The following is a 72,089-nucleotide window of genomic DNA, read 5'->3' as shown; positions in this document are numbered from 1 at the left end:
TGAGACTCATAATTCATATGAGAGGGAAAAGTACACATTTATGATACTCCGGCATACTCCGGGAGTATTCAATAATTTTCCAAATTCCATTAGTTGGATTGGCAAAAAAAATTAATTGCGAATTCTTTAAATTAATTAGGGGGTTTAATATAGTAAACTTACAAAATTTCGAAGACTAAATTAAAATTTTATGTCTAGAATTTTATAACTTAACTGATTGACACTTCTTGATGCTTTCAACAAAGATATCTAAAGTTCAAATTCTCCATTTCTCGTTGTAATTATTGAGTTATGAAATAAATAAATAAAAATTAAAAGAACTTTATATATATTGTCAAAGGATTAGTAGAGGTGTTGTTTAGGGTATCACAAGTTAGATTCTATCAGATTTTCCACCAACCCACCACTCAACCCGATTGAATTGAATGGTAGAAACCTACACCTGATGCTGATTGTTGGACTATGGATTGTCAACTGGCAAGTCATCAAAATTTTGGAAGTCAAATCGGTCGAGCCTGCTAGCTTAATTCCCAATGGTGGCGCATAGCGGAAATCTGTATTAGTTTTGGAATGCAAATCCTTTGTACTGCTTTTTATATACCACTTTATGTTCCACCAATCAATACGTGCCATGTTTTGATTTTACTTTCCTTATAAAATAACTGAAGCTAATTTGGCAAGATTTAAGCTAATTTGGCGTAAGATCTTTGCTAAATCTAGCAAATCTCATATGACAGACAACAAATGATGAAACCACTATGAGCGATTGAGAGTCAAATGGGCCAGTTAGAGTTTGATTTATAAATAAATAAATAAATCACCTCTCAACTCGATATGATCGGATTTTGTTGATGTGCATGTTAAGGCTCTGGACTAGTATATTACTGCTGTATTCTTAGGTGCAGTGGATACTTGTATAGAGTAAGTTGAGTTAGTTGGGACATGCATTAGAAGATTGTACTTGGTTAGTTAAGTGACTAAGCTGCAATGTATTGTACTTTGTAGTCAAGTAACAGTTGTACTCTGTTAATTAGTGAGTAGATTATAAGACTGAACTGATTGTAATGTGGAATTTATTGAAGAATAATAAAGTGATTAGTTCTCTTTGAGATACAATTGGAGGTTGATTCCCTCGAAGAATCATTGGAGGCCTAGTTCCCTCGAAGAACTACTAAAGTGAGAGTAAAGAGAGATTAAGGATTAATTTGATTCCTATCATTTGGTATTAGAGTCAACCACCACGTCGAGTAATCAAACGTAGCTCATTGAGTATGAGATCAAATAAGTTGCGGTTTTGTGCTCGGATTTCGGAAGGGGCGATCTAAAGGCTAAATTAAAATTACTGATAGATGAATGGAGCCACCAAAAAGAGAAAAGGCCACCATTGGGTCAATGTCGCTAGAGTGAGCTATCGTGGACGTCAACTGCAAACCATTGTGGTATGTTATGGTCCTAGTGTCCCACATTGCTTAAGTATAATCTTAAAACATGTGTTTATAAGCTCTTGGGCACCTTCCCCTTGTAAGTTGGTTTTCAAAAGTGAGTTCTACCCATAAGTTAATAGGTGCCTTGAACAATATCTCAGAGCTTTTGAAAAGGACAAACCAAAGCAATGGGGGGAGTGGTTACCTTTGGCTAAATTTTTTTTTAATACAAATTACAATACTACCACTAAATTGACTGATTTTGAAGCTCTCTATGGTTTCCAATCACCAAGACTATCAGATAACATTCCTGGTCTTACTAAAGCAACTGCTGTGGATGAGTACTTGTTGACTAGGCAGCAAATTTTAAGCTTTCTCAAGAATAACTTAGTGGCTACGTAAGACAAGATAAAGATTTAGGCTTATAAGCACGGGCAAGAAAGAAGTTTTGAGGTGGGTGATTAGGTTTTCCTTAGGCTTTGACCCTTTAAACAACGGTCTCTTTGATGGAACAAAGTGGGGAAATTGGCACCTAAGTTCTTTAGTCCTTTTCAAATCTTGCAGAAGATTGGTACTGTGGCTTATAAGCTTGATTTATCTCTAAGGCTGCGTTTGGTTCGATGTAAATCGAATTCCGAGTGTAAAATGAATGCAGGGGGAAAATGAATTCTCGTAAGGAAATTAAAATCCAGGCGTTTGGGTGTACAATGAAAAATATTCCGGAAAACGATTTCCAGTGTTTGGTAACATTCTAAAAATGCTATTTTCCTACAAATTTTTCACATTTTCTCAGCTTTCAAACAAATTTTATATCAGAAAATCTACTAGCACCCACAGAAAATCCACCACTATCCACACAAAACCCACCACCACACAACACAAAAACCACCACCCACACCACCACAACCAAAAAAAAAAAAAAAAAATCAGAGATCAAAGAGAGAAAGATTGAAAGATTGAGGGAAAGAGAGATCAGTCTTCAGCGGTGGCGACGATCTTCAACGGTGGCAACGAGATCGGTCTTGGGTGGTGACGACAGTGCATGGCTTGCGGTCGGTTGTCAAGATCGAAGCTCAACCTGTCTTGTCAGTGCATGGCTGGTGATCTAAGAGGTGGGTCTTGGGTGTTTGTGGATCAGTGATGAGGGAAGGGTGGATCGGTGATGGCTGGCGATCGGTGATGAAGGAGGGGTGGATCAATGATGGCTAGCAATTGGTGATAAGGGAGAGGCACTGCCCAGATGGTGGTGCTGTCGATCTCAAGTTCAGGTGACCGACCTCTCTCTCTCTAACGGTGGGCAGCTCTATCTCACTCTCTCCCTTTCTATGACGGTGACCGGCCTTTCTCTCTCTCTTGGTTCGGTGCTTTTTTTTTTTTTTTTTTTTTGGAAATGGTTTGAAGGCAAAATAGATCTGTAATCTATTTTACACTTTAGCCAGCCACATTTTACAGTCAACGAAAATGATTTTCCATTTGACCAAATTTTTCATGTGCAACCAAACACACGGCAGGGTGTAAAATGACTTCCTGAAATGCTTTTCAGGTGAAACAAACGCACCCTAAATTCAGGTGTTCATCTTGTGTTTCATGTTTCTTGCTTGAAAGCTAAGCTTGGCCAAACCATTATCCCCATTCCCACACTTCCACCAGTGGACACTCAAGGACATCTCACTCCTGAACCACAGGTCTTCTTACAATAAAGACCAAGTCAGCTAAGAAGGCATAAGCAGTTTCTAGAAATTCTGGTTCACTAGGAGGGGTCTTCTCCAGATGATGCAACTTTGGAGCTACTTCATAAATTGTAGCAACAATACCCACACCTTGTGGGCAAGATGCTATAAAAAGGGGGACAATGTTAAGGCTCAGGTACAGTATATTACTGTTGTATTCTTAAGTGCAGTGGATACTTGTACAAAGTAAGTTGAGTTAGTTGGAACATGCATTAGAAGATTGTTCTTGGTTAGTTAAGTGACTAAGCTACAATGTTTTGTACTTTGTAGTTAAGCAGTAGTTGTACTCTATTAGTTAGTGAGTAGAGTATAAGACTAAACTGATTGTAATGTGGAATTCATTGGAGAATAATACAATGATTAGTTCTCTTTGAGATACTATTGGAGGTTGGTTCCCTCGAAGAATCATTGGAGGCCTAGTTCCCTCAAAAAAGTGAAAAACTACTAGAGTGAGAGTAAAGAGAGATGAAGGATTGATTTGATTCCTATCAGTGCACCCATAGTCAAATGACCCACTACAAATTGAGATCAAGTGCAATTCCTAAGTATTTCACCTAATGCAATAGTTATCAACGGTTGAGATTGAGAGTTGAAAAAAAAATGCTTTTAATTTCAACCATTGAATAATAATAAACAGTGAAAAAAATTAAAAAGTTAAAGTTAAAAAGTGAAAATAGTAAAAAAATTTGTGAGTAGGAGGGGGTAGTTGCACCGGGTGCAATCCTAATCCCCCCACTACTTAGATCCGACAAACTTTATTAGCTCTATGCATGCCGTGGTTGAGTAGTTTCAAGGACGGACCCAGGTGGGGGCCGGGCCCCCCCTGAGTCCAAAAAATATTTATTTTTTTAGCCATTCTATATTTTATTTTGTAGTTGGGCCCCCTTCACCCCAATCAATCTAGCTAGCCTAACCCAAATAGTATCCATCTAACCCAAAAACTTAACAAAAACAATAAAAATATTCACAATGGTGATTGTATTTTAGCAAAAAAAACTAATTTACAACAAAAGGACAAAAAAAAAAAAAGTGTTATTGGAGAAGTTAAAACTAAATTTGTTGCAACTACAGTGAATTGGTATAAATACCAGTTGATTATAGCAAGTTATTAATAATAAAATATAATATTTTATTAAGATTATATCTCTTCCTTCAATTAAAAAAAATCAAATTCTCTCTCTTCCTAATTATTTTAATGAGTTGTTTATATTATTTTAAATAAAGTGATAAAAAAAAAAGAACATTTGATATTGGGTGTATTATAAAATGAGGTGATAAAATAGATAAAGTAGCTTTTTGAGATACTAAAAACTAAAATTTTTAGCACCACTATTGTAAATTCTCTTACTTCAACAAAATAAAAAATAAAATAAAATAAAAAATTCCTAGCCAACCTAGTATTAAAAAAAGTATTATTTTGTTTTGTTTTTGTCTTTATTGGTAGATGATTGCATCTTAATGTATTTAGAAACAACGATTTTGTGTATTTATAATTTTTTTTAATACTATATAGATGTCTATTTGATTTTTTTTTTTTTTAATACTCTGGCCCCCGCTAGATTAAAATCCTAGGTCCGACCCTGAGTAGTTTTGTGAGGTTTAGGTGTGAGTTGGATAGTCCTAATGTTATAATTGCACATAAATTAACCATAAGCAAAAAAGAAAAATAAATTCAGGATTTACCCAAGTCTAATAGAATTTCCTATAACTTTCGTGTCGGTGCCGTCAGGCTTTATTTGGAAGATGATATGATATCAAAAAAAATTTCTTCATGAAGGCAATTCATATAAATTTTAAACTTGTTATTATATATTTATAAATTTTCTTGAAAATTTAGTCATGTTTGTTTGATACCTAACTGTTAGCCGCATCACATTTCCATTGAAAAATTTGTTGCCCATGGTAAAAAATGTGTAAAGTCAACGTCACATAGAAATGATGCATGCACACATGACACAACGCAACCACTTTCTAGGCATGCATGTACAGTGCGTGTAAATTAAACTCTATATGCTCTAAATAAACATAAACAAACAGGGTGATGCTAGTATGACACAAACATTATTCTTTTACAAACTAATAGTTTGTTTCTGAGTGATAAAATAAAATGTAAAGAATACTTATATAGTAAATTTAATCATAATAGAATTCGCTTCAAATTAATCTCTATTCTTCTTTTTATTTATTATAATTTTCAGGTCGTTCTCTCCTTTTAGGTTTGAATATTGCTTTATGTTTAAGACACAAGACTATTGAGAGAGAGAGAGAGAGAGAGATAAGAGAAGTGTTATATACATTCACAATATTTTTACAACACTTTCACAACAAATCGTAAGTGGTAAGTCTAATTGTCATTTGAACTCATCGCTGAAATTACTTTTTTCGCACTTGTAAAAGCTAATAATAACATGTTACTTAAGATTTATTGTAATATTGTTATGGACATAGCATTTCTCAAGAGATTATAGTGCACATACATTAGAAACTAGAAAAATATAAGGTGAGAGGGGCAAGCAAGGGAAACAAAAGTTTATTTTATAACATGTATATGCAACCTTTTCTTTCATACATGTTTTTTATTTTATTCTCTCTCTCCATAAGTAGGGACTTGGAGCTATTCATTGGCATTGGGGGGCAATGACCCCTCCAAATTAAATAATAATAAATAAATAAAAACTACTATATATAGGTACTTGTTTTGGCAATTTTGTTCAATAAAATTATATTTCGGCAATTTTGCCCCCCTTAACAATATCATTAATCCTTTTAAAGACCATAAACAAATTATAGATCTAAAATTTAAAATAAATTAACAAAAACTACCAATAGCAAAACTAAAGAAGCTTAAGCCCAATATTAGCCAATTTTACCTAAAACAAACAACCCAACCATTTTTAAAAATTTTAAACAAAATATTTTTTTCCCTTACCCAATAGCAGATGCACACATCAAAGATAGAAAAAAGAAAAAAAAAATCCTAAGCAACTAAGTAGCCTAATCGAGAGAAGAGAGAGTGAGAAATTATGGAGTGAGCATTTTTAGCTATGAATATCATCAAAATTGAAATTCACAACAAAATAGAAGATGATTGGATTTTTAGACTCCAATTTAGAATTTGATTGGATTTTCTCTTAGTTTTGACTCTATATATATATATATATCAATGTTTATTTGGAGTTTTATAATAATTTTTTTTCTACCCTCTAACTCTAAGTTCTAGCTCCGTCCATGTCCATAAGTATTTTATATATATACAAACACAAACACAAACACGTGCAATAGGATTTAAATTTATAGTATCTGTTAATTCCACTCCATAATTATTGTTTTTTACCATCAAACTAAGACACCATTTGTGAATTTTGTGTTTTACTTTAAGTGAGATTCCAACCCACATTCCTGATTCGAATATAAAAGACTTTATCAAGGACTAACTAAAAACCATCTCTCACTTCCAAAGTTACCATCAATAAGTCAAAATACTTATGATAATTATTTATTCAAAATTGGAAAATTAATATATGATGGAACAAAGGTTGAAGCCCATTGTTTTTAGAAGGTATTTTAACCGTTTCTAAAGATTCAATCAAAAGTCAGAGAAAAAAAATAATTAATTAGGTATAAAAACTATGGAAAGCATATATCAAAAAGTCCACGTCTCTCCACTTTTCTACTCCGAGAGCACATGACATCCTATATCTCACTTACTTTTCCAGTTTCCATCTCTCTGGTGGTGACTATATGAATCTTTTATGATAAGACTGGTAATATAAAGGCACAAACCATGCCTTTTTTGGCCCATTAATACACATAGTCAAAACTGAGCATGCAATGGGAATATGTTAAAGCCTTAAAGTAGTGACTCAACAATAAACCATAGTTCCATCTAGGAACTCATTTACCATCAGTTTTGACTTTGACAAGGTCACCAAATGTGTCCTGTCTTCAACTGGTTTTTTATTACCCCAAATCAAATTCAGCTACTGAGAGAGAAAGACTCTGTGAGAGAGAGTTTTATTCATTAAAAATCACAGTTTGATATAAAAAGAACTTTGTAATTTAACTAATTGTCACTTCTTAACAGAAATATTAAAATTCAAATCTTCATCCTATTGTAAATATCGAAATATTAAAAAAATCACCGTATGGCACTATAATTTAATATTTACTAATGATCTTGTTGGAAAATTACACAAAAATAAATAAATAAATAAGATTGTTGAGTGAGACTGTACACAATTCAACATGGTAAGTGGTACGCATAATAGGGTGCACAGTTTAGGTCGGAATTTAAAGAAGAAAGGCTCTGAACTTTGAAAAATGCAGCGCCATAGAATTTGTCAATGTTTAATGAAAAAGCAAAAAGGTACTGCTATATCTTTGATGGTGAAATTCCATTGGGCAAAGCTTTTTAGTTGAAATTCAATTGTCTCACAAGAATTTTAATGCCAGCTGTCATTTGGGAGCGCTCAAAATTTGTAAAAAAATTTTGGGTAAATTACAACTTACTCACGTGTGGTTTAATTAAAATTTAAGTTGCTTATCTGTGATTTGAAATTTGACACTTTACCCACCCGCGGTTGACTAAAATTGAAGTTAATTATATGTGGTTTGAAATCTCATGATACAAGTATTCCGTTTAATTCTTTTTTATCTTATTTGACCTTATATTTTTATGTTTTTTTTTTTTTTTTTGTGTGTTTGTAGAGGAAAGAGACATAAAAGTGGAGTAAAATTATATATTTAGCATTTTTTTAACAGATATGGGTTACAGAACTCTAATTAAGCTAACCTCAGGTATTAAAGTGTAAAATTTTAAACCACAGATAGACAACCAGGGATGGCAATAGGGCGAGAGGGCCCGAAGGATGGGGTCTTTACCCCCACCCCACATAGTTTTGTTTTACTCCATCCTCGCCCCTCCCCGCATGACGAAGAAAATTTTCTTGCCACATTCCTGTCCCTTAAGGCCTCACAAAGCACCACCCCACCCCACCCCACCCCCGTAAAACTCTACTTCTTGTTAATTTGCCCATAACTATTACAATTGTTTTTAATAAAACTTGTTTCGTTAATAAAAATATACTTGAAATTACAAATAAATTTATCCCATCAAATCAAACTAATTTTTTTTCAAAAATTTAATAATATTATTAAAGTGTTTAGCAAGACAATATCACAACAAAAACAAAAATCTCATAATACAAAATCAATGATTCAATAGTATATAAATTTGTTTATACTAAAGACAAAAGAAAATGTTAAAATTGGTATCTTATTTCCAACCTTGCTAGAGAAGAAAAAAAAAAAAAAAAAAAAAAAAAAAGAGGAAGGCAGAAAGCCTTCTTGGTTAGAATAAAATAAGCTGATGATATGTTTGTTTAAATAGTAGGGTTTTATGGTATGAAAATTTTAAAATTTAACCTTTATCAATGCAGGGTAGGGCGGGGATGAGATAGGTTAGGTCTAAAAAGTCTAAACTCATCCCTGCCCTACCTCATGGTGCAGGACTAAAATTTTACCCCATCCCCGCCCCACTACCTTTGCAGTACTGGGAAAACCTACGTGGGGCGAAGTGAGGAGGGGAGGGTCAAACGGAGCGGTGTAAAATTGTCATCCCTATAGGCAACTTAAATTTTGGCCAAAGCACAGATGAATAAGTTGCAATTTGCCAAAAAAATAATTTAAATACTGAATAACCTAATTAAATCATGCATCCGATTCTTAAAATTCTCTTCAAAAAAAAAAAAAATTTTAAATAAAGCCCTCATGCACACATACATGAGCGATTTTCATTGGGCCATCAGCCCATTGACAGTGAAACCTTACCTTTTCAGCTCAATAGCCTCAATTTGTAGTTTGTACTCGACTTTCATAGGATTAAAAGATTAATATTATATTGAGTTACATTTCACTTCGCCCACATATTGTGCTTAAGACTTAAGAATTGGTGTGGATTCTAATTAACTCATTAAATAAAAGATATGGATTCAAATTCTTCCTATACTAAAAACTAATTGTTATCTTAATGTGATGACAAAATTCAATTATCATGAAGCGAAGATGATAGAAACTCAGGGGGTTGGTCAAGTTGGTTGGACTCTTAGTCTCAAAGTGCTTATACTAGGCTTGACTAGGTGTGCTTCCTAGTTCGAATCCTGCTACATGCATTTTGAAAAGAATTTCTTGAACCAGTACTTTACCCCTTCGTGAGCCCACCCGACACGAACAATGATTAGTCTCTGGTTGAAAACCTTGAGGAAACATTGTGAAAAAAAAAAAAAAAAAAAAAAAGGATAGATTCAAACCCTGTCAAATCTACATAAAAGACTAAAGAATTTGTATAAAATAATAATTTGGTAGGAAGGATCCTAGATGTAACCCACGCTCGCCTGATTTCTTTGGCTGCTGTAGTATGATCTACCCCAATAGGCTCTTCAAGTCGTTTCGTCTTGTTGAAGACATCCACGGTTTGACTTTGAGATGAATACTACAAAAGTTCAAAGAGATTCCTTAAACTTCAGAATTCTTGTCCGTAACCAACTCGTCAATCAACCAAGTCTGGTCTATATGCTATTACTGACCTTTTAGTGAAACTACCCCTACTCTTTTTCAACTTTTGTGGCCTCATGTTCCTTCACACACGAAGAATGGGAAATTTTTTACAATTTTTAATATGATATGTTGTAATTGGTGCAAAATTAAAAGGAAAATTTTAATAAGCACCGTGTGGTGCTTGTTACGGTTGGACTAATGTGAGTTTCATTTAATAAAAAAATTGAATAAATCAAAGAAAAAGACATAAAATTACCCGCGGAGTTTTTTTTTTTTCTTTTTTTCTTTTTCTCTCTCTATGAAGTTGGCTCCAAAGCTTATAAAACTGAAAAAAAAAAAAAAAAAAAAAAAAAAAAAAAAAAAAGAAGGTAAAAAGGCAAAACTGCCCAAAAAAAAAAAAAAGTCAAAAAACTGCTGTTAACAGGCACCTTAACACAACCCAAATCAAAATAGTATCAGTAATAAACTCAAATAAAAATAATATTACTCCAAGTACAGCATTTCATAATAATTGTAAAAAATAAATAAATAAATATTGTCCTTACCCAAAGAGAATTGTTCAAAACCTTGTAATTGAGAAAGTTTCTCTTGGGCCCGCTAAATGGGATGGGCCTCTTACAAGGATGTAGGTTCCACACTTGTGGAGCCTACTTGTTTGGGAGAGGCCGAGGCCTGCACCATAGAGCAAGCACACAGAATTTCGCTTGTTGACTTGACTCGATGACATTGTCCAATTCTCTTGTTTTGGGGATGAAAAAAGAAAAAAAAAAAAAAAAAAAAGTTAAAGTGCCTTTGCCTTTAACACTTTTTTTGGGTACAAATTTGTCTTTTTCTTCTTCTTTTTTTCAGTGTAAGGCCAACTTTTTTTAAAAAAATATTAAAATAATCCAAATGACCAGTTTTATGTCATTTTCTTTTATTTATTTAATTTTTTTATTAAATGAGATCCCCTTTAATATAACCTTAACAAACCACCTATGCCGTTCTTGTGAACATTTCAAAAAATAAAAAAACCCAAAAGAGAGTTTTCCAAAAAGCTTTGGGTAGTCAATAAAGAATGTTGAGAACCTTCCTTTCCTTACCATATATTTGGGTTTGTTTCTTTTTCATTTTCTCTTTCTTTTTTTTCCTTCAACAAACTAATAGGAGATTCCTTCATATCAAGGCTTCGAAAATATAGAAAAGTAGAAAAACATTTAACTTAATTTGAGATGGAGAAAAATAATGGCCTCTAGAGGGCTTTAAGGAGGAGAGTGCTGGTGCATTACAAACAAGGACACCAAAGAGAGCAATTTTGCTCCCTTGGGTGTCTGGTGTCTACACCAGGGTAAGACATTCCATAGAGCGATTGGTCAAATTCAGCCTGGGCCTAACCATAAAATCACAACATTCAGTCTGAACCTTACTGTTATGGCACAAATCTTTACAAAACTGTCTTATAAAAAACCAACGGATTGTATCAGGCAGACTCCAAGTCTGAAAAACAACAATTGTTGAATTTCAATGGTCCAGATCAGACCCAAGATTTAACAGCAATACAGAACACCCAGAAGAACTATACTTAACAGAACACTCAGTGGGTTAGGCAGTTCCAACTCATGTTCTTCCAAGGAAAGCCTATATGGAATTTCAAAGCTTTCAATCACTTCTCGAATGCAAGTGCAATGCAAAAAAAGTAGGTGATAATGTTTTACCTTGTATTCTAAGAGCATTTGCAACAGTGGAGATATAATGCTATAATACTAAATTTTAGCTCCACAAATATTAAAATGATGCTCCAACAGTGGAGGTAAATCTATTTTTTTTAGCTCCACTGTTCATGAGAGCTAAAAAAATATATATCATTTTATTTTGCCGATTGATTAAAATATTAACCGTGCCTCTCTCTCTCTCTCTCTCTCTCTCTCTCTCTCTCTCTCTCTCTCTCTCTCTGAAGCTCATCTCTCTCAAACTCACTCTCTCAACTCCGGTCTCTCAAGCTCACTCTGTTTATCACCGTCGGCCCGACCATCGTCAACGTTGCCACTGCCTTTCTTGTCGTGGGTTTCATCGTCGATCCAAGCTCTAAGTTTCTCTGGGTTTCATCGTCGAAGCCGCCGCTACCTTCCTCGTTGTGGGTTTTTCCGTCGATCCAAGCTTTGGGGTTTTTTTTTTTTTTTTTTTTTTTGGTGGTGGTTATGGCTATGGCTGAGGAAAAAGATTGCAGATTTGGGTTTTTTTTTTTTTTTTTTTTCTTCCTGCTGTGGACTGGTGGTGTTGGTGGTGGTTGTGGCTGATAGTATAGGTGGTTGTAGTTGGTACTGTGGATTTTTTTGGTATTACGATATATTATTTTATTGTAGTGGTTATAATATTTTATTGTGATATTTATATTATTTTATTGTGTTGAAAGCTAAAATAAATCCGCAACATATGTGTTGGTAAAATAGATAAAGTAAATTTTTTATTGGTGCTAAATAGCTAAAATTATAGATCCACTACTGTGGATGCTCTAATGATGCGCATTCCTTGCAAATTCTTCTATAAAGAAACTAAAAGATGTGCTAAGTGGAAGTGAAGGTATTGATTTCCAACATTAACTTGATGATACCACGAACAACTTAATTAGATTAATTAGTATACAATAAAGCTAACATCACAAGATATTCAAATTCACAACAGATTTTACTAAGAACCATGACTCACAAGGAACAAGAATATATAAGAACTCTTGGCTCATTAAAATTAGGGTAATGATTAAAACTTTTACCATTACAAAACAAGAAAATTATAATGTGTGATGCTACTTACAAGGTTGCCATTAACATGGCTCGAATTTTAGCTCTAAGATCATCAGAAATCTCGGTGGCTTCAGAGGGCTGAGATGGGGCCCCTCCATCTTGATATGATTTTGATAATTCAACAGAAGCTTCCCGACTAGCAACATCACCCTGAGTAGCTTTTGATTGATCTGATTTTGTAACAATCTCTCCTTCTTCCAAGTCCATTTCTTTGTCAGACTGAGATTTCCTATGCCTAACAGATCTGCTTCGGTGTTCATGCTCATCATCAGAGCTATGATGCTTACGTCGTCGAGAGTGCTGATGTTGATCATCAGAGGAACTATCATGTTTACGTCGATGTTGGGAACGCTGATGCTCATTATTGGAGAGAGTATCATCCTCATCCCGATGTCGAGAGTGCTGATGCTCATCATCAGAAGAGTCACGCTCATCCCGATGTTGACGATGTTGAGAACGCCGATGCTCATTATTGGAGGGAGTATCATGCTCATCCCGATGTCGAGAGTACTGATGCTCATCATCAGAAGAGTCATCATACTTACGCCGATGTCGAGAATCTCTGTCCTTAGAAGAATGTCTTTTCCGGTGCTTATGCCTTTCCCTACTGTGGTGTGAAGACCGATGAGACCGGTGCTTTTTCCGAGTGTGCTTGTGAGCCCTTTTATCTTCCCCTTCTTGTTCCTCCTCTATTTCCTCTTCTTTGTCTTCCTCAACTTCCCCTTCTTCTTGTTCTTCATGTCTTTTAGATCTGGAACGGTAACTCCTCTTAGATCGCCGTTCATTATATTCATCAACAGAAATTTTCTTTTCAGACTTCTCAATCTTATCATCCACATCGATTGGAACTGAACTGCCTTCTCTTTCTTTGCCCACAAAATTTTCAACCTCAGTACCTGATCCAGAAATTCCAGACCCTAATGGTTCCGCTGATAAGCCACGCAATGGTTCCGTTTTCAATGGTGCAGCTCCACTTTTTATCATGACTGCAAACATCTTTGCCCGTTTCAATCTCTCAGCCTTCAGCTTCTGCTCTCTTGTCAGGCATGCTTCAGAGGAGTCAGCCTCACTTGCAGCTGCAATAGCAGCTGTCTCTGCAATAGCCTTGGCAACAGGGACAGAAACACTAGGCTCCCCCTTTTGATCTGGCTTTGAAATGGAACTTCGGTGTTGAGATGAACGGAGACTCCCAAAGCTTGAGGTGTGTCCACCATCACTGCTAGGGCCTCGACCAATACCATTTAATGATGTCATAGGAAAATTTTCTAAACTAGGATTCTTAATGCCCCTTGTGGCAGCCTGGAGAATTGCAGCAGCAGAAGCTGCATCCATACTTATTCCAATTTGTGGCTCAGTGGCTTTGGAAGGAGGATCCTGCCCATCCTTCTTTGATTTGCCAATAAACATCTTAAACTTCTCTTTCCTGTCATAACTATATGGTATATCAAGATCAGCAGATCCTCTGGACAGAGTATCACCTTCTTTTGGTACAGCAGTTTTCTTCTCCACCTGATGCCCCATTGAATCAGAGCCCTTGCCAGGTAATTTCAACTGTAAAGAAAGGACCGACAAAAGATATCAGTTAGCAAAAACAGTCAGATATATTATGGTAGCTGAGAGCTTCTAACTTGAAAATATTTATCAAAAACAACAGACTCAAACCCATTTTGATTTGATTTTCACGAATTTTATAGGTCAACTAAATTTGAGGTCAAAGAAGAACCCATGGAATTTGTTCTGTACATAATATTTCTCCAACAAAACAAAATACATTGAGATAAGTACAACAAAATTCAATATGATTAACAACATCAAGGTTACAAAAACTTCATAACTTTTTTGTTTGTAATTACATAAGGATGCAGTGGCTCCTGAATCCATGACCTCACGCTCCACCAATCCACCTTGCTCTCACAAGGGGAAGAGATTCCATTTGAGCAGGTCATTGGCCATTACAACAAACCACAAAACTTTAGGACAATGATATTGGCATTTGAAGTCAAATTAAAACAGATAGAATTAAATATAGGTGCTCGCCTCAACTATTAAGATGTATCCTTTTGTCACTGGATTTTCCATTTAGCTTTTAAGCTTATTTGCTTATGTACAGCTTTTGAAAGCCTCACTTTTTCTAGGTACAACCATACTTTAACCAACTTTCAACAAAATGCCAAATAAGTTGGTGCCAAACATATTCACTCATTAATCAAAAGTACTTACATGGTACGCTCAATGCACACTGAAAAACATTAAAAGGCAACATAATAATATGATTTATAGACGCAGTTTGACATGAAACCAGATTTTGGCACCAAATAGACAGAAAAAACATATTTATCAAGCAGCAATTGTACAAATTATGCTTATACCACATTCTTCCTTTTCTATATTCTTGCAAATGGCAACCCATAAACTTCATTTTATCAACAAGAATCTCATGGATTCATGGAAACAGCCTAAAATTAGTAGAGCACAAGGAACAGATAATCGTACCTCTTTAGCTTTCTCAAGAGCTTTTAAATAATAAGGGTGATATTGATTGGATGACAGAAGGAACGGAAATCTTCCATGTTTTTGATCCTGTTCCACAAGAACAGCTTCAAATTGTTTACCATTTTTCAGGATGAACTCGACTATCTTGTCAACCACTCTCTTTAAATCAGATGGAGGCTCCACAATGGGTTGTTCAACCTTGGGCGTGCTAAGCAAAGAAGCCTGTGATTTGTCCCCAGCAGTGCAAAGTGAGCCCAAGGCATCAGCTTCTTTTCTGACCCCACTTCTAGTTCCAACCATAACTGTACTGATGGAACGATTCCGTTTTATTATAGGAGCTTTTTCTTTCAAACTCATAACTGAACCCTTGGCAATTGCCACATCTTTCCCAGCTACATTTACAGAAGAGACTGCCTGCACTGATCCATGAGAAACAGTAACATTACCAGCATTGACGGCTTCCTCTAAATCATTTCTTTTATATTCGGGAATTTCCTCAGTTGCACCATCCTCATCCTCTCCAGACCCATATACAGAACCAAGGATAGACAAAGCACTACCAGCCTGATCGAGACCAGCGTTATTCTTTTCTACTAGAGATTTGTCACCACTGTCAGGCTTGAGAAGTTCTTGGTGATCAACAAGAAACCGAAAGTAGGCATGGAGATGATGATCTGGCATCAAGAACCCAAATGTAGGGTTGTCCCCCTGTTTGACCCTCAAAACAATTTCTGACTGACCACCATGTTTGCTAACAAACATAGCAGTTCTTGCAATGATCTGATGAACCTTCTCTGTTGGTGGCTGGAAACACAGACAAAACAAATAAAAAGTTTCGCTTTCAATATGTGAATTTTTCATAGCAAAGTGTCCGAAAAAATATAATTCTTATAGCCCAAGATTAGCGCATTAAATCTGATATATATCTATATGTATATATATGGATAACCATAACGAGCAAGAAACAGAACTCCATGTAGATATGCCTCATCCAACTTGCTGTTGAGTACTAAAGATTCCTGACAGAGTAACAATTTTCTATCATCCTAATCCCACCTGCACGGCCCATTTGTCATGACATCAAAAGGAAACAAGGTGCCCGTGATGGCAACCTTGGGTCACAACTCACAAGAAGTCCATCCCTGCTCCGAGCATCTGAAACTTAGACATGGTAAGCCTTAGAATAACATATGCACCTTAGTCATTTATCATTTGGCCAGACTGTTCAATTATCCAAAAAAAAGAAAACACAACAATATTCAGATAATACTAAGAAAGTAAAAGGTGAATGGTATATACAGGGGCAGGTTACTTACTAGGTTTTGAAGTAAGCTCTCCGGTACTTGGAAGGGTGGACGAAAACCAGACTCAGCATCATTATTCTTTTGCTCGATTGCTTCATCAGTGTTCCCATATGAAAAGGCAACAGCACTATAGCCGCCAGCAACTACTGGTTTGGTACCATCTTGTAAATCTGGAAACAAAAAATATTAAAATCAAATCTCAAATAGACTTTTGTGCCCATAAGGTTGTCATAAATACATCAGTGGGAGAAGGCAAAGACAAGAACCTAAAAAACGACACACTGAGGCAAGAATGCTCTAAGTAGTCTCTCTGAGATTGAAACTGTTGCAAACTATACCACATCCTGCAAATGGGAAAGTGTGTGTTGCTAAAAATTATAATGTCAATGCAAACAAGCAGCTAAACCCATCACTCAACAAAATTTTATAGTTTCAATGGGGGTGGGAGGATTTGAACCCTAGATGTCTCCATTGGAAACATCATAAGGTGCCAGTTGATCTACAAGGCTCTTGGCCCCCATCACTCAGCAAAATTGCAGTTGAAAAGAGAGAGCACTACAAAAATGTTTCCCCTCCAAAAGGAACTCTCACTTCACCAAAATATTATATTCAACCCAAGAACATATATAATATATATAAGATGGGGCATTATGCCCTGTGGCAAAAAGTCTAGGTAATATAAAATAACCAAAAAAATTAACTTATGAAGGTTAGTGTATAAGCCCCACCCATGAGGCAACAGTACATAACAACCAGCCACTCGGCCTTTCCCTTCTTTTTTTTTTTTTTTTTTTTTTTTTTTTTTTAACTGGTAAGTCTCTCACACACACAAGATTTTGAATACCTATAAAATTCTAATGGAAGGAGGAAGTATCATTTAAACAGGAACTCATTGGTACTTGATTGACCTTTCCTCTTGGAACCTTAGAATGACAACACCAAAATGTTCAACAATAATCAAACAAGCATTACAGAGTACACTCTGAATTTTCCAGCTAAATCCACCCCCCACCCCCAAAAAAAAAAAAAAAAAAAAAGAAACCGAGTTAACATTGCACCACTAACAATCATATCCAGGTGATTAAAATCCGAGGTCTGTCAATTCCTTCACTTCTATAACTTTTACATCTCCTTTTTCTCCTTGATCAAAGCATAATATTTTTTACAACATGGAACCTCCAACCCCACCTTTGGTGGCAGTGGCACTGAAGTAAACCTAGGATACAGGAAACCACCCTTAAGCCACCTATATCAAGTAAGTGACGACTCAAACACTAGACCTCAAACTTGGTACACCAAGGGTTCACCATTAGAGCTAGCCCTCACAGAAATTCAACCCTATTTCAATCAATCAAGTCCTAAAAACTTACTTTTGGGAAAAAATTACATCGTAAACCCTATACTTTTGGGGTCATTTAATATTAAACCGTGAAGTTTAAAACTTACAAATTAAACACTGTAGTTTTAATAGTGTGAAATTGAACCTTGAACTTTTAAAATATGATATCAATTTAAACCCTTAATCAAACCCAAAAGTTCAAAATTCTATGTAAAACTAGTGAAACTGTAAGGTTTAATCTGTAACAGTTGTAAACTTTAAGGTTTAATGCTACTTTTGAAACTATAGGGTTTGCTATCAAAACCACCCCTAAATATCAGGTTGAAGACATAATTTACGTTCTTCTTTTTTTCCTTTTTTTTTTTTTTTTTTTTTAATACATTTGCAACTCTATCATTTCACTAACTAAGCGTAGAACGTGTACAACGAACACTAAAACAAGTGTAAGACAAGTGGCATTTAAAATGCCTATGTAAACCATAAAAATCAAATAAATTCCATGTGCCGCGCGTCTAAATTAAAATTGGAGGGAATTAGAAGGTTTAAACAATTCTTCTACAACCAAAACTTTTTGCCGCAAATTACTAAAATGGTCGGCTATGTGCGGTGAACAATCACTTTCAAGTGGATTCTGCCACTTTTTCTCAGTTACTCACCTTCTACCATGTCAGAGTTTGAGTTACAACAAAAGTTGTGGCACAACACTAGTGTCCCTAGACTATCTCGGATCAAATGAGAGGATCTTATCCCAAAAAAGGCATACATAACCATGTCGTCACCACAATAACACAAATTTAATCCCTAAAATAATATTTTAAAAAATAAATAAATAAAATAAAACCTCAAAACCTTGATCCACCGAAGCCTAAAGAACAATTGGAGTAAGGTTATTATGAACAATCTAATTCCATCCAATCCAACGAATTTCATTTCCATCATCTTCTTCATTTTCGAGAATTAAACAATTTTAAATTATTAAAAAAAAAAACCAAATAAATAAATAACAATTAGAAGCAAAATCATGCGGTAATTGTTTTACCTTGTTCTTGATCTTCATCGGACGGCGACGGTAAATCGAGGTAACGCTCGCGATCGAGCTCGGAGTCAAGCGAAGGATCTTCGGAGCGGTGGTGACGGCGGAGCTTACGCGGCGGCGGGGGACTGGAGAGGAGGTGGCGCACGTCGTAGCGGTCGATGGAGAGCGAGTTCCACTCGACGAGGGCGTCGCTGGTGTTGATAAAGGCGGCGGTGGCGTCGTCGTCGAAGAGCAGCGCGTGGCGCCCAACCACCTCTAGATCCATTCTGCTCTGTTCTCGACCCTCCGATTGGATCAGATATTGTGTAGCCAAGCCACGGAGAGAGAGAGAGAGAAAGAGAGGGTTGGATTCGAATTTGGAAAAAGAAATGTGTTTTCTGCGAATTGCGTTGCGGGTGGGATATGATATATATACGTGTTTATTTTCTCTTTCTTTAATCACAAGAGTCACAACGTTATAATGGTTGTAATAACGCGACTTTTAGTTTGTAAAGGCGACTTTATATACAGACCGCTACCAAAGACGTTTACTACGGCAGAATACTTGGTTAATATAGCGATTAATACAAATACATTTTGGTGTCCCCAAAATATCTCTTTTTGTTCTTTATTACTGTTTCATTTTAGTCCTCAAGAGTTATTCTGGTACAGTGTTTGTATTTTTATGAAATAATTTTTTAGAAAATGTGTGGATGAAAAAGTGTGTAAAAATAAGTGTAATGTTGTTTAAACACTAAAAACTATTATTCAAAACACCTTACCAAACAGTCCCTTATTGTTCTTGATTTTTTTTTTTTTTAATTTTGTGCTTGTCCTAGCCATTTCACTATCAAAATCTAGTGATATGTTAAACGAAATACTAACATGTCACGTTTGAAATTCACTTGGCATTCAACTTTGTAAGGGTCATTATTATAATTTATTATTGTGTTACCATGTGTAGAGCTTTAATTGGCTTGGCTTTCAAATTTGGGTTCAAGTCAAGGGAATCGAGTCTGCTACTCACTTTAATACAAAGAGTGAAGAAGGCTAACAGTGCACCTCACCTCAAAATCACACTTGAGTCTCTCTCCAAAAAAAAAAAAATCACACTTGAGTCAGTGAACTTGCAATAGAAGGAAGAGAGGATTTCCAACAATGTATTTTCTAATCATGAAAGTGAGTAAACTGATGTGGTGAGGGAGAAAGAGGACTTCCTATTTGTGCTTCCAAATATAGAAAATTCGTTTTAGTTTCTACTGAATGTATTGGATTGACAAAAACTATGTAATAACTAATGAGTTAAAAACTTTTGTGAGATTCAGCTAAAAAATAAATAAATTGTGAGAGGTACCTCCTATACCTTCTTTTTCAAGAGTACCACTTTGATCAGCAAGTACTAGCAAAATACCAGCTTAGAGAAGTGGGATTTCATAAAGAGTTGTTATTGCGGCTTTATGCCTTTTGAGGGAATTTGGTTGGTCTATCCCCATCTAATTAGTTCATTTAAGGGTAGGGTAACTTTCTGCACCTGTTAAATTTGTAAAATTGAGAAAATCAACATCAGATGGAGATAGGTCTAGAAGCTATCAAGATTTTGAGGTTGTTTTGGTTTTATACCGTTTGCGATTGTTTGATTAGCTCCATCCCATCCCCTCCAAGTAACCTATTAAATTTGAGATAATTGGCATCGGAGATTTCTAAGTGACATTAAGGCTACGTTTGTTTCTGGTGTAAAAAGAATACGGAAAATATTTTACACCACTAGGGGTGTTTGGCTTGGCTGGAAAACTAAGTCAAATGGAAAATCATTTCCATTGACGGTAAAATATGAAGGTCTGAAGTGTAAAATAGATTACACCTATTTTACCTTCAAATTATTTTCAAAAAAAAAAAAAAAAAAAAAAGGAAGAACCCAAAGAGAGAGAGAGAGAACCACCCACCGCCAGGGATAGAGAAAGGCCGGTCACCTGAACTCGAGATCGACTCCACCACCGTCTAGGCTATGCCTCTCACCACCGATCAAGCAAAGCTTGACTCCACCGCTGATCTGCCCTCTTTCTCTCTTCCTCCCTCAGCCACCCATGTCATCAATCTACCCTTTTTCTCTCTACTCAAGCAAACCACCGCAAGTCAAGCGACCCATCGTGACCCAGTCGCCTCTGCCACGCGATTTTGCCTTCGCCACCTCTAGATCGAACCTCCAGCTAGCCCATGACTGATCTCCCTCTCTCTCTCTCTTTCTCTCTCTCTCTCTCTCTCTCTCTCTCTCTCTCTCTCTCTCTCTCTCTCTCTCTCTCAATTTGACCGGATTTGATGAATGTTTTTGTTTGGTTTTGTTTCTTTTGTGTTTATATATTAAGAAATGATATTATATATTTGTTTGGAAGCTAAGAAAATGTGAACAACCAATAGAAAATGTGTTTCTATAGCATTTTCAAGAACACGACCAAACATTTAAAAATATTTTTCAAAGTGTAAGGACTCAATTTGTAATGATCCCAAATTCGTATTGGGTTCGCATGTTAAAGGCCCAAACAATAAATTTGTAGAGAGTGGGCTAAAAGGCTAGGTCTTGGTGAACGGACGGTCGTTAGTCGTGGTGTTCAAGATGACTGCACAGAGGTGAACCGAACTTATCCAAGAAGACTTTCTCCTTGGCACGGCCTGCGTGGCTCCGGCCTTTGGACCTTGTCCCCCTCCCCCCTCCTTTTATACTAGTTTTTTCTCTCCCATGAACGTCCACGTGTAGGTTCATCTTTTTAGAGCTGATACTTGTCCCATCAGCCCATACCCAAAGTGGTTGGGGGTGGTTGTAAAAGCTGAATAGCATGGCTCTATCAAGTGCATAGTACTTAATTGCAGTAATGACAGTCTTTCCCTTGTTCTTTGTCGTTTTAGTACTTTTCCTATTCGGCGAGATGACCCGGAATGTCGTCACCTGGACTGAGTTGCTCCCTTTAGCCCTCGGCTACATTTATGGCCGAGGAGGGTCCTTCTCATGGCCAAGGGGTGGGCCTTCCTCGAATTGGGCCCCTGGCCCAGCGCAGACATTGACATGGGCTTCCCAGTTTTATACCCCCCACACAAAGCATTTTTTAAAATGCTACCAAACACCTAAAAATATTTTCACTTGAAAATATTTTACACTTGGAAAACATTTTACTTAGAGCCAAACGCAGCCTAAATGTGTAAGTTGTTTTGAATAGGAACTTTGGCTTTTGCTCTGTTCGTCACAAGATGTTTTTAGTCCCTCCCCTATGCCTTGTAGACGTTTTTTTTTTTTTTTTTTTTTTTTTTTGTATTTTAGCCCAAAATATGGCAAACTCTTCAAGCTTCTTTTATATAAATATATATATATATATATATATATATATATATATATAAAATTTTGTGTAGATTTTGAAAATTAAACTATTGAATTTCATGTTTTTTATATTCTTATCGTGCATATTAAATTTCGTTTAAATAGAATTTTTTTTACTATTTGATCAATAAACTTATTTTTTATACACAATATTAGATTATAAAAATTTGAAATTTTAATATTTGTTTAATGATATCACAATTTTTTTTTTAAAAAATTCTTGCAAACATAAAGGATGTGATAAAAAAATTGCAATCTAAAAATTAAATTTACAAAATTTATACTTAATATAAAGATATACGAAAAAATTTGAAGAGAAACTTTGTTTGGGATGGTTAAGTCTTAAGTTGTGATTTTTCAACTGATTTTGTAGGTTTTTCACAGGTGGCAACTTGATTGGACTTGGGCAGTGAGTTTTGCAGGTGGCAATGATTTTCGAAATGATTAAAGGCAATTCAGTTAATCTGTCTTGGTTTGGGGCGTTTCCCCAAAGGGAATGCTGCCTCCTGCGCCTAGACTTGCTTAATGCGAGAAATCACGAAAATATCAAAATAAGCAGCAGTTGAGTTTCACGTCAGAAAGATCTGTTTAGAATCCACTTAATATATTGAAAATGATTTTTTTTTTTTTTTTTGTTGAAAATACTATAAATAAAAATAAATATTAGTTAAATAGCACAATGAGACCTATAAATAGTATCAAAAAGTACAATAAAACCTATAAATAATACCAAAAACAAGCTGAATAGTAGAATAAGTTGGCAAAAAATAAGTTAGCCAAACAGACACGAGTACTTGTTTGGGTACAGCTGAAATGCAGTGCATCTGTGTTCAGCATTTTTTTTTTTTTTTCATGGAGAAGCACATTTCAGTGCTTTCCAGTGGGTCCCATGCACTGTTCATGAGACCTACAAACCTCTTTTTTCAACAAAATTTTCATTAAAAATAAGTCTTACGGCACTATTCACACATTTAAAAATTATTTTACTACAGTATTTTTAGTTTTCAACAAAATAAGCGATATTCAAACAAATCTTGAGTTGGATGGATTTGAAAGAATTCAGCAAATGCAATAAGTTATCTCCATGTGTTCGGCTTTTATGCACAGGGGACTATATATGGGTTTGGTGGACTATGCAAATATCCGAAGCCCATTTGCAAAGTTTTCTATTAAATCCAAGATAAATGACAAAAATTATCTTTTACCTTTCAATACATAATTTTCACTGCCCCATGTGTTAACATAATTTTCATGTCGCACATTCTTAAAATGATGGACATTTCACAAGTTTGAAGTTTTTGTGGGATGAGAAGTAAAAGCTAAAGTTCAAGTCTTTAAGAGAAAATTTAACACATATACATTTAGATTTAATATTTAGATTAAATTAAAGTAAGATTTCTATCTCACATAAAAAAATAAAAATAAAAATACATAATTCCCAAAAATGTTTCCTTTAAAAAAGTATATATGGGCTTTGTCGGGTTTGGACTTCGGCCTTCTTTTGAAATTAGTATTTTGATATGGGTATAGATTTGAAAAAAGTGTCATCAACAAACTTTACATGTGTATTATTTAATTGTGTCAAATCATTAGCTTATATTGCATAAATAGCCATGTGTGCAAATGGGATTGGGAAAACTTTTCAGTCTCATGAAGGAAGATGAAGAGATGGTGGTGAATAAGGAGAAAGACTTGGCTGGAGAACTTGGTGGAGGGAGAAAATGAAAGTGGAGGAAAAACAAAATAAAAAGAGAAGAAAAAGAAAACCAAATAAAAAGAGAGATGCTATCTAAGCTTATGAGGTGGAAATTCTATGCCCACTAATAAGTTGTTGAGATGGTCATTTTAAATTATTTTTTTACCTTTAATTCGTCACTTACTATGACACTTAAAGCAATCTATTTAACACACCATTTTTCTATTTGACATATCTGTAAGTTTTGAGTAAGTTTTTACTTCAGTTGATCACTTACTATGACACTTAATCTATTTAACACACCATTTTTCTATTTGACATATCTGTACCAGACAAAGAAAAAAGAAAAAAAAAAGAAAGAAAAAAAAAAAAAGATAGAAAGAAAGATAAATGATTGTAGCTATGTTCAATTATTTGTGAAATATCATGTAAAAGTAGTTAGATGGAAATAAGAGAACCATGCCCAGTTAGTATCTCCTGTACAACGAAAACGAATACTATACTCATCTAAACTATAAAATCTAGCTAATTTCCTTTCCAAGGCTTCAAAACTCTCCAAAGAACTGTCTCTGCTTCTTCCAAGAGCCCAAATCATTATTAAATCCAATAGTATCTACAATTGCGTTGGTCCCCCATCTTCCATGAAGACATATATCTTCTATGAACAAAATATACATTTTCTCACAAACTTTATACCCTGTGAAAAGACTGAGAGTACTGTCACAATCAGAGAATTATTATGAATTAGAATGAACATTTCCAAGGTGGACTTCCAATTTAACAAATCATAATACCTTTATCTATCATTCAGACAGTAATGGATGGTGACACCATGGGCGTCGGCAAGTTTATGTCTAAAAGTGTAATGGTTGACTGCAGATTTTTGTCACTGGCGCTCAAACACAACCTGGCAGTTTCTATGAGTTTGGAGCAGACTTGGGATATTTCATTGCTTAACTGCCAGAGAGAGAGAGAGAGAGAAAGCCATGAGGAAGAAAAACGAACATAAAAATAATAAATAATAAAAAAAGTATACATTGCAGGGCAATGCACAGTACAGCACAGCAAAGCTGTGAGAGAGTATTGCAGGACAAGCAGAGCATCCAAGGTTTATCAGATTCATGAGAAATGAAACCAACATTTTTCCATGTTTATTTAATTGCTTGAAAGTGGATTGCCTCTGGACAAGCCTGCCTAAGAACCATCATGGGAAACCTACCCACAGATCACTTGCTTTGCCATGTACCATTCCTTTTGACTATTGATCAACTAAAATTGATAGCTAGTCAAAAAGATGACAAAGGAGCTTACCATGAAAGACGATGCAATGCAATTGCAAGCTTCAAGTGCCATGCTTCCACGAGCCACCTTATTCAGCATCATACATCAGTAAAATCTAAAATTGTCAATTTATACAATAATATAGTGAAAGGCATAGTTACCTGTGAAGGCTCTTGCTGAATGGTATCAACCAGGTTCTGAAGAACATACTCAGCAAAGGACACAAGTTCACGTAAGTAAGATGAATCACCAAAAAATAATAGGTCATTTCCAGGAATCTGGGATGAAAAAGAAAGAATCTATTAGGAGACATGAGATATAACAGCACAACTAGGCTTTTTCTTTACAATGATTACTTCAACCCGTTCATGCAAATTCCAAAGACTCTTCATGGACTACATGTTATTTGACAAGGAGCAAAATTTAAAATTCATGTATGAGTCAGCTAAATTTAAATTGTATACGCATATTAAGTAGTGGCTGTAGGAAATATACACGAAATTTCCAGATTTGTGAGATGCAAAATAGAGAAAAAAATATGCATCAAGCAAACAATCACACAAGACAATATTTACATGGTTTAGCAATTTGCCTACGTCCATGGAGTTGCAGGGATTTCACTATTCACTAGGAAAAAATACAAGATGCAACAATATAGTTTTCTCTCTCACAACAACACACCAAACCCTAATCTCCAAACAACAATTTTTTTATCCTGCGCACAGGATTCACCAATTGGCTAAAAACGAGCCAAATTTTTTTTCCCAGGGGCCCTAGGGAGGCTTGTCCATGGACTAAACCTCTAGAAAAAATCCCATAAACCGTAGCAATTTTATATTGGGTCGGGTCATAATTTGAATCAAACACAATTAGGCTCTACAAGGCCCAACTATAGCCTTATGGAATAAAACAAAATCAAATCCTTAATCATTTTTAATTTAACTAATATTTGTTTATCTTTTTTTGGCTCTTTTTTAAACCGTCAATACTAAAAAGGTTTTTTTTTTTTTTTTTTTTTTTTTGGGTTTGGTAATTAATTAATGCACCGGGTGGGATTTGCACCCACAACCTCGCTCACCTCTCCAAACTTATGCTGAATTGAAGAGCCATTAGGCCTAAAGGCCATTGGCGAGAGTCTATATCATGTCAGTAAGAAAATCCCTGCGAAGCTTAATGAAACTAATATATTTACAAAAGATGACACCAGCATAAGCAAAAACTATGAAGACGTGAAATCTTCTTCCATTTTGATAATAAGGAAATTCAAATCCACGGATTTCAAAACTTTTTGACCCATACTTTCAGTATTCTGACCATGTTTTAAAAGTCTGAAAGTTTGGATTTCTCAAATGGTAAAATTAACCCATTTAAAAAGAAGAGTGTAGATATACCTCTCCATGATCTGCATGGTATGGGAGCTTGTTTTGAGATAGTGCAGCTGTTAATGTAAGAATTGTACAAAAAACTCTTGTCCTCATTCTTGGTGTCATCCTGCAGTGACATTTTCAACTATCAAACTAAGACCTACGGCCATAACAAAGAGACGGAAAAGAAAAGAAGAGAAAATGGAGCATTGTTGTTGACATAATATGCAATGGAAGGCTTACCAAGATCTGGAATTAACAAGAGATAGTATGTTATTTGGGAAGTAGGTGACTCCTTGCTCAGAATTACCTTCAGATGGAACATATGAAGTGAGGGAAAAAAAGTGTACGAAGGATATCTCAAACTGTGATCTTGGAAAACACACAGATTGCACTAATTGTAACACAATGTCATGTCAACAGAAAATTTCCCAAATATACGATTGTTTAGCTCATTTTAGAAAACCCCTTTCTTAAGTGAAAGCCCTGTCTTTGGAGCATCAAGAAAACTCCCCTTTTAAAAAAAAAAAAAAAAAAAAAAAAAATTAAGTAGCATTAAGAGAACTCTGTGTATCAAACTATCAATACTTTTGCCAAAAATATTACTGAAAGGGAAAAAATGCATTAAGACGACTCTGTGCATCAATGTAGTTCATTGTTTGTATTTCTATATATCTGAATTTATAGAGCTACCTCGATAGGTGTTCATATATCATCTTAGAGGGTATATACCAAAACTCAGTTAGATGGACTAGAATAACACAATCACTTGCATTTTCAGCATCCTAACTTACTTTTGTTGTTCAAATTGATACCATCCATAACTGCCAATAAGGAATCACCAACTTTATAAATTCAAGTACTCTTTCTTGATGTTTATTTCAGAAACAAGTTATAACTAGCCCGTCATCTTCACTTCTATCACTCAACGTAAAAGTCCTTAAATTTCATTTACTTTGGATTTGTTTTTCCCTTGGGGTGGCAAACGGAGGTGAGGGACCTTATGTAGAATACGCTAAACCTAAAGCCTTTTACCATGAAAAAGAAAGAAAAAAGAAAAAAGAAAAAAAGCTCATCAGTGTTTCTGATCATTCAAAATGAGATTAGGTTTGGCTAATAATCTGAAAATGAGTTTCCATTTTTCATTCTTTTTAAGAAATTTTTATTTTCACAAACATTGTTAGAAAACTAAAAATTAAGAAAGAGTCCACTCTCAGATTAGATCTAGTCTTAGAGATTGGAAAATGGCCAAAAGAAAACCATTCAAATAAACATGCAACTTAAGCTAAACTTATCCATATTCTAAACGGATTTTGGATATAAGATGAGGATCAAAAAGAAGAATTAATCACCTGGAACCATAACCAAGTGACTGCATAACTTTTGAATTGCAGAGAGTATGCCTTCAACATCAATTGATGGCCGGGACCCTACAGATGCAATTAATCCAACCAAGCAACGAATTTAATTTGGAAATGTTCATCTTTGATATATTTACAACCAAAATGACCATTACAACATCAGTAAATAAAGAAATATAAAATTTATGAGCAATCGTAAACAAACAAAAACACATAAAAAATTAGCAAGTTGGAAGATTAAAAAAGGAAATCTTTAAAGAAAAAATGTATAAAATACATTGGCAATGGGTACTATTTGTCTGAGATTTCATGTAATCTTTTGTACTAATTTTGAGCTCTAAAGTGCATCTTCCTAGTAAAGAAATTAACAAAAAAAACAGGAACAATAAAGCAACAGAAAAAAAAAAATTCCTGAAAGATGTTCATACACACACACACACTTGAACATGCATGCATATAAATATGTACATAGGTTTGTATTCAAGAACCATATCCCATTGCAGAGCTTTGTTCATTTCAATAGCCAGCAATAGTTAATTAATGTTCACACATATTTGTGTAAATATTTGTGATGCTACTTACTACAATGTCACATATTTCTGTATATTTGTTTTTATCTATGTGCTAAATGCTAATGTAGCTTGATATGTATAAAAATATACTCTCAGTTTGCTTAGAGCAAGAGAGAGAAAAATCAGCTACCAAAGTGCCAAGGACCTTCCAGAATAGGTGCAACATCTGCTATTCATTTAGATAGATTAATACACTAAATTTGTGGTCATTACTTTAGACCCCCACACACAAAACAACGTTAATTTTTTATTGCAAATGTTTCTGTTAGATGTTAAGGAAAAAGTATGAAAGAAACGAGGGGGGTGGTGGGTGGAATGGCCTTATAGGCCCTACGTTAAAGGAGGGAGGTCATCCTTGGTTTTCACACATAACAAATGCTGTTGAAGATCTACTTATGCAAAGCTTCACAAAATAGAGATGAACTAACCATCCATCAAGTCTAAACTTAGCAAACAGTTGATTGCGGAATCTATCAGTCCATCTGAATGAGAGATTAAACCACATAACAAGGCAACCTGAAACGTTGAAGTGAATAAGTATCAATATTCAGATTAGTTTCAATAACTTAATCATGTCAAAGGACGAAAAATTACCTCAGCAGTCTCAAGATAAAGATATAACTGTTTAACCCAAGCTGAAATAGAAGGCAATGTGACTTCACTAAATGCTATGCAAGATTTGACAAAACTAAGATGCTTTTTTGCATCTTTCAAAGCCTTAATTGCTAAACAATTGCTGGAGTGAACAAGGGTTTCCTGCCAGAAAATTGAAGTGCTGAATCAGTGTGAGCATATTGAAAACAAATATGATCATTTACTTCTTCTTTTTTTTTTTTTTTTTGATAAGAAAATATGATCATTTATCATTAGTATGAAGTGTTAAATGGACATTCTAGTAACTGTTTCCTTCTTGAATGCAAAACCTGAAATGGTGCTAAGACAGGCATTTGAACAAACCATATTGGGGGAAAAAAAAACCTTAAGTCTACATGAGTTCATTTTCTTTTTCTTTTTTTCCTTCCCTTTTTCTTATTCTTCTAAGCAAACTATAGCTCTTTCTGAAGTTGGTTTATTTTTCCTTATGAAACATTGAATACTTTTTAAGTGTGAGCATATGTTAAACAAATATGATCATTTATCATTAGTATGAAATGTTAAATGGACATTCTAGTAACTGTTTCCTTCTTGAATGCAAAACCTGAAATGGTGCTAAGACAGGCATTTGAACAAGACATATTGGGGGGAAAAAACCTTAAGTCTACATGAGTTCCTTTTTTTTTCCTTCCCTTTTTCTTATTCTTCTAAGCAAAGTATAGCTCTTTCTGAAGTTGGTTTATTTTGCCTTATGAAACATTCAATACTTACATGCCATTTTATCCTAATAAATAAGATTGAATGCCCCAAAAGAACCAAGCTGTACCTCCTCACTTTACTACATAAATAAGACTAAATTCTCTGGGTGTAGCATGTACCCCTGCAACCCTTACAGGTAGCAAGTAGCAACCAGTTTGTCTTAACCCCTGCATTCATTGAACTCTTCTCTTGAACGTGAAAGCATGAGCTACTGGGTTGTGTTATCTTATTATCTACATAAAAGAATTTATACAAAGCAATCCTTTTTCCTTTTTTTAACTTCTAACTTCGAACTTGCCCTAAAAATATGGGCATGAAAGTTTTTAAGTACCAGAATATCCTCAAGCATCCTTCTACCTCAACTGAGTTGATGCTATTTCTTTTCTGAAACACATAATTTTCCAGACAATAAGTGGACTGCGTAATGTTTGGATGGCTTCATCTATAGATTCAGTGTTTGAGTATAATCCTATAAATTAAAACTGCATAATGTACGAAAATTCAGGAAGATGAGCTTCACAAGGGAAGCAAGTAATGCCATGTTATCAGAAAGCATAATGCAGATACATAAATAAGATTTTTTTTCTTAAAATTTCTATTTAACAAATATCACAATATCAAAGACCATAAGATTAAAAATAGATACTGTGCCCATCCATGTTTCAGAAAAAGAAAAGAAGGAATTCATACCTTAAGTTCGTTTAAGCTACTAAAAGCTCCACGACATTCAACTAAAAATGCTAAATGGCGTTCCATCTCTGTTCCATAGTCAACCTAACAAATAAAGAGCAGCAACGTATGTCAATCCAATTATATGAATTGCCACAAAATAGTCACAGGATAGCAATTGCTGGGGGCAAATCAGCATGGGCTTGAAATTATTTACCATATGGACGAAACGAGAAATCAACCGTGCTGGCTGGTTATCATCATCTTTCGTATTAAAAAAATCACCATCATCATGTAGATTTTGTGAAATTTCAAACAGCAGCTGTATGGATGTTGGATCACTTATAGAACCGTTCCTGCACAATGAAATAAGCATAAACTATAACTGCTACCTGGAAATCAAATCAAATCTTCAAACATACCAAGAATTAGATAGAAATCCAGGTCATAAAGTATAAGGAGCCAACTAGATATCTATATTTAGGTACTCACTGGATTTTATCTACCAGATACTATACAAATACATCAAATCATGAAACTTGAAGGATTGGTAGTTGGTGTTTCCAGATATATGAACCTGGCTCTCCTGTTCATTTCCTGTGTACTGAAGTATCTCTTTTTTGCAATAGAAGTTTAATTTACGAAAGAAAAAAAATTCCAGATATGAACCAATAATAAACTACCCTGAGGATGACATTCTACGTTTAAGTTAAGACATCTATATGTATACAATATTGAAACCCAAAAAAAGAGAGATTCCAACACTACCAGGTTTTTGAAACCCAAACTGTCACATAACATTTGGTTCAGATTGTTCTGTAAATCAGTGCCTCACATGTTCTAAAAGTTACTTTATGACCTAAAATCATTCAATCGCATTATGTCATCAATCCTTCTTTTATTTATTTATTTTTTAAGGTAAAGAGCTTCATTGAAAAAAGGAAGAAAAAAATACAAAACCAAAGCACATAGGCAGTGTACTATGGAACCATCAAAATGTCTAAACTAAATTGCATGGAAAGTACAAGAATCAAGCAAATCATGCAACAAATTAAAAAATAAAATGAATCAATCTCTCATTCCCTTCAAACAGATCATGCTCCAAATTACCACATTTTTGTGTCTATTGAACTTGCTCAACCAGCTAGCTAAAAGCTCCACAACCCCCATGGCATAAACCAATGAACCCCAAATAGTGAAAACATCATAGTCCACATCTCTAGCTACAGGGCAGTGTAGGAGTAAATGAGCAATAGTCTTCCCATTCCTCTTACACATACAACTCAATTTCCATAGTAAGGACCATTAGTGTTACTTCAAGGCTGTCTTTGGCTGCATGGAAAAATTTGGATGAGGAACTGGGTGGAATTTTACTGCTTTTAAATTTTTTTTTTTTTTTAAATCCCCATGAAGTTTGGCTCCAAATCCATCCATCCCCAGGAGTCGCCTGCTTTCAACCTGTGTGCTTATGAAGACCTTTCTTACCTACCTACCACTATCCACCTAGAGGGTAAGACAGATAGTGGCTGGTCCAGTAGGCAGGTGGAACCAATCCCAGTGAAGGGTAGCATAGGAAAGTGAGGCACATCAACATAAAGATCAGGCTTTAACTGGACAAAACAGGGTATGAAAACATAGTTGTTGAAAAATGTACCTTGTCGCCATGTTGAGGATATGCATATTGACAATGCTCCGTGAGCTCCCATACATTATATCTAAGATCTCCAGAAAATGGTTCTACAAAGTAGCATTTACAATTAATCACCCCATTTTTAGTTCACAAAAATGTTAGTGTCTCAAACTACACAACATGAAACAAAAAAGGCAAATAAAATTACTATTCATTTACAATTTTATGAAATATCAACAACAACAACAAAGCCTTAGTTCCAAAATTTGGGGTTGGCTATTGATCCTCAATAGATTAGATTGGGTCGGTCGCATGAATTCTTTTCCTCAAGAGATTAGATTCAAGACACACAGACACATGAAAAATAAATAAATAAATAAAAGCTACTATGAGAGTAAGAAGCATACCAAGGTGAATACATCCTCTAAGACCTTGAAATGAGTAAGAAGCTTCACCATGATGGATTGCAAGCTTGCCAATTCATCTTCAGTGACCACTTTATTGTATGCTCTCTTTGAAATACCTCCTAAAATGGTGTTCAGATGGTTATCCTGGCACAAATGAATAGATTCAGAGGATATAAAAATGCTCACATCCACAATACTGCAAGCAAGCTTGATAACAGAACAACTGAAGTTGGAAGGATATCAAATAAAAATATCAACATTGCAGAGAGAGCTCAAACAAGCTTCATCCTAGAAAACATAGCCTAACTATTCTTACTGCCTTGGACCCAAAGTTATACCTATGTCATAATAATTCCAACAAAAAAGCCGTAGAACTTAGCAAAGTAGAATACTGAGGTTATTCAAATTAGTCACTCTTTTACCAAAAAGGGAAGAGTGCCTAACTCTCTCTCTCTCTCTCTCTCAATAAGCAATAAATTTCATTAAATAGCACAAAAGGGGCGCAACCTTACTACCTTAGTACTTGGGAATCTGGATGTGTATAAGATCAAAAAAGAAAGTAGAATTATCCTTTCAAACATTTAACTTCTTTACAGTTAACTAGTATTAAAACAAGAGAAAGAATAATTAAAAACGACATGGAAAGTTACAACGATGGCATTTGATTTTAATTTTTTAACTTGTGCTGGGACTCAGTTGCATTTAAAGAATTATATACAACTAAGTTGCATTTAAAGAATTAATTACTTTAGATTGTGCTGGGACTCAGTTGCAATTAAAGAGCATGTTAATTTTACATAGAATTAAAAATTAAGTTCAGTTTACTTCAACTGAACAAGACCGCCAGTGCTGCAATAGCATTGACGGGAAAAAATAATAAAAGAAGGAAAGAAAAACTTATAATGAGTCAAAGCACCAAACAAATGTTCTAGTTAAGACTTTTGCATGTAGGAAAGAGTTGCGACAATTTAATGCCACATCAAACAAAGATAGTCACAAAAAGTGTCACAATAAATACAGTTATTCATAGAACTGAAGTGAAAAACAGAACCAAAGGTGTGACAGTGTCAAAGGCCACCCAAACTTACCATCTGATTTTGAAGAACAATATCCACATAAGCATCCACAACCTTCAGGTACTCATCAAGGCTATTCCTTTCACTCATAACCTGATATTGTATTTATCATTGAAACACATAGACTCATTCATAAAACAAAGATAAATAAAATATTCCAAAACAGCATAGCATTGGGAATTTTAGGACCTATAATGTATTTAAATAGCTACAACATCAACCATTACTATTAAATATTATTTCTTCCCTACCATAAATGCCAATAAATAATTGCGTAATCTAAAAAATAGTGAAATTTACATTTCAAAAGGTTACATAAGATGTGACTCATTGATAGAATGAACACACATACCACTCCAAGAAAACAATAATGAGTTGAAGAGAAAGAACCCAAACCTAAGATTACTCTTAACATACCAAAGTAGGGTTTTATGTAAGAAAACTAACTATGTTACAAAAACTCATAGAATGTAAAAAAAAAAAAAAAATTGTTGAAATCAAGCGAATAGGCATAGATTACTCTACAGACCTGAGTAACTTTATCAACCACAGCATGGACAATGTCCCTTCGAGATTTCCTTTCAGAAAGCCTGAATCCAAGTAACCTGTAATTCAAACACTACTTCCACCACAGAATAAATGAATAAATAAACTGCATATCAAATATCAGGATAAATAAATAAATTAATTAATTAACAGCCAAAGTAAAGGAGGTGCCACTTCTTATGCAAAGAGTCATTAGCATAAGAACAACACCTGATCAAAGGAATAATCATTGCTGCATTCAATGGTATGAAGGATCTCCACAGCACTTGAAGCAACAACTTCAGCAGGAAGTTCCTTAAGTAGATGATGCAGAACAATTGAGAGGCAAGAGAAACTCCCAAACAACTCCACTTGATTCATTCCTAGCCCAAGCTCCACAAGCACATTACCTACTTGCCTCTTGCAAAACATACAGTACAAATGTCATCAAATAAGATATTGCAGAAAGCAACTAGTTCATGTCAGAGAACCTACTATTAAGGTTAAGATAACTTCATTAGCGCACTCTTAGATTACTGGATAGATGTAATGGAAGAAATGGCTTCAGAAGAATCAAAATAAGAATTTTGAAAACAATTCTTATAAATCAATATTTTCACTCTTGCATTTTAGGAGTTCAGAAAAAAACATGTTAACAGTGATATGTAGAACCCTACCATATGCTAGGGTTTGAGACAGGAAGTATGAGTATCACATGAAACTCTGCATATACCTGAGAAGCATCCTTAAATATGCATTTCATAATATACTCAATGGTTGGCTCCATCAGAGTGACAAGCAATCTTCTGTTGTTTGTAATATTTCCTTGTGTTGTTTCCTTGGCTGATATGATCCGCATCACTAGAATCTTGATGTCATTAACACATTTAACTAGGTATCCTGTCAAATTATTGTCAGACATACAAGTGTAGATAAGAGTTGAAAGAAAAGGGGGAGTGGGGGTGGGGGACATATGAATAGCCTGCTACACATGATCCGCAATGGAACATGTCTCAACAGGATTATCAATTACTAAATATAGAACACAGCACAAAAATCCAGGTCAAGTCACAGGATTTGGATTTTGGATACACCTTCAGATTAGCAGGATTCCAATTAATAATTTTTTACACCTGTCTAAATTGCCTCTATAAAAGTGGGAATCATCTTGGGTTGCACTGGTGCAGCATTTTCTTTAATGAAGTTACACACTAAAAATAGGGCAATCAGAGAAGCCCAATATTCAGTGAAAATAAGAAAAGAATATGTAGTTAGGGAATTATTATATGAATTTCACCAAGAACTGCAGAAAATATTTTCAGAGGGCATAATTTCCATTCAACCATTAACCAACAAGGATCTTTTCCTAAATGGATATTCTGAGTTAAAAAGTTGTAAGATAAATTTAAAGCTGTATAGCCACCAAAGCAAGTATCAGTTTCAATTCTAGCAATAACTAGATTCAACTCGGTCTTAATTTGGGTTTTTAATCCACTGTCAGCACATTGCCCAGCCAAATGTCAACAGAATCTAGGATATATGAACCTGGACCACACTGGGCCAAACCCACTCCATGTTATGCCTTATCCATGGCACATGCTAATAATGTTTGCATACTTCTGCAGGAATGCAACTAATGGACAGTATGTCATTGGTCAGTTATGCATGCATTTTCTGTATGCATGAAGAATACAAATGTGTACCTATATCACATGAGGGCAACTTCTGGGCACAGTGGGCCATATACAGACGACAGTAGGCAGATGCCAATGGATCTGCTAACCCTCTTGTCATCATAACCAAACGCTGAACACAGTCTTCAGGTTTGTCAACCAGGAAACGCCAGCAAGGCAATAAAGCCAGCTCTAAATAACTGAAGTCCAACATCAAGCAAACAACCAATTAAAGAAAGAAAAATCTCAGAGAAAGAGAGATTGAGGAGAAAAGCCAAAATAAATTCTAATAAGCATTTGCATGAAAAATATAAAGAGCAGATATAGAGAGAAATTCTGCCAAATAACTTTGGAAGTCTATTGGAACAATCACATATCAAGAAATTGGGTCCAGTGTGTGCTGCTCCTGTATGCATATGGGTTATTTTCATAATTATTAGTGATTGAAATAAATTGCCAACCAGGAACAAACATAACACTTTTTTTAACAAAACATAGGAACCAGGGGGAAGGGAGAAAAGCATAGGCAAAAAAAAAAAAAAGACCATAATAAATGACGAGCAAGAGAAGTAGAAGAGATTACAACTTGACACGACTAGCATCAGTCAATACTACAAGGATACTAAATATAGAGACTAAGAAAAGAGGACTTCACATGCGTGGAAGAAGCTCCCGGATGGAACCAATTTTGCAGAACCAATTATTGCAAGTTTCTTTGGCATCAGAGCAAATGTCACTTGCTTGAAAGTTATCTGCCATAAATCCAAAAAATAAAATAAATTAAAAAAAATAAATTCAGGAAAAACTATCAACCCACTACCAAAAATATAAAACTAACAATGTTGTGTTGCGTAGACCTAACTTGTTGAAGAAGGATTAAATAAAATATTCAGCAACAAGTAGGGGGGAAAAAGCAAAGAAGGGCAGAAAAGGAAGAGCTACAACTAAGTTTGAATTATCAAAGGCCTTGAAGATCTGCTGCTCTGTTCTAGATGCTACCAGTACAAAAAAACACCACCCAACAGGCTCTTACTTCATTCATTCATTCTTCACAACATGGCAGTTTATCATGCCCTTCAATCATGTTGACATACAGTAATAAGATTTGAGAAAATATCAGCAATAAATTCTTAAAACCATGCATGAATGATATGAACAGAGAGATCATTACATGTTATTATCCCAAGATTACCCAGATATGCATAGAACACTTTAAGGCTTCTTACATCAATCATTCGCACTCAAAGAGTAGTCTCCAGAAAATAGAATGAATGTTTCTCCTAGAAATCCATCAAGAATTTAGATTCAACTCATAGAAATTGACACTCACATTGAGCTTGACCCATTTTCTTCCATCTGAAAAAAATGATTAAAGAAGAAAATTGTTTTTTCTTCTTTATCATTGTTTTTTCAGAGAAGTAGTGATTTTATTAGAAATTAATAGTACAATATGTACATGGAAATGACACTGAGACCCCTGAGTTAAAAAGTTCAATGAACGCCAACAAATTTGAAAAAAATGAAAGAACTTGTAGCTACCACTTAATCCAAATTCACCACACATATAAAGGAACAACCTTTTCTATCTCGCCACTACAGTCCTCCAAACTGTCGTATCCAGCATGCCAATAATTCAACTACTCTTCCAGGTATAGTCCACATATTACTGAACAAGCAGAACATAAAAAACCAAAGGACCTTTGCTATATTACAATTAATAAGAAGATGGTATGCTGTCTCCCTGCTAGTCTTAAACATTCAACACAAATCAACCACAACGATCCTTGTTTTTCTAAGATTCTCCGTCATTAAATCTTCTCTAATGCAACAGTCCAAGTAAAGAAAGCTACTCTTAACAGAGCTTTGACCTTCCAAATGCCTTCCAAGGAAGAAAGACACTTCTATTTGACCTCAAGACCAACTTCAAAACCATGATTTCTGGAATGTGACCATAACAATCTATGCTCACCAACCCAACACATAAAAGTGGAACATAAAAAGTCAAAAAAATAAGACCACAAACTCTAATTCCTGGTCCTGAACTGCCCTAGTAATGTGTGGAGCCCATGATAATTACCATGAGACTCTTCAAACTTTAAAGTAATAGGGAGCAATTTTTAGCCTAATGCTGAACCACCCTAAGAATGTGAGTGGTTTACCAAACACAATCTGCTTTTAAAAGACTCAACTTTGTCACCAGATAGCTGGAGCTTAAGATGCCCCAGGCAAACCCTTTAAACATGAGATCCATACCCAACCAATTCTATAAAGACTAAGTTTCACAACCTATGCAAATTCTAGATGTTTCACACAGATTCCAACAAGTTTTCATCATAAGCAGTCAGATTAGCTGACTGAAAACAATGGCTAAGCAGAACATCAGGTTTCCATTTCAATGGCCACCTCAGTTCAGATCTCATAACTCTGTTCCAGCTGAGACATGCTATTTATGCATGTCCTGCTTAATATTTCCAATTCTTTAGATGCATAAATCCCATTGCATTACTATAAAGAAAAAGAAGAGAGAGAGAGATACAAAATGATGAAAGACCTGGTAAGGAGCAGAGTCTAGTTCCATCTTCAGCAAATTCAGCTTTCCACATAATTCGCTCCCATACCATATTCCCAAGCATATCCATTATATCCATAGCAAGAACAAAAAGCGTAGGATAAAATTGTAAAATTGATGTATCCATCAAAAGCCTAGCAACCTGCAGAAAGAAGGAATGTGATATCACTTGATGACATATCATTTATTTTTTACTTCACTCTCCTTTGGTAATGTAAGGAAAAAGATATTAACTTAATAGGTCACAATGGGTAGGACAAGTCTAATCATAGTTGAGGCTCTTGTAGTTGTTTATAAGCCCAAATCGACCTAGTATATGCTCGTTGCAAGACTTAGCACACATCCACACAACACACACTCAACCAACTCAATTTTAAATTGAGGCATCACAATCTCCCCCACGTTGTGGAATGTCTTCAAGCCCACACGAGGTTACCATGTTGGCTTTGATACCATTTGTAACAACGCAAGCAAAAATGCTAACTACATTTGCACTATACCCAAATGGACTAAAGTAGTCATAGTTGAAACTCCTTTTAGTTGCATATAAAGACTAGATTGACCCAATATATGCTCAATACACACCCACAACACACACACTCAAATAGTAATCAATATGAGGCATCATAGATCAAGTTCATATACCAATTAATTGGAAACATTCAGCCAAAGTGAGAATGAAGCATGGCTAAATTAACTTCACCAACTGTTTCTTAGTGAATAAATAATATGCCACTGCTACAGATTTCTTAATAAATATATTAAAGAACAAGAGATATATAACAAAAAGATGCTTGATCATTCCCTCAAATTCTCAATAATCAAAAAAGGCATCAAAAAAATTATATATACAAAAAGTTGACCATATCATATTAAACTCACCTTTATAGATAACTTTAAAGATGTTACACGGTCATTAGCACGCCAAGAACGATTAATTTCATCTTTGAGCTCATGCAATCGAGAGACATACTCTTGCCGAGTGATGACCTTAACACCCTCTTCAGCATATTTTTCCGGATCTTCTAGTTCCTCTAGATGCATACTTGTTGAAGATTTATCATATGCTGCAAATCGGCATCATCACAAAACTGCAATTAAAAGTAATATGGTTGCTCCTGACAGAAGTTTAAGCAATTCGAACTAAAATAAACAAAGCATTCTTGCCATTGATAAAACTTGATATATTTTAAATTACTATTTGTTCCAAAAGGTTAAGCTGTTTGGAATCGGTGAATTTAATCTTTCAACCATAATTCTAAAACTCCCCCACATGTGAGTCCAAACTCCCCCTTAATAAGTGGAGCCTAAACGTGGGAGTTTTAACATTTTCAATAGGAGGTAGAGTGCAGATAGGGATCAAAGTCAAGACCTGCTGCTCTAATACCATGATAATTTACCAATTCTCCCAAAAGTTAAGTTGTTTAGAAATGGTAAATTTAATCATTTAACCATAATTCTAACAATATCAATTAAAGAAAAACAGAGGAGAGCAAGCCACCATACCCTTTGCACCTTTCATTATCACATTGGATATCTGTAAATAAATTTAAAAGGGGGAAAATGTTATGTCTTAGAAGAAGAAAATTTGAAGAGAAAAAACAGCAGCTCTAGTTCAAAATCTGATAACTATACACACACACACACACACACACAGGTATAGGTCCAAATTTAAATTACCAAAACCTTTGTTAATGTTACACCATTTAATAACCTTTATTTTTGACAAATCTACTGTTAGACTACATTGTCTCCTTATATCCTCCCTCCATGCTTGCAAACTATCAATATGGTCAAAGATCAATAACTATCTAATCTATAAAAAATTTACATTCCAATTTTTTTATTTATTTAAATTATATAATAAAATGAGTTTGTGGATTGGTAATACAGATTTTGCATGCATATTAAGAACAAAGAAAACATGTAACCCATGATGAGTTTTCAATTTATTTGTCCAAGAAAAAGTTATTATGCAGCAAAAATAAAGAGTTACGCCAAATGCAACTTGATCTTGACCCATATAGATATCCTTCTCAACCCTATAATGCAGGTGATGAACCTGTTCAGGACAACCATATGTATTCCCTACTTCACCACAACATTTTCGAGTTGTAGTTTTCCTAACATATTCTTGCCCAAAAATTTTGATTCAATAATGCTAGGAAGATCATGCTTAACTAGGAAGCCATAAAAGAAAGTAATATAATGATTGATGGTCAACTCATTAATATTAAAACTAGATGAACTGAACCATTACAGCCCAACAAAGACCAGAAACTTGAATTCAGGTAAACTCTTTAACATTGACCTTTTTGGAACTACGAAAAAAAGTAACATCTAAGTGCATTGTCTCTATGCATCAACAATTTTTTTTATAAGTAGTCTCCCATGCATCAACAATGCTTCAAACATTTCAGGATTCTATTTAAATTTATGCTAGAAATGACTAGAAGGTGAAACCAACATCTAGACCATCATTATGAACAGCCATTTTAATATAATCCAAATCTTTTGATGAGTAGTAATAAATTTAAATGCACTCCTTTAACCAAAGAATAATATTTAGTAATGCGTTACCTCAGCACTATAGTAATCTTTATAAATCCTAGCATAAAACACCAAATGATTAAAAAATAAATAAATAAAGCCCTTATGGCAACAAAACATGACTATAACTTTATTTTTATAGGTAAAACGTGACTATAACTTTATATACCTCAATATCGTTAATGGTTCTGAAACCTAAATTGGCCAGTAATAAATTGAGTAACTTTCATCAAAGAAACCATAATCAAGCAATATTTTATAATGAAAACTGTACAAAGTTAAAATTGATGATATAGACATCAGTGCACCACCAAAACACAAGTATGCAAGGCTTAAAAACACTTGACATGTCCTCGGTCTTCAGCAAAAACTGAAAGACATATAAGTATCAACTAGGAAGTTGAAATTTCCAAGGGAAATTATTCATATACTTACTGAAGAAATTGAAACCATTTTGGAGACAGGAAATCTCTGCATTAAGAATCTCTTGAAAGACATCCATTCCTTTGTCGGGAGTTGAGTAGAAGTTTCACTAGAAGTATTTTCATGATCTTGAAAATCATCTTTAGAAACTGTCGCATTATTATCTGATCTCCTCAGTGGGTCGAAAAAGTCATTGTTTCCATGATCCAAAACATCAACCTATTACAAGACATAATTGAACTTTGTCAAGACAAAATTACACTTTGTTGACCAAACTCAATCCACAAATCAATACATTTATAACATGATGATGCATTGAATGTAACACCTCAAAATTCACCTTAAGATCAGAAAAGACAGGCATGCAATACATAAATAAATACACATACATACATACACCTCACATATTCCAACACAACATACAAACATAAACAGGCACGCACGCATGAGCACACACAAACATGTGAGCGTATGCATAAATAGGCACCCGCACACATGTATGGGCATGTGTACAGCTATGTACATATCTCAAATATTCCAACACAACTGCAATGCATCTCATGGCTTGGTTTAAAAAGGTTGTATCCAGCTCCCACTTCTGCAAGGTTTGGGACAGGTGATTGATAGGTAGTCTTAGCACACACGCACGCACACAAACAAACATGTGAGCACATGCATAAATAGGCACCTATGTGCATGTGTGGGCACATGTGCACATATATACATATATCTCAAATATCCAACACAATTGCGATGCATCTTTTTGCTAAGTCCGAAAAGATTGTATCTGACTCCCAATTCTACAGGGTCTGGGAGAGATGATTGGTAGGTAGTCTTAGCACATATGCACGCACATAGACAAACATGCGAGCGCATGCATAAATAGGCACCCACGCACATGCGTGGGCACAAGTGCACATATATACATATATCTCAAATATTCCGACACAACTGCAATGCATCTCATAGCTTAGTCTAAAAAGGTTTGTGTACCCATCTCCCACTTTTGCAGGGTTTGGGAGCGGTGATTAGGAGGCAGTCTTACTGTAACCCCCAAACTCATGGCTTAGTCTATAGAATGCATATTAAACAGTACCACATCCATGTCCTATTTGGTGCAATTGCATACTCATGATTTAACAATTTCACCACCTAGCCATAGCCAATTTTTTTTTTTTAAATAATATTACATGGTTTAATATCAATTTTGTTATGTATCATTAAGTAGCACGCATATAATTGTAGTTAACGAAAAATAACGTATGCTCTGTTTGGTTGCTGAGAAATTTATTCATGAGAAAACGAAATAATGGTCAGAATCTGGCGCCAAAATACTAAGCCAATTGGGCGTACTGGCTGCAGAGACTGAATTAATCTAAATTTGAAAATTTCGGTTGCAACAGGTTTTTTTTTTTGTTTCCCCTAGATTTTCTTAGCATCCAAACAAGTGCTCAAGGACAACGAAAAAGAAACGGAAAATTTGAGAGACAGTAAGTTGGACCTGGCTAAGGAGAGGTGAGGATGGAGCGGAGAGAGGATGGTTTTGGGCGCGTAAGCGAGGAAGCGCGTGGGATTGTCGTTCGGCAGTGTAATTGCGAGGTCTGAACTCCATGGATGGAAAAGCCTGTGATTTTTTCAGTGGGAAAGATGGAGATCCCAAAGGAGATTTTGGCAAGAAGTACAAAATAAACAATACTGTTTGTGAGTAGAAGGAGACGCGTGTTCAATTCACGTTTTAGATGATAAAGAAATATGAACCCGGGAAGCGAATTTGAGTTTTCTGATTCTTAAATTTATTTATTATTATATTGTTAAAAATTAGTAAGATTTATATAGCGACTTTTTAAGTTGCGTTTGGATACTTAAATATTAATTTTAATTTTAAAGTGATAAATTTGAAATGCTTTAATTTGAAATTCATAAATATTAAAGTATGTTAAAGGGATATCAAAAATTCTATGGATTAAGAAGTTATTTGAAATTTAAGAATTTTAAAGTTTAAAATACTTTATGGGAAGTAACCCATCTTTTGCTTGGAGAAGCATTCACCAAAGTTTGGAAGTTTTGAAACAAGGCACAAGATGAAGGGTAGGCAATGGAAAAACTATTCACATTTGGGATGACAAATGGCTGCCAACTCCCTCAACCTACAAGATAATATCTCCTCAAATAGATTTTGGTGATTTCTCCATGGTCTCAGCTCTTATTGACCAAGACACAAGAAGATGGAGGAGAGATAGGTTGGAAAGGGTCTTCCTTGCTTTTGAGGTTGAAACAGTCCTTGATATCCCAATCAGTCACCATCTGCCTGATGACCAACTAATATGGGTGGGTAATAAAAAATGAATTTTTTCAGTGAAAAGTGCTTACTACGTGGCTAGGAAGGTGCTAGAAGGAAGTGAACAAGGGAAATCCTCATTAGGTGACGTGCGAGCTCCCTTATGGAAGAAAATGTGGCACTTGAACATCCCAGCAAAGGTGAGAATTTTTGCCTGGAGACTTTGTATGAATGCTATCCCCACTATGCTTAAACTGAACAAAAGGGAGGTCCCAGTTGATCCTCTCTGTCCACTGTGGAGCAAGGAGGCAGAATTTGTGGAGCATGCAATTCTAAAATGTGAAATAGCTAAAAAAGTCTAGGAAAATTGGATTAACTGCCCCATCAGTCTCTTGGAAGGAAGGCGAGACTTCTCGGATATTGCTTTAGACATGCTGAGACATGGGACCCAAAGGGACCTAGAAATATTTTTTGGGGTGGCTTGGATGATTTGGTATAACAGAAACCAAATGGTGTATGATTCAAATAGTTCTCTAGGAAATATTATTTGGGGAAATGCCATGCGAATGGTGAAAGATTATAGGGTGGCAGTTGGCACTCAAGCAAGGTTCCTGGAGCCAAAAGGAAGTAGTCTTGAACAAATCCAAGATGACTACTTTCTCATCAATGTGGATGGAGCTATTCCCATTGGTTATGGCCACTCGGGTATAGTCATCCTTATTCGGGACAAGAGATTAAGGTTCATAGTTGCCATGTGCATGCCCCTCTCAGGAAGATTTGGAGTTGAAGAAACTGAAGCTATTGCAATGGAACAAGGATTGGTGCTGGCAAAAGAGCTTGGTCTGGAGCGAGTTCTTATGGTTGGTGACTCTTTTCAAACAGTCCAAGCAATTGAGAAAGAAGAGGTCAGAGGTGCAATTGGTCATATAGTAGCTGGAATTGTGCAGGAAATGAGAAATTTTGCAGATGCGAAAATGAGGCACATTGGAAGGACGGGTAACAAAATAGCCTATGAATTAGCCCAGCAAGCAAAAACAGTGAAGGATACTATGTGTTGGTTAGGAAGAGAACCAGACATAATTGCAGATTTGCTTAGATCTGAGGGACTGTTGCTTTAGGGTCTGGTTTGTGGTCTCTTCTGTTGCTGGTTTGTTTCCTTTGTGTTCTGTTTTGCTGCTTTGGCTGGTTACTGTGTAACCATTTTGTTTTTTTGAAAATCGCTGTGTTGCCAATTTGTTTCCTCTATTGTCTGTTCTTAGATTATGGATCTTCAAGAGTTGTATCTTCTTTTCTAATTATTGAGAATTAGATATTTTCTTATCAAAAAAAAAAAAAAAAAAAAAAAACTTTATGGAGAATTCGGTCACATCCTCCAAGGGATCCTCAACTCTCTCCGCTCCCTTTGCAATTGGAAACTTCATCACCTGAAAGGGAACGCAATAGAGCAACTCATGCTCTTGCTCCTTTTACAAGGTCAACTGGAACCTCACAAGTTTGAAGGGAATGTTCCCTCCATTGCTCCAACAACTACACCATCAACACCCTCCCTAATTTATGAATTTGTTGGCTGTCTTGTACTTTCCCTCTGTTGTATTTCAATTTCTCTTCTTGAATGAAATCCACATTTTCTCTTTTAAAAAAAAAACATTTGATGGATTTGTCAAATTCAAATCCTTGATTCTTTGTAAATGATTTAAACAAGATATTTTGATTTTAATTACTTAAATCCAAATCCATGTACCCAAATCCTGTCATCCAAACATACCATTAATATTTTTTGGGATTCCAATGATGGTGAGTGGTAATGGCTAATGACATCATTTTGATGCTTCATGAATGTAATTTAAACCCTACCTCACTCTCTCTTATAATTTGCTTAGCTCTCAAGCTTTAATATTTTTCATGTTGCGAGGAACTCTTAAAATTGTAATTTCAACATTAATTAGTTAAAATTACATACCTCTCTCTCTCTCTCTCTCTCTCTCTCTCTCTCTCTCTCTCTCTCTCTCTCTCTCTCTCTCGTGCTTACAAGTTACAACAAGTGGAAATGAAGGAATTTGAAACTCAATTGTTCTCATGGGAAAAATCGAACAATGTCAATAGATTACAGTACTCTTGACAAAATAACAGACTTTGTAATAACAATGGGTGATGGGTTAATTTTGAGGTGGGATTTTATTTAAAGTTTCAGTTAGGTATTTTCAATATGGCTTTCATTTATTTTGATTTATAAGAAAGTTATTTTGATTAAGTATTAGGGAATGTGTCATTAAAGTAACACTTGGTATAGTCAAAGGTTGAGCCAAGCGAGAGAAAAAGGGGGGAAAGAGGGGGGGGGGGGACCTAGCAAAAACTCATTTAATATGGGAGCTAAGATTAGTTTGCCCTATCTTGGACTAATTTATAGATTCTTTTGCCTCCTATCAAGTATATATATAACATTTTATTAAAAAAATTGGTTAATATATTATTTTCATCCCTAGAATTTCTACAAAGTTCATTTTCATCCCTAAAGGTTTGTACATATTCTAATTTATATCTCTTTTTTTGGATAATACACATTCAAGTTTATACCAATTCTTCTACTTCTGTTAACTTTTATCATACATGACCTAATGGAAAACTAAGGTGGTATTAATTTTCAAATAACTCACCACATTTTTCAATTGCCTTCAAATTAAAAGTAGAGTAACTAGTACTAGTATGAGGAAGAAGAATAACTCAGGAGCTTTGATAAGGGTAACTCTGAAAGATTGATAAACTCATTCACATGAAGCAAAGTTGATGGTCCTGACGAACTCGACGACCTTGCTTGTGCCTTTATAAACAATGACACCATAAAGCCGACGGTTCCACCACGAGGCTGACGGGTGCGACACTTGAATAAGACGACCAGAATGCATAGACAGGATAAGAAGCTGATGGAAGGAAGCTAAATGGAATAAGTAAACCTTTGACGAGTCTGACATGGCCTTGCTTGGCCTCCACGTATGAATATATAAGGAAACATCTTGTGCTCCATGACTAACCCTAATCGAGGGAATTCCTACAAGGAAATGATCCCTCAAGATACGCGTAGTAATGAAGATCTTCCTTACAAGAAAAAGCCCTCTATGCCAAGGAATATTGTCAACCTTACCTACCATAAAAACCCCAAAACCCTCACAATTCAAGGTACGTTCCCAGCTCTGGCACTCTAGAGTTATAAAGAAAGTTCTCTAATTTAATTTTCGAAGGGTTTTTGGCCGATACCACATCGGTACTTTCTTAAAGTTTTTTTTTTTTTTTTTTTTTTTTTTTTTTTTTTTTTTTGTGTGCAAGTGTTGTCTTGAGCATGTGAACACTGTGTGACTTACTAATGATTTTCGGCATCATCAAACTCTATACAATCGTCATCTATTTTTTAAGTACCTTTACTTCTTTTTTTCCTTTTATTTTTATTTTTATTATAAGAATCACCTTTACTCATAATTTAAAAACAATTGATTATAATGAGCTATCTGGAATTTGGAGTGTCAATATTAAGGGGTGGATTGCTCAAGTTCAAATTATAAAAGGCGTATGTGAAAAATCTTGTAACTCAACTAATTGGTACTTCTTCGTGTGTTCATGACATCAAGTTTTGAATTCTTTCCCCCTTGCAACTACTAAATTATTAAAAAATAAATAAAATATTATAGGAGTACATCGCAACTTAAGTAACAGTTTGGAATGGATATTGCAATTTACCCGTGTTTTAACTCAAATAACACCGTGTAAAAATAAGATAGATTGAGGTTCTGTCGTGTGAGTTCCTCATTGGATGAGGTATTAATTTATATATAATAAATAAAATAATTGGATTATCAAAAGTAATTTTTTCCCAATTTCAAAAAAAAAATTGAATCAACCAAGATAGGTAATTAATGTGGATGTTTGACAACTTTAATTGCCTCTTAAGATTAAAAATAGAATTAAAAAAAAAAACAAGCTACTAATAAATTATGATTGTCTAGTTTGTTGAGATTCAGCATAGTTATGTGGGATTTGTCTTCTCAAGATCTTGAAAATCACATCAACTTATCAGCTATTCAATTGATTGTTTCTAAAAAAAAAAAAAAAAAAAAAAAAAAAAAAAAAAAGCTATTCAGTTGATTAAGATCTCAGATCTGCACGCAAATTGTCTAAACAATTCTCATCTACATCCAACGCTAGGAGAAATTATAAGATCAAAAGTGGACAAGTGATGTGGAGAAATTATAATTTCTCCAACGCTAGAAGGAGAATCTGTACTTCTCCAAGCGTAATAAGATCAAAAGTGGTGAAATGTGCACAAGAATTGACCTGAATATTCCTCTTATGTGAGACTGCAATTGTACTCCATTCCATTCCAGTTTTCCCTGTACATTTGGCATTCCACTAAGGAATATAAAAATGGGATCTCATTATAGTCGTCAAATGCAAGCTATTTTTAGCAAAAAAAAAAAAAAAAAAAAAAAATGCAAGCTATGGTCACCAATTGGAAGCCAAACTGGACCCATGGTCGTCATGATTGACTTTTAGTGTTTTCACCATCAGAGGAGGCACTTTTTGTTTATCAGGATTTTGATGTGTAGCTAGGAATAGCTGGTAGTTAACAGAGTGCAGTTCAGAATCATCGTGATGTATGTAGCCAAAAGAAAAACTTGCTAGTAAGCAACTTAGAGTATTTGCTTTTTGATAATTATAAGCAACATATGGAAATAACTAATGCATTTTTATCGCTAAAAATATTTTTAATGTTAAACAAATTCTAACAAGAGGTTAATTGTTAAGAGTCTTATAACTTAACTGACACTTTTTAGTGTTTTTAATGGAGACATTCAAGGTTTAAATCTCCCATTCTCAGGGAAGATTGTTCAAGTCTTGAGGAGGGAGCTTTACACACATACATACATAGATTAAACTAGAGTAGAATTTCTATTTTGTATTAAAAAGAAAAGAAATCTCTCATTCCCATTATAACTATCAAATTATCACACAAAAAAGAAACCCGATTAGGAAATTATGCATAAGCAATGAAAAGTTTTGCTTGCACTTCTATATTAATGATTTATGAATTTAAAGTAAAAACAGTTTTTTTCCAAACTAATTAAGAGGGATCTCCTCAAATTAATTACCTACATTGTGATTCATAAGATCATCTATGAATATTATTTAAATAAATTATATGATTCATAAATTATTCACGTGACTAAAAGTACACTTAAATAGTCTTTTGCTTGTAGTGGGTAGAATTTTCTTCTAAAATAATCTGGTGGTAAACTTTTTTCCTTAATAATGGGTATCTTAAAATTATTGTTCCCTTGTGGGTTTCAGTTAGCTCAACTGGTAAAGTCTCTGATGGTTGTATAAGTGATTTGGGATTTAATCCCCGCCTACACCAAAAACTGATTAGTGTCATGGTTTGATGATAATGAGCTATCATCAAGAGCGGACACCATAGGTCGAAACTATCTCAAAATCATCGTGCACCCTTAGTGCGGTGGTCACTCCACAAGTATAAACACTTGTGAGGTGTGAGGGGGCAAAGGCCGGGGTTTAAGTCTCTAGAAGGGAGCTTCACATATATATACACTTAGATTAGGATAGAGTAGAAATTCTATCTTATAAAAAAAAAAAACAACAAAAAACAAAAAAAATTATTGTTCCCTTAATTATGTGTGTGTGTTTGGCCAGATGATAAGACAATTTATTGTTTAAAATTACTTTTTTATCTCACATTTAAGCAAATAAGTTGACTAAACGCACATAAATCTTCTTAGTTTACTCAAGCTTCAATAAATTTTGTCAAAATGACAAGGTTTAACTCTAAATATGTTTACAACTATCTTTTTCAACCCATTATGTAGTGATTTATATGATTATTCCTATGTAATATTTAAATAAGCCACATGATTTGTTAAAAAAATCATGTGACTAAAACTATATGTAAATGATTTTTTTGATTGTCACATTATGTGTTGGACCAAGATAATTCCAAACATATTTGAAGCCAATGCCTTATGTGATACACAAATGATAATTTTATGCAAATTTAGATAACCAATTAAACATATAAAATGGCCATTACTCCCATAAAGTATAATGAACCATTAAATTCAAAGAACAACAAATTTGCATTATTAGTTTTTTCTTTGGTATATTAGTATTATTTGGACTTCTCATTCTTTTTTTTTTTCTTTTTTTACTATAAGATTTGAATTTATAACATCCATTTCTTAATAATGGCTCTTATCATCAAATCAAGACATTAATTAATTTTATATGTAGGTAATATTAATTTAAACTCAAATCCTTATTGATAACGAAAAAAAGAAAAGAAAAAGAAAACTAATTGGAACCCAATGTTTGGACTCAGTTTTTGTTTTAACTATGGATAAAGTTTAGTAGCTACAAAATTGGTTGTAACCTAAAACTACAACCTTACTCAATATTTTTTTATTGGAGGTGAATTTTGACAAATCTACTATAGGATTACATCTTTTTCTTATATCCTCTATACTTGCAAAATTTCTAGAAAATTAAAAATTAATAGCTATGTCATCAATAAATTGTTTAAATTGCAAGTTTTTGTAGTTTAAAATTATACATAAAATATAAGCTTATAGATCATATAGTAAATAATGTCCGATTGACACAAAATTTGACATGTGCACCAAGAGTATAAAGAACATACAATTCAACGGTTAGATTTTCAAAATATATAGTAATGCTTATTTTATGAAGTAAGGTTGTAACATTTTTCTCTAAAAAAAAAAATGTTGTAACCTTAGGTTACAATCAATTTTATAACTAAATTTTGTCTTTTAACTATTTCTTTGTATCTGAAAATTGGACCACATGTTATAATTACTGCCATGGTTCAAATCTATTGTGAGCTGGAGACGTAGATTTAAGATTTAGCCATTTGGGAAGAGCTGCCTCATCTTGTTCCGTCATTTTTTAAAGTAGAGGTAGGCTCGGTTATCACTTATCAGTTATCATTTCTGCCTTACCTTTGTTCACGCTGAGTAAAAACTAATTTGACTAAAATATCATCTAATTTTCTTATATGTAAATGTAAAAGATTAAAAAAAAGAAAAGAAAGGAAGAACCCTCCATGATTGTAAAACACAACATCCTCGAAATTGTACACGCCAAAACATAAATTAAGCTTAGAACGTGGGCTTATAAAATATATCAAAAACTGAGTCAAACTCTGCGTATAATATGGTGACATGTGGCATTATATCATAGAGTTGTTGGTATCATATTCATACTTGATGCACAAAAAACGTGAAAATATTAATTCTTCAGGGCTAGTTTACTTGCATGACTTATTTGCTGAATAAAAAAATTGAGATTATTTGTACATGGTAACATATGCCTACCTTTGAGCTCAAGTTTTGTTTAACTAAGTAAACATGTCACATAGTAGGATGTTCAGGGTGGGAATTGCTTAATTGTAGTTTCCTTCAAGGGCCGACCCCCTTTGCTTCCCCTAACAGCATGCCTAAATTTCTTCAGTTCAGCCATTTGGACATACATTAGATTTCAATCAATGGGGCACCCCTTCATTGCTAAAAGGTCATAATCACCCTTTGACTTTCATATAGCTGGAGGTCAATATGCATACACATTTATTTAGATTAAATGAAACATTATTTAAAGAAGAGCATAAGTAAGTTTCAGCTAGTTCAACGGAAGTGATTTGAGTTAAATCTTGACTGTATCAATAAGAAATTCATTGATATTTTAATTTGATGGTAAGAAACACTTATTATGTAGTGAACGTTACGTTAAATCATATCATATTATATATATGTATATAATTAAGAAATTCATTGATATCTTAATTTGATAGTAAGAAACATTTATTCTAAGGTAAACGTTAGGTTAAATCATATATATATAGTAAAACTTAAGTACAGTATTTAAGTGTTGTTCCTTAGGTTCTCTTTTTAAGATTTTGTCATGTAGATTTTTTTTTCATGGAATAAAAATGTATTTTTTAGTTAAGTAGTCACATGGTTCAATTTTAAGTGAAGAATCTAAGGAATATCACCTAAAATATTTTACCTAAGTTTTGTCCATTTATATATATATATATATATATATATATATATATATATATATATATAAAATTATAGGCTAGGATAGTCATTTTATTAAGAGAAGGACCTAAAAATCAAAGTTAGGAGTGCCCAAAATAGTGAACTTTATTAAGGACTTAGCCTATAATTCGAGTATACTCTTCGTGTGGCACACTGGCACATCCCAAAGAGCTTCTCTCACCTTTTACCACTTTGTCCGCGTCAACCCTCCTTTTATTCCTACTATAAAGTTTATAAACCCCAAAGTCTTCCACCCCCCATTTGCTACCAAAGCTCTCTCTCTTTCTCTTCCAAGAAACAAAGCATAAAGAATAAGACCACCTTCTCAAGCCCAAAACCACTATCTCTCTCTCTCTCTCTCTCTCTCTCTCTCACACACACACACACACACACAACCATGGAACTTGTGAAGGTGATCATCATTATAGCCATAACCATGGCTTTATCCATCACAGTGACTATGAAGAGCATTGGTGAAGTGGAGGAAAAACCACCATTTCCAGACACCGAGAGTACTTCATACATTTATCATAAAGAGGAGCTTCCCTTTAAGGAAAAGAAACTAATATTTCCTTCCAAAAGACTAAGTCGCTTCCTTGCTGAGAAGAACCCAAATGCAGCTGACCATTGCCACAAAGACAAAGAAATATGCAACACTGTAGGAGGCAAAAACTCCACCTGTTGCAACAACAAGTGCATAGACTTGTCCATTGACAAGAACAACTGCGGTGCATGCAAGAAGAAATGCAAGTATACCGAGACATGTTGCGGAGGTGAGTGTGTGGATGTGACTTACGATAAGAGGCATTGTGGGAAATGTAACAATCGGTGCAAAAAAGGAGAATTCTGCGTATATGCACTATGTAACTATGCATAATTAGAGGATGGTCCAATAATTGGAGCCTGAGGTTCGTGATTTTATTCATAATACAATAAAATACCACATGTTGGTGGTTGCTCAAACAATATACTTACAGTGAATTATTTTCCAATTTACAATACTCAAGTGTCTTATAAATGTAATGTTATTAAGAGTTCTTAAGTAATATGAATCAATTATTAGCAACAAGAAAAAAGAAAAAGAAAAAAAAGAGAGTAAATATATCAATTACTAATTATCAATAGCTTACATGATTTTGTTTGTTACAGAAATTTAAGAGCACTCTTCTTCCTATTAGAATGAAAAAATTGTATTTTATGGCATTTTAATACATAATATTGAAGAATTGATTCCCTTTTCAATACTATATATAATTAATGACTTGATAAATAAATTGTATTTTGGGGATTCAGTGCATGTGTACTTTTTTTTTTTTTTGATATAATGTGCGTATGTTTACTAATGGATTCTATGAATAAAGTGTGAAATAAAGCTTTTGCCTCATATAACTATAGGTTATTTGGTGTTCATTAAAATCGGGCTTTACAACAATACTCGTATCTCTTTTTTTTCTTTTTCTTTTTTGCTGAGTTTAACATTACGTTTATGTCCTATCTAATTAGGTTTATGCACATGCACTGTAGTAGCCATTAATTTTTCCAATGAAAATATTTTTTCTTGGTTACTTGCGAATTAATGAGAAACTGCAGTCACCATAGACAAACGCCAAAACTAAGGAGAAAAAGAGAGAGAAGCAAAGTAGGTACCAAATGTAAATGCCTTAATTTACACCCAAAGGGTTGATTAAATGTTGGAATGCGGTCATAATCTAAGCCCTAATCGCCCCTAGATTTCTAGTTTAATTGTTTGTAAATCAAGCTTCTTATACAAAATGAGCTGGTAGTCAGTAGTCTTTGTCATTTTGGCAAGCAAATTAAAACCGAGCTTTTGGTAATGGTTCATTCCCTCAAAATCTGGTTACTTGAAAAGAGCATATGAAAAAAAAAAAAAAAAAAATCAAGTTCAGATACACTTCGAAGCTAAAAGACCATGGTACTTCCCCTGAAAGTCGCTGGTAAGCACATGCCCCTTCCATATGTATACACACATAGCTTTCTATAGCTCCTAATTCACATTTACTCTCATCAGAAGTTGCTTTCACACAGGCTACAAAATAAAAATTACAGAGCTCAAATCTAGCCATATTTCAGGACTGGTCGCTATCAAAATTAGCCAGCAAGAGCTCGGTCTCGTGTGGAACTTGCTAAGTCTTTGATTGCAATCATAGACAATTAAATCATGACTCAAGGTTTTCGGTGGAGAAATGGTAAAGAATGGGCGTTGTCACTTGTCACTACATATTGGTGGCTTTGTGAAAGGACCAATAGAAGTTAAAAGATAATAAGTGCACGTATGGAACACCGGTATAAGTTTAGAGACACAAAAAATTACACAAATTATTAAGATAACAAGTTATTATTAGTTGATAAAAAAGTGATGCCCATAGTAGGCTCAGATAAAAATCTATACAAACTTATCAATTCAACGATTGTGAAAATTGTTACATCTATAGCATTACTCATGGAAGTATAGAACATAATAATAGATTTATGAATGGAATAGGTATTCATTTTAAATCATCACTCAATTGTTTGGTTTCCTTTTCATCATAAGAAAAAAAATATTCTTAGGAATAGACATGTTTTAAAAAAGAGTTGTGGCTATCCTTTTAGTTAGATAATAAAACATTATACATATGTGAGTGAAGAATACCACACATGTTGTAGCACACTTTTTTTTTTTCTTGCACATACCAGTACCATAATGGATATTTAGAATAAATATATATTATTTTTATTACTGTTAATTCATTGAATAATAAAATGAATATGTCTTTATATATGTAGGATGAGATTGCTAGATACATATTATTCGATGAGGTTGCAATAGAACTTTATATTATAAATACCAGGTTCTATTGCTCTATAGTCTACACTAGAAAATTACTTTTCATTCCAGTTATTATAAATATATTATAGATGGTGTTTCTTTTATTTGTAAATATTGCTTGATTAGAAACGCCTACTAAAAAATATGCATTTGGATATAAAAAACTTAAAAATGAAAAATTAATTGAGTCTAAAAAATGATCAATGGAAAAATTTGTTATTAGTAATAAACAAAATACAACACAAAATTTAGATCATATCTAATTTTTTCAAAATTAAAATTAATAAAATTATATCTAAGATTGACAATATCCCAAGAAAGATTAATTGGATTAGCTATATTATCGATTGAAAAAGAGATGTTAAAATAATTTGAATATAAAAATTTAATTAGTCAATTGCATCTCAAAATGCAAGAAAAATAAACTTTGAATTAAATATATTATAATATAAAAATATTAATTCAATTAATACATAAATATAAAAAAAAGACACCATTTTAGTTGTCGTCTCAAATAATTTGATCATAATCTCTCTCAAAGTTACGCTGAAATTATTGTCGATAATTTTGGTCAAAATATTCCAAATTTTAATGTTAAAATTCAATTATATGAGGTGCATGCACATATTCTAATTCTCAAATATTCTTTAATCAAATGACCAACTTGTAGGTTCCAGTTAGTTCAACCGGTAAAATCAAAAGTTGGAAAATAATGGATATAGGGTTCAAATTTCACGCGTCTACACTAAAATCTAATTGATGTTTGGGCTTGAGGATAAAAAAAAAATAATAAAAAAAAATAAAAAAAATAAAAAATAAAAAATCATAAAAAGAACTTCATATGTTTGAAATACTGTTGTATAGTTAATATATATATTTATATATATTTATAAAGATCTAATGATCAATTCATAGAACCTCCAACACTCCTGTATTTGAAGGTTTGAACTTTGAACTCTATAGGTAATGCATGCAATACGTCTAGGCTTGTTATAGAAAGTGTAGAGACAAGAAACATGTCTTGAATGTAGCCTCATAATTTGCAATGTGTCAAAGGCTTGTTATAGTAGGTCCATACTCCATATAAGAACCCTAGGATATTCATTGACTCTCTCCATTTTTCATTCACATACCATTTGTGCATTGCTGCTTATCGATCGGGAAACTTTTAAGTTTGAGACATATAGTCCTCACAATAGGATGAACCTTAAGCCACTTCATTGAAAGACCCTAATCATCCATGGGGCTCTATTGTACACATGGCACTATAGTATTTGAGTGGGAGAACCGCTAGACATTGATGAGGTGGTCCTTCATATGTACTAGATAATTTATTTAGATTTTAGAGTCATTATAGGATATAACACAAATTAATTTACAACAAATTCACAATATCTCCAAATTAACCTATTACCTCACACAACTCACACATGGGCTATTAATAAAATAGAAATCTAAATGTCAAATTGTGGTCATATAATTAAAACCCAAACTTTTACCAAATGAAAACCATAAATTCACATAAAAGAAAATCCTATCCACCAATGAAAACAAAAGGAAAACGGGTACTGGCTTTGTAATAAGCATCATTAGCAACAATGATGATGAAGACACAAAAAAAGAGAATATAAAAAATGCTTAGATCAACAACTTTATGTGTTATATCATACATTTACCAACAGTAAATTAGGACAAAGTACTGTACCTCCTCTATCAAAATTATCCATTGACTGCATATGAGTAACTTGCATGCAAAATTTCCTTAGCAACCGAAAAGAACAGAGGATTTTAGTCAATTTGAGATGTCTAATCTCCTTAATGAGAGAAAAGACAGAGTGTTGGTTTAATTTTTCTAATGATCTTTATTTCTACACTTTTCCGTATAAAATACAGCCATGATATGTATTACATCCAATTGAAAATAATTCAAATAGCAAACTAATTAGAATTAAAATAACCAAAACAATTGGCTAATGAGATAATAACATCCTAATGAGTAATGACAACCAACGTAATCACCTAATCTATTCTACAAAATAGAATGAGTTTATTTCAAATCCAATGACTGCTAATTAAAGGTTTAATTCCCCAATTCACTCTATAATAGTAAAAGAGAAGAAGATTAAGAAATAAAATCCAAAGCAGTACAACTGAAAGGGAAAAATAAAAGAAATCAGTTCTATGGGCTCCAAACCCATCAATCTAAAAGAGAAAACACTCCCAAACAAAACCCTAAATCATATTTAATAGGAAAACTTATAAAACAAAATTAGAAAACTTACTGGTAATAGTGTCTGAGAAAGACTGGTCTCTGACGGTGGTAAAAAGAAATCACAGAGTGGGCCTAATTTCTGAGCTTTTCTCTACAGCCAACGGCAACAACTAAAAATGCAAAAAATTGCAGACCATAAACTCAAACTCAATAGCCAAACGGAAAAACACAGAAGAATTAACCCCAAAATTTTTAAATATACATAGAAAATAAAATTGAAGTATGCCTCAACTTGATATACAAATGGGTATGTTCAAAGTTGAGGCTTTGGTTGATTTTGGAACTTGATAAACGGAGAGGCTGAGAAAAGGAGGGTGTGGGATCTGAAAATTTAAAGCAATGCAAATCAAGATTAATAACAAAATCAAAAACCAAACCTAACATACCATATCGTCCTCCCAACGGCCAGATGATTCTGGGCTAGATGATTCTGGCGAAAACCCATTAAGAGAAATAACTGCAGCCTCTCTCCAACTGCATCGTTTTAGTCTTTGAAACTTGATTTGTCCCAATGTCCCATGAGAGGCGGTCTGTTAGATCTGATTGGCGTTTGGGTTTTGGGGAAGGAGAAGGGTAGAGAGATAGAGAAAGAGAGAGAAGGGTATGGCGTCTGCGTTTGTATCGGGTATTGTTTAGAAGTTGAAGATTATTGGGTTAGTTTTGGGGAGAAATAGATATTGGGTTAGACATAATTACGGTGTTTAGGGTTTTATTTATTTTTAATAATTTTATTTTTATAAATAATGCTGACGTGGAAAATTGTGGGAGCTTCAAAAGTTTCGGTTTTATATATATATATATATATATATATAGATGATATTATAACTAAAATATTTCTTAAAAAAAAATTCCAGTAAGTTCTAAAAAGTATTTGTTATTTAAAAGAAGAAGTATTAAATAATAGTTTCTCAAAAAAAAGGCCTTTTTTTTTTCTTTTCTTTTTTTTTTTTGTGTTTGGAGAGAATATTATACGGAAACTAAAATAAACAAAAACAGAATTTCAAACGGAAACACACACAAAAAAAAAAAAAAAGAGTAAATTTACTAACCTTTTCTAATTAATGGAGTATTTTATGAGTTGTTTTTCGTTTACTTTTTGTTCAAGAAGGGTCAATTGGCATGGGGTTTGTGCAGGTGATACACCCAATACTCTTCACTAATCTACACATATAATAATAGGTGAAGTTGGGAGAAATTAAAATTAAAATTCTAAATTAAAGTTCCAATTTTGTGTCATGTGTTCTAAATTATTTATTCTTAAATAATTTTATTTCTTAATTTTAGAATCAAATGTGGGACCATATTATAAATATTCATCCAAATGAATTATTAAGCACAAGTATAAGTGCTTGTGGAGTGTGGGGGACAAGGGCCGGGGTTCAAGTCTCCAAGAGGGAGTTTCATACACATATACACTTAGATTAAGCTAGAGTAGAATTCTACCTTGTATAAAAAAAATAAAATAAAATAAAATAAAAAGTGCTTCACAATAATAATAAATAAATAAACATGGACAATTTACATTTTATATCTAATAATATCCTTACAAAAATTTTTAAAGAGTTAACAAAATATAAAAATGACTATTATTAGTATTTAAATTATATATATATATATATATATGAATTATATTATACATATTATTGTTTATCTATAAATATATCCATGCATATGCATGGAGTTATAAGTTAGTTATCCTAATATATTGATACCCATGAAAAGTTTAGACCACTGTTACTCATCTTTAATTTCAATTTCAGTATAGTACATACAAAGTAGGATTTAATATACATTTCAAAATTCAAATTATATTTGTCTAATTTGATGCATATTTATCATTGTGCCTCCTCTCCACTAATTATCTATGGCTTCTTCTCATTAAAATAAAAAAATAAAAAAATTTATCTATGGCCTCTTCTCAAAATAATTATCCATGGCTATCTTCAACTACTATTACTCACATTCCATTTTAATTTAAGTAACCGTAATAACAAAATAAGATTTAATATACATTTCAAAACTCAAATTGTGTTGACTAATTTGATTCATATTCTAATTGCCTCAATTTATTCATACCCATCACAATTCTCACTCTTCCATTTCAATTTTAGGTATAACAAAGTCAGAATTTCAAAAGTACAAAGTTTAACTACAAAATTAGTTATAATTTAAGGCTACGACCTTATTCAATATCTTTTTACTAAATATGAATTTTGACAAATCTACCATTGGATTACATCTTATACTCTCTATGCTTGTAAAATTTTTAGAAAATTAAAAATCAATAGCTATGCTATCAATAAATTATTTAAATTGCAAGTTTTTGTAGTTTAAAATTATGTATAAAATATAAGTTTATAAATTATAGTAAATAATTTGATTCATAATTCTATTACTGTGACGAGTCTAATCGTTTCATATTTAAAACATTATTGATTTTTTTGGCTTGTTATATATATATGTTAATAATTATATAAAATAACGGGAATAGAGAACCATGCCCCGTATAAAATAGTTTGTTAACCCTAGAGTACAATAATATACTTGTGTACTTTATTAGTGATTATGTTGAATGGTCGATTATAATATGCTGTAATAAAGATGATAATTATCATTTTCGCTTTAATGTCCATTTTAAAAATTTTCTCATATAAAATTTTTTTCCTAAATTCAATTTCTTTCTTAATAAATTTGAATGAAAATTCCTTTGGAATTACCATTTAAAATCATATCCATGCTGCAGGATGGTGCAAAGTAGAGCGAGTCGGGTGAATTGTGCGAATTGAACAAATTGTTGCACAGTCCTATATGTAACTATTAGTGGGATTTCCTTGATATGCTCAAATACTTTATATTATTTATTTTGTATGACAATCAAAATAATATAGACACTTTTTAAATAATATAAAAATTAAATTGATCACGTGTTAAAATCAATATTGCGTCTTTGTTCATTTAAATATCAAAACAAAATAGCAAAAAATCAAAGCTATCCCTTTCTCTTGATCAATCTTCTTTTTCTTCATAGCATCCTCTTAAATAGGCTATATAGCCATAAGTTTCAAATGAACTTTTTTTCAAGAATCAAATTTCAAAGTCACCTACAATTTACAAATATGAAGTGGAGTACATCACAGCTTACAACAATTCTTGTAGGTAAGCATTCAAATCAAGTACAAAACAATACCGTCAAAAGAATTTAGGTTAAGTGCTGGATTATGAAATTTCAATATGTCTTGATTTCAAGAAAGGTGTTGCAAGCAGTAGTGCTATATGCAAGATTCGGGTAGTTGTTGATGTTAGGTTCTAAGACTTTAGGAACTAAATGTATTAGAACTTCAATGTGTAATGTGTTAGCAAACCATGATCAAAACTTAGAGTCTAAATTTAGGCTGCTTAAAGTGTATTTATTTGTAAAGTTAGAATCGAGTAATTGCAAAATTTATGTGTCTAAATTTGCAAGGCTCGATCGATCGAAAATTAGGCTCAATCGATCGAACCTCATGCAGATTAATTTTCTGCAAATTTTTTCCAACTCAGCCTAAGCCTGGTATGACATGTAGGGTTTTATATTTTATTCCAAGTATAAAAGGAAAAACCCTAGCCACGTTTTAGAAATTGTTGATATGCTGTGTGTTGAATCTCTTGTGAGATCTAGAGATGTTTACCTTCATACATACTTAGAGTTATCAAAATTCATGTCAAGAACTTGGTGATCGCTTCAGTTGCTGCATAAAGAATTTAAAGGAGATTTGAAACCTTTGAGTGGAGTCTCAAAGTCACAAGTTCTCCTACTTGTGATTGCAGTGAATCAAGGAAAGAAGTAGTTCGTAGACTCGGAGCTGTCACGTGGTCGTGATAGTAAGTTTTCTACACGAGGTAGTAATAGGATGTTAGTAGTCTAAGTTTTATTGTACAAATTTCAACTCTTTTATAGTGAATCTGTTTTACCTTGAGGATAGCTAGGTTAAATCCTTCCCAAGTTTTTTACCGATTTGGTTTTTCTGGGTTATCATATTGTGTGTTCTTTATATTTCCGCATTATTTACATAATATGATTTGAATGTGTTAACCTAGATCTAAATAATTTATCTAAGTAATCACTTGGCTAAATAATTAGGTTAAACAACTTGTATTTTAAGGGGTCTAAAAACGTACAGTTGACCATTAGCAATACCTTTGGCATTAGAACATGAGGATGCCATTGCTCCTTCATCACCATGGTAAGTTAGGTTAATGTTGTTGAGCTCAATCTTCTCACAAGGTTTGCCTTTGCTACATTCAAAAGTAACTGCAATTTTTGAGCTAGAGATTCTCTTAATATTTCTGTACTTAACATTAGAAATCTGAATTTGGGAGTCACCTTATAGATTAAAAAGGATTATCAACATGGTAAATCAAATTTTATATAACATATATTTAACATAACCAAAAACCTATGTGGAAAACGCAAGCACACATGCATAAGCATAACAATATTTGAACAAGAGTTAGGTACCTTTTCACAATTGCGAGATGGTCAATATTGTTGATCAATAATGATGGGGTTGTTGACATTATCCATGATGATGTCTTCAATGGTAAGATTGAAAACATTGCTTGTATAAGACGTAGCCCATGTTTTGACCCTCAATCCATTTTGAGTTTCAATGAAAGTGCAATTAGTCACTATTATTCCACTAACATCTTCTTCATTAGGTCCCCCACCAAGGCTTCCAACACTGATTCCATGACCCAGGCCACACATTACGTTCCTAATGTTTATGTTTTAAGAACCAGGACTCATTGATACACAATCATCTCAGGTGGCTATTGTTGAATCCAAGATTTGAATATTACTTGATGAACCAATATTATGTATTCCATCGGCTGCGGCGGAGCTACAGCAAGGCTTGGCCCCCACAAAATTTTTAAAAATTATTTTATATTATGTATAAGCCTTAAAAATTTTAAATGTTTAGCTACAAAAATAGAAGTTGCCCCCCCAAATGTTTGAGTTAGTCCAATGATGCTCTTAAAAATCAATAGAATTTTTCAATTGATCTAGTAGTTATAGAGACAAGGTAGTTTTTGTTTTCTCTAATTCGTTTTTTTGTACATGTTTAATGACAGCTTTTGTATAGTATTGGAGTTTAAAACATGATGAATTCTCCTAAAAAATTATCTTGCGAATATACAAATGTGAAAGTTATTAATTTTATATACAATATATTTATAAATTATAACCTACTCTAGTATCAAAATATTAATGTTTATATTTGTGTATGCGCGTTTATGCCTGAGTGTGATGGTTTATTTTGACTCGAGACTAATATATTAGTAACAAAATTTGGCCCCCCCAAACAAAAAATCCTAGCTCCAACCCTGTCCATCGGTATTGGGACTATCTTTTGGTGCTATTATATGAGTTTGATCAAATTTCATATCTTTGCATGCAAAAACGTTCACGTGGGCATTCTTGCTGTTGATTGAAGTTAGTTGAGTAAACCCTGAATTGGTGACAAAATCAAATCTCAACAACTGAAAAGCATAAGAAAAACATACAATGTGAATAATATGCATTTAAAATAGAATTACAATTTAAAAGTGTTCAAATTAAATTTTGTGGTTTATTTGACTTATATTTTTAAAAAATGGGAATTTTTTAAAATAAGTTTATTAGTTGTAAATAAAAAATGTGCCAGTAAGTTAACAAATCAAATATATACCTAAAAATAAATATACTAAATAAGTCAACCTCTAAACATATTATGAAAAAGAAAGTAAATTGTATAATTTTATTGAAGAGGAAAAAAATGTTTTTCTATTATTTATTTTTAAGGAACATAATCTAAGTACAAGGAAAAAAAAAAAGTAGATTATAAAATTTTGAAATTATTTGACCTATACAAAAGTCTATTAGATGGAAGCATATTAAAAAAGAAGACTACGAATGACTCGTGACAAATGGTCCAAGCACATGATCATGGCTACTCCATTTTGTAACCCAATTTAAGATGAATTTGTTGGAATAATAACTTACAATGGGAAGAGCTTTGCAATTTGGATCTTTACTGCAAGTATTGTCATCCCAAGCAGAGAGACCTAAGCCATCCAATTTTCCACCACCCCTAAGTACCAACCAGTCTATGTATTGGAAGGTAATCCAATGGTTAACATTTGTAAAGTTGTGATTTCCAACTATGTTGTGTTGGCTTTAATTCCATCCCAAATTTGATTGTAATTTCTTCAATTATTTTCCCTGTATACATCTGGGATTAATTGAAAGGGATGAGTGTGAGAGATCGGTGAAGATTCAAGTTTCAAAGGATGAACAAGTGGATTTCGCAACTGGCTTAAGATTTTCTCGCGAGAAGTTTACCTGCGAAAAGAGCCACGTGTAGAGCACATGACTGGAAGATGAAAAGTCGTGTCAAGCTGTATTTTTCACCAGTGTCTCTCAGGTAAGGCCAACCCGCAAAGGACCTACAAAACTTTCTGTTTGGCAAAAAGTTATGTTTTGTTTTACCATATCTTTACCCACACTATATATATCCTTATTACCCACAAATTGTAAAGAGTACTTTTCAGATAGAAAACTCTAGAAAAATACACTTGAGAGTTAGAGATTGTCATAACCACAATTATCTACACATTTCCTTGTGGTTTTCCTTAACTCCTACCTCTCCATCTCTAGATCCTTGAGAGGTTGCTAACCCAAACACTTACCACACCCATTATGAGTGTAAAGTGAGATTTTGGTGCTACTGGGAAGCATTAGAAGGAGTCATTCATTGGCGGACGCAATTAGGCTGAATTATGGGATCCGAAAAACTAGAGAAGACAAGGCTCTGAGAAGTCAACTGGTAGCAAGAGCTTGGAGTGCTCAAGTACATGGGGTAGACTAAACTTGGAGGGTCTTTTGTTATTCATGTACTCCAACTTTATTTTCTAGTGGATCGATTTCAACTTAGAGGGTCACAGAGAGGTTTTTCGCCAAGTTCTTCGGTTTCCTCTTCGATAACACATCTCGGTGTTATCTTGTGTTTGCAACTCTCTTCCCTACTCTTTAAGCTTTTCTTTTATTATTAATAATGGATGAATATGGCTTAGGGTAGTGATAACGGTTCTTTGCACTTATTTACTCTTATTCCGCACTTAGTATAAGTTAGAGTAAAATCTATCTAGCCGTAATTTTTAATTGGGGATCTAAACAAGCTCTTGTATTTTCGCACAAATCTGAGCTTTCAATTGGTATCAGAGCCAACTTCATACGTTCAAGTCACAGAAGTGTCATTGTGAGGGAGGGATTATTGGGGGGGCCATAATTTGACTCCCTACAACCACTCTAAAAATAGGCCCGCGTGGCGTGATGTCAAATGCTATAAAAAATTTGAGTGTATCTTCTTCATCACCAATTGGTTTTAAGGTGGAATGACATAGCTCACGGTCCAACAAATGGTATCAGAGCGGGTACACTTATCAAATTTCATTATCCTAGTGTGATCCTAGACCCCTTGTTTTGCTATGGATATGACAATGGCAAAGGCCAACATGAATTGTAGTTCATGTGTTTGTGATAATGACTCTATGAGCATCTTTGGAGATTGTCCTAGCAATGAGCACTTAGAGTTATTCAAGTCTAAGAAACATGCTAGAATGTTCATACACATTCTGAAATGCCTAGAGCATAGGAATCATGAGTTTCATAATAGCTTGTGTGAGTCTAATTCCTTAATTGCAAAATATAAGAGAAGGAATAGACATTTGTGTAATAAACTTAATGGTCTAAAAAGAAAGCTTCACTCATCCATGAATAATGTAAAAGAAGATGAGTCTTGCTTTGAAAATCAAGAATGTTTGTCTCATGCTTGTCTCTTTGTGCATACCGCATTGAAAGTGTTTAATTCATGTTTGTGGTATCTTGACAGTGGGTGTTCAAGGCACATGACCGGCGATAAATCACTCTTTAAGATCCTTAAGGAGAAGGAGGATGGTTATGTGACATTTGAAGATGGCAACCACTCACAAGTCCTAGGAAAGGGAACTATTGATATTTTGGGACTTCCTTTGTTAACCGATGTTCTTTACATAAAAGAGCTGAAAGCAAACTTGCTAAGTATCACCCAAATATGTGATGAAGACTTTCTAGTTCAATTTTCCAAGAAATGGTGTCTAATTCTTAGTGAAGAAGGTGTACAAATATTGAAGGGACTAAGGACCACCGATAATTGCTATGGCATAATTCTGAAGCCAAATGTATCATGTTGAAGTGCCCAAGTTAATCTGCTAGAGTTATGGCACCAACATTTTGGACATGCCAATTACAAGCAAGTGGCAAAAGTTTCAAAGCTTGAAGTCATGATTGGTTTGCCGAAATTTGAAAAGATCGAGAAAAATGTTTGTAGCCCATGTCAATTGGGAAAAAAACTAAATCAACCCATCCCAAAGTAAATGTTGTTGCTACATCTTGTCCATTGGAGTTGCTTCATGTTGATCTAATGGGTCCAACGAGAATGGAAAGCATAGGTGGAAAAAGATACATGGTGGTTGTGGTTGATGATTTCTTAAGGTACTCTTGGGTGGAATTCCTTAGAGAAAAGTCGGAGGCATGCGAAAAGATGGAAAAACTATGCAAGAAGCTTCAAAACGAAAAGGGAGTTCACATCATCAAAATTAGAAGTGACCATGGGAAAGAGTTTGAGAATGCTAAATTTGAAGCATTTTGCAATGAACATGGTATTAAGAAGGAAGTCTCAGCCCCAGAGATTCCACAACAAAATGGGGTTGTTGAAAGGAAGAATTGGGTGATCCAAAAGATGGCGAGAGTTATGCTTCTCAACAAAGACATTCCACAGAAATTTTGGACTGAAGCGGTGAACACATCATGCCACATTAGGAATAAAATTATCTTCCGAGTGGGAACAAAGAAAACGTCATATGAGATTTGGAAAGAAAATAAGCCTAAGGTGAAATACTTCCGAGTATTTGGAAATGAATGCTTTATTCTCAATGATAGGGAAAATCTTGGGAAGTTTGATGCCAAGAATGATGAAGGGATTTTCCTAGGATACTCCGTATACAGCCGGGCATATAGAGTGTACAACAAGCACACAAAGACGATGATGGAATCAATAAATGTAGTTATAGATGACGTCATACCAAAAAAGAGTGCTAGTGAGGATGGAGAAGCTCCAAGCCTTAAGAAGAATGATGGCAATGGTAACATGTCACAAAGTGATGATGGTGAGAGACAATCACTAAAAAAGGAATCTGCTCCTACCGCATCGAGAAGGGAGACTAGATCAACTCAAGGGTCATTAAGTCCGCTCACTCCTCTGGAAGTTCAGCCTTCAATCTCTCGTGATGAAGAACCCTCCACTTCTAAGAAACCCTCATCAAGAGTGATTCTCAATCATCCCAAAAGCAACATAATCGGTGATTTGGATGAAGGGCTTTGTTTGACAAGAGGATCGAGCTATAGTGTGAATCATGTGACGTATCATTGCTACCTTGCTCAATTTGAACCAAAGAAAGTGGAAGAAGTTTTGAAAGATGAAAATTGGGTAGAATCCATGCACCAAGAGTTACATCAATCTGTTAGAAATGATGTATGAGAGTTGGTTCCAAGGCCCAAAGACACACACGTGATTGGCACCAAGTGGATCTTCAAGAACAAGTCCAATGAGGATGGTGAAGTTGTTTGAAACAAATCTAGATTGATGGCTCAAGGATATACTCAAGTTGAAGGTGTAGACTTTGATGAGTCATTCACTCTGGTAGCAAGACTTGAGTCAATCTGAATTCTTCTTTCCATAGCATGTATTATGAATTTCAAGCTATATTAAATGGATGTGAATAGTGCACTTTTGAACGGATTCTACATGAAGAAGTGTTTGTTGAGCAACCAAAGGGGTTCCAAGATCCACATTTTCTGGACCATGTTCTAAGATTGAAGAAAACTTTATATGGGCTGAAGCAAGCACCAAGAGCATGGTATGATCGTCTCATGTCATATCTTTTAGATCATGGCTTCAAGAGAGGTTAAGTTGATTGGACACTTTTTGTCAAACGAGATAAGAAATCTCTCCTTGTTGCTCAAGTATATGTGGATGACATTGTATTCGGTTCAACAATTGATGACCTTGCTTAAGAATTTTCGGAAGAAATGAAGAAGGAATTCGAAATGAGCATGGTGGAGGAGCTAAACTACTTCCTAGGTCTTCAATTAAAACAATGTAAAGATGGGATATTCATATCTCAAGAGAAGTATGCCGAAAATCTCGTAAAGAGATTCGGTTTAGACTCCAAGAAACATGCATCCACTCCAATGAGTTCCTTGGTAAAACTAAGCTCCGATCCAGCTGGTGTGGAAGTAGATCCATCCCTTTGCAGGAGCATGATTGGTAGTCTCCTCTACCTCACTGAAGTAGGTTGGACATAGCCTTTAGTGTCGGGGTATATGCTTGTTTTCAAGCAGCACCCAAAGAGTCCCATATGATAGTGATCAAAAGAATCATTTGCTATGTCAATGGAACATCCGACTATGGGATTTGGTACTTAAGAGACTCAAATGACTGTCTAGCTGGATACTCGAATGCTGATTAGGCCAGGTGTGTTGATGATAGAAAAAGCACTTCGGGAGGTTGCTTCTACCTCGGAAACAATTTGTGTCATGGATGAGCAAGAAGCAAAATTTAGTGTCTTTATCAACTACTGAAGTTGAGTACATTGCAGCGGGTAGTTGTTGTGCTCAACTTTTGTGGATAAAAAAGCTTCTTCCTAATTATGGGATCTCTCAAGACACCATGTGCGTCTTCTGTGACAACACTAGAGCCATTAATCTATCCAAGAACCCTATTCAACACTTAAAGTCAAAACATATCAAAATTCGATGTCATTTCAGTCGAGACTTGGTGGAGGAGAAAATTGTATAGCTGGAATTTATCAACACCGACAATCAAAAGGTTGATATTTGCACTAAACCCCTTGATGGTCCACGGTTTGAATCTCTTCGTAAGACCATTAGTGTCGGTATCATCTCTTGACTCATATCTCTTGTGTGACCTACTCTTGTTTATTGGTTCATCCTTGTTAAAAAGGTCTCACATGTTATCATGTTTCTTTTTCAAGCCTTTGTTTGTTTTCCTTGTTTTTGTTGATCTTACTTTATTTGTTTTGTTTTTTAGTGTGTTGAAAAATTCAAAAACCCATAAAAAGTGAAAAATCTCAAAAAGTTTGTTCGCTTATGTTGTGTATATCACATGTGAGTTTGGCCTAGTACCTCCATACTAATGACGTAGTGCATTTATGAGTTTAGCTTATTATGTGTGCACATTCTTTAAGTGTGAGCGACATCTAGAAATCTACATTTGAATGTTGTAAATAGATCTTCAAGTTTGCCATGAATGATTGGTCAATAGTTTTGCTTGATCTTAATACATGCGTATACTTGTTCTATATATCTCCTCACTTTTTTTTTTTTTTTTCAAAAGAGCTCTCTAAATGTCAATCTCTAAAAGGAGAAAGAGCTGAAAAAGCCTTACTTCGAAAATTGGTTTGACTAGAAAAATGTAGAGAAAATTTGTATTAAAATGTATGGTGACAAAAGCCAAAGGCTTATTTGTCAAAGAAATATAAAAAAAAGTTCATGGCATTGTTTCTCAAGAAATTAAGTTGTGTTTGATCAAAAGTATGAAAAATAGAAGCCAAATAAAAAGCTTTCAATCAAGGACTCTTCCACCCAATACATTTTACACTATGGTTTCTCTACCTTTATAATGAATTTTCATAGATAAAAATGGAATAAAATTAACAATATAGTTAAGGACACAACAAAACTTCACTGCAATTTTACAATAATATTCCTAAATTTGCTTACCACCTCACATATGAGCTCACTACAATTTACAATTTATTATTATTATTTTTTAGTGGCCCATATGTGAAGTGATAATCTACTTTAGGAATGTTAGGGAAACACTATGCATTTTTTATATTAAACCCATGTTTTCAACCACTACCACTTGATTGTTATGGTTTCTCTGCTTTTAATAATGAATTTTCTTAGATAAAAATGTGATAAAATTAACAATAAAATTATGGTCACAACAAAACTCCACAACAATTTTGCTACAATATTAATCTTAAATTATCCTACCACCACCAAAATGAGAGGGTGAAAAACTATTCTCTTTCTTTGAATAGTGATCACCTCAATTTGCAAAAGAAACTCTAAATTCCACTATTGGCTACAACCTGCTAAATCTTCTAATTGTTGACGTATGCTACAAGATCTCATGTTACTTCATTGGTAGATAGGATTTTATTTTTAGCGAATTTATGTATTTCATTTGGTATAAGTTTGGGCTTTAAGTTTTCCAAAAAAAAAAGTGGATTTAAAACTGTTCTCTTTCTTTGAATTTGTTTTCAATACTATCAGATTTTTTGGTAATTGTATTGTCAAAGCTATTCATATGTTTTTTGTATTTTAATTTGCAATTACCAGTACTGTTTAGTGCCTATGATTATGTTCGATGATAAGTTAGAATTAAAGCTTTTAATTTTGAATGTAAAAGTCTAACTTTATATAGGTTCTCAAAAAATATAATTGGGAAACTTTTTTACAACAATGGAGAGGGGAATTTGAACCATGTTTATCCTATAAATTAAAGCAACTACCTTATGCAATAAACATATAAATATAATGCATTTTGGCTAAATTTTGATGCGTTTTGGGATGATACAATTATGTAATTTGATTTATGTTATCAAGATGTAATCTACAATTTTACATTGAAATTTTATTCATAATGTTCTACTCATACCAAAAGAATATATTCTGCAGAGTGCAAAGGTAGATATTAATGTGGAGAAGGTTTTCTTTTCAAAAGCAAGGGATATTAAATGAAGGCTTGCTGATACTAATTCCAAGATTGAGGTATGTTCGCATCAATAACTTACTCCATCAGTAATTTGACAATTTCAAGCACACTTTGCAATTTGGTGTTGGTATATAGTGTGTCATATAGTTAGATGAACAGCCTACATTAAACTTAGAATTTTTCAATATTTACCCAACATTAATATCTAATTATCCAATTCTATTAAATGAACATGTCCTAAATGGATTATATAGTTATTTTGTAATTCATTCTAAATTTTGAAACAGACCATATTTAAAATAAATAAAAAACAATTTAACATACTTATCATTGCATAGGTGTTCACTAAAGGCCTCTAATAGGTAAATTGATTTCTTATTCTTATATGATTTATCTTTTCCAGTGTTGGAGCTTAAATACTCTAAAACATTGAAAGAGAAAATCAAATAACTTATGCAGTAGGTGATTGATGGAAGATGTGATTTGCAAATTGTCCCACTGTCTACATTTATGAATGTTGAGAAAGAAGACATTTGAGGTCTTTTGCTTAGGCAATTGTACTATTGCATGCTGTTTTAAGAGCCATAATTTAAGAAAAAAGTTTCACGAAAGTTTCATTTCATATTTGTTATACAAAATCCTTATTTAAAGCATTAACATTTTTATTTTATGTTTTAGTATCAATTAAAATGTCCTCTTTTTTTATTATAATATGATCTACGTTTTATTTGTCTAATTAAATAATGAAAACAATTTATTTATTTTTATGGTAGTAGGTAGACGCCTTACAATTGGTAAACAGCTGAACATGCATATACATTACCCTTATCAATTTTAGTATCTTCTACTTGGGTTTTTACCAAATTTTTCTTTTTTTTACTCTCTGATCTTCCATGGAAATTCGGCAACACCTTATTAAAAGATAAGAAAAATATGATTATATTCTAATAGATACTTTCCTATGTTTTTTTTTTTATTGGATTTTGTTTTTAAGTAAAATTTTGATTTAGAAATTTTTATTAGACATGTTTAAAGGAAAAAGAAATGATAAGAGCTATCTAACGCTCATTCACATGATCTAGATTTTAGATGGTAGAACTAATTTTGCATTTGTATGTGATCTTCATTTGGAATCAATTTAACATTAACATTTTGTTCTAAATCTTCTGATATGTCCAGGTATGCAAAAAGATCCTCAATGGCTTGGTTGCTTACAATATTAGAACCATAAAGACTTTTAACAGAGAAAGCATGAAGTCCATAAACAAATGGTTAAACTATTTGACTTTTGGTTTATTTTAGGATTATAAATGTTATTTTGAGCTATGAATATAAATTTTTATGATGTTATGAAGAAAGGTTTTTGTTTTTCTTTTGCTGTAAGTTTAATTTTTTCCCGTTATTCAAATTATGTTAATATATATTATTATGATGAAGTATTATTTACTTTTGATGATGTTATATAAAAAAAGAAGTGTACTTTTGATGATGCTATACCGTGTTTTCATTCTTTTTCGTCTTTTTCTCCAATTGCAGTATACCGTGTTTTTTGTACCAGAAATTGGGTCTTATGCCAAAAATAATAATTGAATCAAGAGACTAAACCTACATTTAGAATTCATTTCTATCTAAACTGCACTATGATTATTACAAAATCATTGATTTAACTCTCTCCTTTTCTGTTTTTGTGTAGGTGATTTTGTAGATTTCCATGCACCAATGTATATCTTACATGCCCACATTGCTTATCACGAACCAAGAACTTGTGCTACAAATAACAAAATAATGTTATGAACAATTTTAATGTTGTAGCTTCATTGATGGTATGTACTTAAAATGATTTCAAGCAGCTTCATTGATGGCATGTACTTAAATGATTTCAAGCAAATGCTTCAAATATTGAACCTTACTGTATTTTAAATTTTTTCCATAGAGAGTGGCTTGGCTGAGCCTAATAGCACTGCTTCGAATAATTGTGTATTACTTTCAACCCAACATTTGGTGTTTTTGAAATTGATTGTATGTCTTATTTAAGATGTATCCAAAGAGTTTATGAAATCTGCTTTTAATTGTTTATAAAGATAGTTGAAACTGAAATATATAGGCATTTCGTTTGATTCCTTTCAAATAAACACTCTTTCAAACTACTACTATTATTTGCTAAACACTCTCTCAAACTACTACTATTATTTGCATGTACTTAAGATGTATCTAAAGGAAATTAGATGCATCTAACACAAATATATGTTGCTGCAAATGATCTCCTCAATAGTTTCCAAGAAGCCAGCATAATCAAAATTGGGGGCCATAAAGAGTAGATAAGCAGAGATACTTATACTATTTGTCAGCAGTTTCTTTTCAAAGTTTTGAATATTGTGTTTATGAGTTGTTTCTTATAAGAGATAGTGGCATAGTGCCCCATGTGTTTATGTGGCATATTATTCCCTAGCAGCAAATGCATGGTCTTGCTAATGCTGTCATGAGATTATTTACACATTTAAATATTTATGTTATCAATAAAATTTTTTATATGATTTATATTGGTGGTAGACTATAAATTGATTTGCAATTGAGCA

At 33.8% G+C, this 72,089-nt stretch overlaps 3 protein-coding genes and 1 long non-coding RNA gene across 13 annotated transcripts; 2 read left to right on the top strand and 2 right to left on the bottom strand.

The window, feature by feature from the left end:
• Positions 1 to 12,408: 12,408 nt before the first annotated feature.
• Positions 12,409 to 19,046, bottom strand: LOC126694550 (uncharacterized). 4 transcript variants are annotated; one of them, XM_050390893.1, is made up of 4 exons: positions 18,665 to 19,046; positions 16,299 to 16,456; positions 14,983 to 15,786; positions 12,409 to 14,040 (listed from the first exon to the last, which is right to left on the bottom strand). In XM_050390893.1, exons 1-4 carry the CDS (start codon positions 18,924 to 18,926, stop codon positions 12,496 to 12,498), a joined length of 2,769 nt encoding a protein of 922 aa, XP_050246850.1. In that variant the 5' UTR covers positions 18,927 to 19,046; the 3' UTR covers positions 12,409 to 12,495. The 4 variants fall into 4 exon arrangements, with proteins under 4 accessions (XP_050246850.1, XP_050246852.1, XP_050246853.1 ...); XM_050390895.1 differs by lacking the exon at positions 18,665 to 19,046 and adding an exon at positions 16,553 to 16,625 and having other exon boundaries at positions 14,983 to 16,143; XM_050390896.1 differs by lacking the exon at positions 18,665 to 19,046 and adding an exon at positions 16,553 to 16,625 and having other exon boundaries at positions 14,983 to 16,137.
• A 5,036-nt stretch (positions 19,047 to 24,082) lies between these two features.
• On the bottom strand, positions 24,083 to 42,860 carry LOC126694549 (uncharacterized). 6 transcript variants are annotated; one of them, XM_050390888.1, is made up of 24 exons: positions 42,658 to 42,860; positions 41,169 to 41,375; positions 39,690 to 39,720; positions 39,066 to 39,250; positions 38,166 to 38,325; positions 36,270 to 36,366; positions 35,645 to 35,814; positions 34,675 to 34,841; positions 34,173 to 34,361; positions 33,946 to 34,035; positions 33,429 to 33,509; positions 32,341 to 32,484; positions 31,958 to 32,040; positions 30,521 to 30,659; positions 30,325 to 30,408; positions 28,876 to 29,037; positions 28,710 to 28,797; positions 27,701 to 27,778; positions 26,592 to 26,658; positions 26,376 to 26,475; positions 25,146 to 25,262; positions 25,015 to 25,071; positions 24,498 to 24,660; positions 24,083 to 24,420 (listed from the first exon to the last, which is right to left on the bottom strand). In XM_050390888.1, the coding sequence occupies exons 1-23, from the start codon at positions 42,766 to 42,768 to the stop codon at positions 24,511 to 24,513; spliced, it is 2,757 nt and encodes a 918-aa protein (XP_050246845.1). In that variant the 5' UTR covers positions 42,769 to 42,860; the 3' UTR covers positions 24,083 to 24,420; positions 24,498 to 24,510. The 6 variants fall into 6 exon arrangements, with proteins under 6 accessions (XP_050246845.1, XP_050246847.1, XP_050246844.1 ...); XM_050390890.1 differs by having other exon boundaries at positions 24,083 to 24,411; XM_050390887.1 differs by having other exon boundaries at positions 24,083 to 24,400.
• Positions 42,861 to 51,825: 8,965 nt separating this feature from the next.
• On the top strand, positions 51,826 to 52,616 carry LOC126693905 (stigma-specific STIG1-like protein 1). Its single transcript, XM_050389963.1, has one exon. The coding sequence runs from the start codon at positions 51,946 to 51,948 to the stop codon at positions 52,423 to 52,425; it is 480 nt and encodes a 159-aa protein (XP_050245920.1). The 5' UTR covers positions 51,826 to 51,945; the 3' UTR covers positions 52,426 to 52,616.
• Positions 52,617 to 69,189: 16,573 nt separating this feature from the next.
• On the top strand, positions 69,190 to 71,526 carry LOC126693904 (uncharacterized). 2 transcript variants are annotated; one of them, XR_007645566.1, is made up of 2 exons: positions 69,190 to 69,569; positions 71,207 to 71,526. It is a non-coding gene; the product is annotated as an uncharacterized LOC126693904 (long non-coding RNA). The 2 variants fall into 2 exon arrangements; XR_007645567.1 differs by having other exon boundaries at positions 70,693 to 71,526.
• Positions 71,527 to 72,089: the final 563 nt, after the last annotated feature.

This window comes from Quercus robur, chromosome 8 (genome assembly GCF_932294415.1).
Source record: "Quercus robur chromosome 8, dhQueRobu3.1, whole genome shotgun sequence".
Taxonomy (NCBI): Eukaryota; Viridiplantae; Streptophyta; class Magnoliopsida; order Fagales; family Fagaceae; genus Quercus; species Quercus robur.
The sequence above is the reverse complement of the archived record's forward strand: the minus strand, read 5'-3'. Positions and strand labels throughout refer to the sequence as shown.

Coding starts and splice junctions, on each gene's coding strand:
- LOC126694550 (XM_050390893.1), bottom strand. CDS start 18,926: ATGGATCTAGAGGTGGTTGGGCGCCACGCGCTGCTCTTCGACGACGAC. Junction 15,787..16,298: donor AGAGCTTACTTCAAAACCTA/GTAAGTAACCTG, acceptor CTGTGTTTCCAG/CCACCAACAGAGAAGGTTCA. Junction 14,041..14,982: donor CTCTTGAGAAAGCTAAAGAG/GTACGATTATCT, acceptor CTTTCTTTACAG/TTGAAATTACCTGGCAAGGG.
- LOC126694549 (XM_050390886.1), bottom strand. CDS start 42,768: ATGGAGTTCAGACCTCGCAATTACACTGCCGAACGACAATCCCACGCG. Junction 30,409..30,520: donor TTTCTCGTTTCGTCCATATG/GTAAATAATTTC, acceptor TTTATTTGTTAG/GTTGACTATGGAACAGAGAT. Junction 25,072..25,145: donor TTCAGCAAGAGCCTTCACAG/GTAACTATGCCT, acceptor ATGCTGAATAAG/GTGGCTCGTGGAAGCATGGC.
- LOC126693905 (XM_050389963.1), top strand. CDS start 51,946: ATGGAACTTGTGAAGGTGATCATCATTATAGCCATAACCATGGCTTTA.